Below are 72,089 nucleotides of genomic sequence, written 5' to 3' on the forward strand. Positions count from 1 at the left end.
TGCCTCGCCACAACCCTTATCAGACCATCAAGGAAATGTTTCCCCCCCCCCCACAAACCACTTTCTCTAGCCTGCACTTGATCTCTCTCTACCTCTCTGTCTTCCTCTTTACCTATCAGTCTCTTTCAGTCTGTCTTCCTCCTGATGTCACATTATTTGTCTCATTCTTTCTCTGTATCACTCTGTCTCTCTTTCTGTATCATCACTTTATCTCTGTGGACTAAAGATAACCTGAGTGCTGCTGACATCATGAACACTCATGACACTCACTTGTGGTTTCTTCTTGTGAGCTAATAGTCCTTAAGTCTGAAGGATACCGTAAAAGGATTTCTGCTCTACAGTCTCAGCAAATATTTCTTGTGTCTCTTCACTGGTGATACATCACTGTGCGTTCTGCCAGAGCGACACTGGCTCAGGACAATTGGCTGACAATCTCAATTCCTCAGTCCCCAGTAGAGCCTTTCGCTTTTCTGCACATCACTGCATGTGTGCTCAGATCATACCTCAGTGAATCTTTATCACACAACTACACAAAACATTTATGTGAAGAACAATTCCGATTGGTTAGAGTTAGATATTCTAGAGGCACATAAAGTAGCGTTTATCTTGCACTATGGTGTGTGTTCACGCATCAGTTGTGGAAGACACTTCTTCAAAATGTCGGCCTAAACATGAAGTACTTATGTGTAACCACTGTATGTGTTGCCAACCAGTGTTCTACACTGATGTGGTTTGGCGCTTATCTCATTTGACTTGTTGATACAAAATGGGTATGCTGAGCTGTATAGACATTCAAACACTGCTGCAATTGGAGTGCACATAACCTGGGGAATCTACATCTGACATTTCGCTTGGTCTCTCTCCCTTTGTGCGTCTTTGTGCGTTCACACACAACCACATGGGAAAGTATCAAAAGCAGATCAAATAGAGACAGGACCTATCAACACCAGAACTTTTCTCATTCACAAACCTAAATTGTGCGTGCAGGTCAAAGTGCCAACTGTTTCAATTATGTTTAAGAGAGTGTTGAGTTGTTTTAACAGTGTAACACACTATTGCTTTCTTTGGTTGATTAATGGACAGGTTTCTGCCGGCCTGGACGGTTCTCTGTTCAAACAGCTAAGACTACTTCTCCACAATGAGAAGGATTCCTGGGCAAGCCTTCAAATGTTTTTGGCTCCTACCCAAGTTCCTCAGCAATCGTTCTCTGTATTGAAGGAATTGTGCCATACAGTCCATCCACACAGAGGCTTGCATTTGAACTGAGGCCATTTTAAGGTCACACATTAATATGTCATGAACTATTGTATATCTTACTTAGTATTTCCTCACAGAACACAATTTAAAACTGATTAATGTGGATTCTTTGAAGCAACACCATGCAACAATTTGACACTTTTTGAGGTATGGTTTTATAGGCATCTAGTCTTAGTACCATCCTAATTAGTTTTGTTATCATATGTTCATGTGATGGACAGATAAACACCTGTGTCTTTTCCACTAGCCATCCAGGATATGAACTATGTAGTTCTGTGTTCCAGGCTGGAACTACCTGCAAAAATGGAAGAAAAGCTTTCACAGCCGTTGCCAGCTATACTGCCAAAAGACACCGGTTAGTGTGTTGGCAAACCTCTATCAGTGCCAACTGGGCTGTTGGTGGTGTTTGCAAGGTTTTTGCATGCCTTTTAGGTAGTGAGCTTGCTAGTTTTGGAACAGAACTTCTTATTGCTGCTTTAACTTATTTAACTCCCACATCCATTAGCTTAAAAACAAGATGATGAGCTCAGTGAGAATTGAGTTGTATACAAATGTCACATCAACTGTGAAAAACTAATTTGATAAGCAGTAAAATTACAAATAGTCATCTGAGATGTCTTCATCTGTTTTCTTCAACGATGACAGAGCAAAAACTAAATCAGCACTGATATACCCCTCGAAAGAGAGCAAATCCCCCTCTGTCTATCCTTTCTTTCCTCCAGCCTTTTTATGATGGAGAGTATTTGATTACCATTTGTGCCAGAAAAGTTTTATCCTTCCTCACAACTGTGAGAGTAGAGCACGCATTTCATTGAATCCAGGTGTCACCTTTTACCAGGTCTTTCCATGAAGGGCCGGTTATAGCGACTGCACTTTTAATAGAGACTTTTTTTAAAATGCCTCCCTTTCTCCAAGTGTTTGAGATACAACATAAGGGGGATGTCCACTGATTCCCCAGAAACACCATTTCTCAACAAACTCAGGTTTGATTTACAAGGAACAACTGCCCAGAACATGGAGCCTGAGCCTTGCCCAAGTCTTATATGTAGCTTGTGTAGCTCTGAGCTAATGGCGTGCGAGTAGCCTAAAGCAGTATATATTTTTTTAGATGAATGACACGTTAGCGGGGCAGAAAACCTTTCTTTTTCCGCTGTACCACATCTCACAATTGTCAGGTAGGCGGAGTTGGATGAAGCTATACCATCAGTCATAAATCTGTGGCTTAACCAGCTCCTCACAAAATCTGCACTGGGAAAACTTCGGGAGATATATTTATTTAAAAATGCACGACTCAGAGCAAATTCATATGAATGTTAGACTTTATACAGTTTTTTTAAAAAGTTAAAGACATCAACAGTTCTAACATCCACTGTAGTAATGCATTTTGATTTTTTTGTTATTATACTTTATGCTTATGTTTTCTTCAGAAGCGCCCCTAGCGGGACCGAGAGTGAGCCCGAGCTGAAATATCGTAATTAAGGGTATTTACCAACAAAAATAAAAAACATTTAACCAAAAACTGTTTGAAAAGTAAATAAGCACTAATACTGCCACAAGCACACGTAATATCCTTCACATATTTGAAGTGAAAAAGTTAGCTACCTTCTACATGCTTACCCATGCAATACTTTTGCATTCCCTCCCTCCTTGCTTCCTGCAGATCATTGTGATGCTTTTTTCTATTGAGCCCTGTTATTCTAAGGCCCAATCTCAATACTTCCCCTTACCCCTTATCTTACCCCTTACCCTTGAAATTGTGCGTTCATGTGAGAGCTAGTGGTGTCTCAATACCCAACTTGATCAAGATTAAGGGGTAAGTTTAAGGGGTGTATGGCCCTCGTTTTTGAGATGATCGGAGAGCTACCTTGCTCCTCCAAGGGCTATCCCAGAGCACACCGCGAAACCAGCTCGGGAATTTTCAAAAAAACATGGCTGCTTGAAGCAAGGAATATTTTACATGAATAAAGCTATCTACACAACTTTTTATATGTTTATAATGACTCGGTTTGATCTGAAATGTGCTACTCGAACGATGCATAGTATTTTAGGTCTTAACTGAAGCTTTCAAACGGTAGTTTTAGGATGCAATTAGCGCGTATACCACCACTCCAATGGCTTATATGGTAGCTTGCCAGCTATCATGCTACATACACTACATGTAAGTATTTTTGGCTTATAATTAATTTAAAAATGACGACAGTCTTGTTTCGTGCTCTACACAGTTGTATACATATATATTTGCAACCATGTTCTTCATTAGACTTTTTTTAAATCGCTAGTTTCATAGCTCATACAGTCACGCATGACGTACCCGAAACCGAGTGGCGTCTCATTTCATAGGGGAAAGATCTCAGCCCTTGGCCCTTACACTTGCAAGTGCTAGGGTTAAGACTAAGACAAGACTAAGCAAAAGGGGCAAGGAGAAGAATCGAGATTCGGCCTAAGTATTCTTTTGAGTTTACTTTCACTGATTACACAGCCATGCTTATCGTCAAGCGGTAAAACCATATCTGCATATTTAATTCCAAAGTATAATTCTAAGAGCTGATCCATGTCCAGACATTGCATGTTTGACGCAAATAGACCAAGAGTAGTGGGGTCAGAAAAGGATTGTGAAGTAATGCAAAATGTAGGCTATAAAAAGTGATAAAATAGCTAGCCTTCTATTGGCTATATTTTTGTATGAAACGTGACATGACATCATAAAATTACTTAGGCTAGCCATAACATAATAATAATACAATGTGTTTCCCACACTATTTGTCGATCTTAAACTAAATTCATCATCTATAAAGGTCACCTTTTGAGAAGCTTTGTCTTTATTGTGGTGAGATTTTATTTTCAGTTGTAAAAAGTGGTGGAGACATGCAGAGTATCATGGTGAGATTTTCTTTTTTGATGGTGAGAATTTTTTTTTGAGCTACCTTTGCATTCCTTCACAGTAGCTTTGGGGTTCCATGCAATAATTTTGCATTCCCTCAAAATAAGTTTTGAATTCCCTCAAAATAAGTTTTGCATTCCCACACAATAGCCTACATTTTGCATTACCTCACATTGCATTGCATCCTTTTGCGATCCCACTACCCTTGGTCTATTTGACAAGAATCAGCTCGTAGAATTGTACTTAGTATTAAATATGAGGATACAGTTTTACTGCTTACTGATGAGCATGGCTATGTAATCAGTGAAGGTAAACTTAAAATAATACTAGAATAAAGTATTGTGAGGGATACGCAAAAATTCCCACCATGACCCTTAGGGGGCTCTGTACAAATAGAAGGGGGAAAACTCAGTCTTTTGAATGCTGCCAGCATCAGACATCAGAATGTAGAGGATTTGCCTTTTGAAAAGCAGGAGGGGCAGCTTGACATGCTCGCTGTGTACAGAGGAATCCCAAATTAATTACAGTACAGGGAACCTGTCACTCCATCAGTGAGAGGCCCCAACAAAGCCAGCCAGAATACCTGAACCACAAAGCGGAGAGGTAAAACTTAACTCATTCATTCGCCACAAAATGGCACCTGAGCCCTTGTCAAAAGACAAGTGCTGTTATGTCTACACACCGGTGGCCTGTAGTTGCCAGGAAACATATCTGTCAGTACCCAAAAAACTAACTAAGCTCACAGACATTGTCTCAAAACTCCCAGGTTTGACAAAGCATTCCAGGCAAATGTGTTTGCATGTTTCCGCCAAATTTAGCCTGATCTATTCCTCCAGGGAGGCAAAAGGTCAAATCTCTCAGTGCTAGGATAATTATTCATTACTATTTAGAGGCCTGTTCTTGTTTCATGACTTAGAAAATACAACTATCTGCTTCTGAATTTGCTGAACACATTTTAAATGTTTTGACTATGTCTCATAATGCAATTTCATGGAAAACATAATCGCTCTTGTCAAAACCTTTCCATAGTCCCCTATTTGTTTTTAAAAGGCAGGTCACCTTTGACCCCTTGAACTAATGGGCTGACTTTTCACCTCTGGCTAGCATCCATTACATGCAAAAGGTCAGAAGCAAATCGTGACCTTTCCAGTGCCAAACTCTTTGAGATTAAATATCTTAATCGGCCAAAAGTCATTAAGTCCACAAAGGCACATGACAGCTCTTGACACTGCAATAATGTCACGATAACTATATGTGCGGATACTCACAAATAGAGATGTGCTCGCTCATCCACCCATCTGAAAAGACAACCATTTGCTGCAGGCTCATGTTCCTTTGGACACACACTCTCTCTGTTTCTCTCCCTTCTCTCTCTCTCACACACACACACACACAAACACGCACAAACTCTTGCCCACCACACTGACACGATGATGGTCACAAAATCACACCCAGAGACTCGTGTACACACACACACACACACAAACCCATGTCACACTGTAGCCGTGACAGAATAATGGTGTTGCTGCTGAGTGGATGAAGAATGATGGCGTTAAGATGAAGTGGCTTTAATGGCTCACAGATGCTCTGGCTTGCTGGTGGTAGGTAGGTATTCAGCTGACATCATCCGCCAAGAGGCGAAAGCATTCGGTGTGACAACTTCAAAACACACTGAGTGTTAACACTTGCCAGAGATGGCTTGATACAAGCTAGGATGCTGGAGCAACTTTTCAAACCCCCCAGATTAAATCCTCATCGTGGTGATCATTCTCATTGGATCATGAGAGGAAGCAGAATTGGATCTGAGGAATTTTTAACACCCCTGTGTCAACCCCAAACATAACTGAACGCAGATGTCAAATGATGCTGTGTGCTCGGTGTATAAAATTAACCTACTGCTTTCTACAGTGTTATTGGCACTTTATTACCTGACTACATATTTATTCTGCTCTCCAGTACCGTGTATTGTATTACAAAAAGAAAAAGCCACGGGAAGGAATATTCTTTAGAATAGAATCATTTTTCCCCCCAAATCCATCTATGGGTTAGTGTAAGTGGCCTTACTGGTGAGCGGTGGTGGCTCTGGTGTCTACAGTAGTGCTCTCCAGCAGATGTCAGGCAGGCTGTGATAACGAACGGCGGAGGCAGCAGAGGTGGAGGATAATGGTGAGTGGCAGAGCACCTGCAACAAAGGCAACTACAAAGGGAGCGTCCGTGACAGCACTTCCTCTACTCCAGCCCTTTGGACATGACCCCTCAGGAATCCTGCACCATCTTGGAAAAAGATTTCCACCCGCCGCTGCTGCTTCAGAAGGGTATGGGGGCTCCCTAGAGGCTGCTTAAAGCTGCCGCTTGCAAATTGAGTACCGCATCCAGAGGGGTGAAGTGTGTGTGTGTGGTGAGAGTGTGTGTGTGTGTATGGGGGGAAGGGGTCTTCAAGTGATGGAGGGCACTGCCGCACCTGCCCGTAAATCTGGCCGAGTTTTCCTTTCAAGAGTAGGACGTGAAGAGGGGGAGATAAATGATAAACACGGGCCAGGGGTCTGCAGGATGAAAAAGATGGGGAGCAGTGGATGGGCCACTGGGGAGGCTTGAGGAGGCTCTTTATTGCATGGAGGTGGCCCGGCTGGACACCTCGGAGAGGCAGAAGTCAAGCGTGTGGATGCTCCGCAAGGTGACTTTGTGTCTTTGGTTTCTTTATCTCGAGAGGAGCAGACATATATAGCCGGCCTTTACAAGATTATAAAAGGAACTGAATTTTGGGACTAATGCACTGTGATTCATTGGCCTGTTGCTGCATGGAAAGCAAAGCTGCCTGAACACATATACACCAAAAGATGCAATTATTGTCAAATTATATTACAGAAATTTAGTGTTTTGTTGAGACAAATATACCCGCCAAAGCAAGTCAAATTTCAGCCGACGCATTTAATTGTACATACTGTAATGTGAGGACTGAGACAAACACAACCTTCAAAGCTTGTCATAAATTTGCATGACATTTACATTAAGAAACATTTAATCGTATGCATTTTACTTGAGACAAACATAACCACCTAAGCCTGTAAAGTTATATTGAATAGATTTAATCAGATGCATTTAGTTGAACAATGAGACCACAATCCCTTCCAAAGGCTGTATTAGCTCACATGTAAATATGGAAGACTGCACAAGGTCATCCACCAGGAACTTGCTGCAAGTAAACAAGACTTAGTGATGTAAAATAAACAAAGCACCAGGGCAGATGTCACATGTAAAACTACATATAACATACCTTCTGTTTGCTTACACCAGGACTTCACACACTAAACAAAACACAGGAGCCACCCTGGTGTTAATTAAATATCCCCTGCTGCTACTGTGCAAACAACTGGAAGGGAAGGGAAATAACCATGGAGCTTACATCACTGTACTAAAATAACTGCCTGTTTTTCAATTCCAAGCATTTTGAACACAAAACGCATTCTTCAACATAAACAATGTGTTGTATAAAGGAAAATCATGCAAATTTATGCTCAAAAGTTTAAGGGTTGATTTGTTTTTCATATATAATGTATATTTTGTGTTATATTTTGTATGAGTTATGCAAGCGTGAATGTGTACCTATTACATTTGTAAACTACATGAAATAACACAAACTAATAAGTATACTATTTATTTTACGCTAAAATGTAGTTCCAAAATGTTGATGCTGTGACTGAAGTTTTGAATATTTTCATGGTGGTGAGTCTAACAAGACATAGGTTTCAAGGTCAGTGATAACCACAACCACTGGTAGTTTTCCTATCAAACGATTTCTGACGAGGCATTTCCTGAAGTGGTGGTTTCAACCACTTCGATCAATTAGGGCTTTTTTATTTGCTTGTATTTACATTCCGGAACCAGAAGCGCATCCTTTTTGAAAAGACCACAAAAGGAGATAATTGTAAGAGCCAGGCAGTCAGGATGGAAAATCATCTCAAAGTGCTTTGTTTATTTGTTCCAGGGGTTAGTCAAATTTTCTTTCATTGCAACTACTGCCAATGCAGCTTTGTCATATGGTTCTGGTGAGGTTACATCAAAGATCCATCTGGACATCCTTGTCATTTTAAATCATCTGACAATGCCATCTGTGTGCAGGTTTACATTCATATGTCAGATCTGCCCTCTGTGTACATAGATAAAATAGTTTAAAAAAAATCTTTTCATATATTGTAGTGTTCAAAAATATTTGTATACTTTTTATTTATTTTGTTAATGGCAGATTTTCTCCTTTTTGCTGTTGCCGTGGGGCAAAAAAGAAAGACGGAACAAAATTAATGTTCTCCGTCTCATTTAGCTGTTGAATGTTGCGTGGGTGTGGTGATTTTGGTGTATGTAAAGAGCAGATGCTATCTAAACCATGAACTGTGAGTGTGCACCTGCAAGAGAGAGGTCAGTCACTGTGCGGTTGGCTGGTGCATGCTTTGCTTGATAAGGGAAACAAATACAACTCCATTATCTGTCAGTCTGTCTTCATTATAAACAACTCACTTATCCACTGATACAATCTCACAGGTGGGACACAGTAAGCAAATTGGGGGTTGATAAGATTACATTTCCCCCCTTTTTTTATATAGCCAAAATCATATGTATCTTAGGAATCAGAAACAGTTATATTGCATTGTCTTATATTGCATTGCATTTTTACACTAGCCTACATAATGGAATTTTTTTTTTTTTTAAATATATAAAATGACCAACTTCGTGGTACAAAGCTATTGATGTCTATTGTTTAAAACAAGCCGGACAATGCATAGAAATATAGATGCTGTCCTGCTATTGCTCATTTGAATATTATCTCTAGCAGGAATCTAACATCTGAGTGATATTATGCACACAGGCAATTAGTACTAAGACTACTTAAAAGCCAGTATAATAAAGTAAGCGGCTGTGAAATAAATCATGAATGGATGTTTGTAACAATTTTGCGCAGCTGGGTCGTGTGACGGTTTTCAGTGATGCAAATGTCTCTGTGTGTTTATAATAGCTTTTCAACGAATGCAGAATTATCTGCACTGCATGCAAAATGTAGCTGTCGCCTTTCAATCAATCTTGGATGGAAAGGTTTGTTTAAGCAATTTTTAAACAAATACATTTCCCGATTTCTAGCCCACCTCCTCCATGGTTTCTTTCCCGAGCCTCTGTTGCCATCTTGTGGTTACTCAAAGGCCTATATATAGAATATCTTTGACTCAGCCACTAAGCACCACTAGCATTCACACTGTTGCCTAAATGTGTCAATTACAACCCTAAAGCTACAGAAGCATCGATATGACGAAGTCGAAGTCTACTGCGCAACCTGCCAAATTAAAACACGGCAGCAACGCGCACAATATGATGGTAAGAAATAGGCCTACAAACAGAGGCCACCTGTTTATCCACCACTGATAGATGCATGGGTGGAGTACCGAAAATGTATGTGATGTGGTCGAGTCTACCTCCTGAGTGACATAAACACAATCATGAGCGTTTTGTAATGTTTCCACGTCTTTTTACATACTTAACCAATACGAAAACACCAAAAGCAGAACTGCACAGTTGTATGAGTGATGGGAACAACCAGTGTGTTCTCCTCCCCTCTCCACCATCCACACGAAAGAGGGTGTCTGGCAGGTCCTCATCCAGTGCGACAGTCTGCCAACAACTGTTCCAGTAAATTCGGAGCTCGTCTACAGAACTCGTAGTGCACCCGCCCAGCAGAACAACATTTGAAATAGATGTACTTCTCAACCAATCGTATTGCAATATGGAGAGTATTTCCTGCCTTTTTAACAAATCAGAAATAGATACACATAAAAAATCCAAACTTGAATATGTCAGCAAAACAGAGGGGGAGGGGATCAACTGATAGCAGCAGTCATATTGGAAGCTCAAATTATGATCTGAGGTTTCTAAATCGATTATTTCCCCAAGAAAAGGTAAATTTTGTTTAGCTCACTTGTACATTTAGTCAGCGACACTTTTATATAGGCCTTTCACGTGGGGCATACATTATTCATAACTAACCGTTTTCAGTAAGTTACCTGTGAGATATCTTACTACCATAGACATTATGCTTGATAGCATCAAAGCTAACGTTACCTAGCTGGTGCCCCTGCAAGCCAACGTAACTTACAGTAACTGTTGCCAGGGTATAGCTAGCCAGCTAGCAGTGAAGCTAGGTAGTAATACAGTTGCTTAATAACCACTGTGCTAGTGAAAAACTATCATGTTAGCTTGCTTGTACGAAACTTTGACATGAACCGAATGTTTAGCCAATAGGAAACAAAAAAAATGATATATCCAGCATAATCATTTTTAATGTACAATGTCCGCGTTGACTTGTCTTCGTGCTTAATCCACGGGAGTTGCCTGCGATCACGAAACTTTTGGTCTACTTCGACACACTTCAATGGCGTGCCCAGTTCACACCAGGTTGGGCGTAAACAGCGTTAACAGAGCCTGCGACTGGAGTTGAGTGAAACGGCGCAGAGAGTCGAGGAAGCCATGTCCAATCAGCAGTAACGTTACTTAATGTAAAGTCGTACGTGGAACTTTAGAATTGTTGGTGGACAGTTGTTTTCTTACAATAAAATCAGTCTTATTTATTAAAAATAATGTTTGGGGCAATCATGGACCTTTTAGCAAAGGACCCCTGGAGCAATGAAAGTTTTCATGAGCAAGTTAAGATTAGCAGGCGGGCTGTTTAGCCAGATAATTTTCCCGGCCTGCCCAGTATCGTTGCATGCAGTGGTTCATAAGTGTGCGCAAGTAATGAAGTATCTATCATCCACAAACTATAATTGCAAATCGAATTAAATAATGCAAATATTGTCTTTGAATAGCTGTCAATGTAACTTAGATGTTTACACTGTATCTGAGTTATACAGGAAATAAGTAACGTTATCATTACCCGTGGGTTAGTGTGTTTATAGTATCGTTGTCACATTTAACGTCACTATTATTCTGTTTAGAAGAGGTTCTGTTCCAAAAGCAGTTTAATTAGTAAAAGTAGTTTTATGACCAGATAGTTTTCCTCTCAGTTCTATCTGGGGATTGACACATGGGCCAATCGAGGGGTGTGTCAATTGTCACTTTAACACACATTCTTCTCATGCAAATATAGCTCTGATATAGCATGACTACACTACATGCCCTGCCAGTCAACGACTTTTAAGTCAGCAACATACAGGGGTTACTTAAAATACGAAAGATACATATCAGCGCATCAGATAAGCACAGTCTGCAGTATTCCATCTGATTGACATAAATATAGCATTCAGAGGAAGTAAATGTATTTAAATGGTCCATATGACATATACATCTATGACCAGTAATGTTAATGAATATATATTTCATAAATATCGCCTCTTTTTACAATTTGGGAGAGTACAGACAAATCATAAAGATCAAATAATAAATTAGTGGTATAGTGAAACAGTAAATGTAAATTTTCATAGGGATCAGGATTGGAATATTTAGTTTTCTTTTTCTTTTTAATCAAAACATCAGTGGTACATAATGTGGTTTTAAGGCGCAGTCTTACATCCCACTCAAATCACACCCACCCATTCTTCCAGCAGTTGAACAGTCTCTCCAAGGACATGTCCACACCCACGGACCCATCTGGTGGAATGTCCCACCCTGGACCATCCCCTGGCCCATGCCTATCTCCTGGTCCAATCCTGGGGCCCAGCCCTGGTCCAGGCCACTCTCCTGGGTCAGTGCACAGCATGATGGGCCCCAGCCCAGGGCCTACCAGTGGGCCTCACAGCATGCAGGGCCAGGGGCCTGGAGATTACCCTCAGGAAGGCATGCATCAGTTGCATAAGGTATTGTACCATCTGATATCTGGCTGCATACATGGCAAATGAGAATTAATGAGAATAATAGATAAGCTTTATGTGTTGACAACAGGGTATACAAAGTACTCTACAGAGGTTAAAACGAGACAGAATACAGTATATAGGGGAAACGCACAGAAAATGATGTAGTTAATGTTGTTGACCTGTTTACCCCAAACCAAGGCAATAAGGAAAATGCGTTAACTTATGTTTGCGTCTGTGTTTTCCTCCTAGCCCATGGAGGGAATGCTGGAGAAGGTGGCGATGGGTGAGGAGGTGCACTTTGGCCAGATGAAGAATGTGGGTATGAGGACTCTGCACAGTGGCATGGGTCCCCCTCAGAGCCCCATGGATCAGCACAGCCAAGGTAGGGAAACAAGTGTTAAAATGAGGGAATTCCACAGCATTGTAAGAGCTTGAAACACTCCTACTGTATATGCCAGTAATATATATTTGTAGAGGGGCCTCACTGTAATTATTATAGTGGTGCATTTGTGCCCTGCGTGTGTATTATGGAAGTGTGCTTAAATTTTGAGTCTTTGTTGCGTGGCACTTGAGGTTTATTGGAAAGATGAGCAATTAAAAGAACATTATTTCAGTTTATAATGATAACCTTGGGTCGCTGAAGTAACCAAATGTAAAAGGACAGCATTTCAACCACTCCACAGACTAAAAAGACAGATCATTGGATCTCACCTGTACACTCTTTTCACCCCGTTTTTCTCCTCCCTCTCTCCACTTCTCTTCTCTCATCTCCTCTTCTCTCCTCTCCTCTTTTCCTCCTTTAGGGTACATGTCCCCTCACCCCTCACCCATGGGCGTCCCCGAGCACGCACCCAGCCCCATGTCAAGCAGGGGACCCACCCCTCCCCAGATGCCTCCAGCCCAGCCGGTCCAAATGATGCCTGTGGACCCGCAGGCAATGGCACAGCCGGGCCGAGGGCCGTCCTCCTTCAGCCCCATCCAGCTACAGCAGCTACGCGCCCAGATCCTGGCCTACAAGATCCTGGGCCGCGGGCAGCCACTGCCAGAGAACCTGCAGCTGGCTGTGCAGGGCAAGAGGAGCCTACCCATCATGCAGCAACCGTCCGTCAACACCGGCCCCTACAGCAGGCCACCAGGTGGGCACCTTACTCGAGGAAATTCAGTACAGATCATTCTAGTAGATCATGGCAATAGAGCAAGTAAATAAATTAGCATAGCTAATACATTATTATTAAAATCTATGTGTAGTCCATACCAAGGGCCAAGGATTCTCAAAACTGCTCTTGGAGCCCCCCAGCACTGCTTTTCTTCTGTGTATCCTTGCTCCAAGCCCATCCGATTAAGGCCATTGTAATGCTGATGCTCTTGATGCTCAAATGGGGTTTGATCAGTTCATTGAGACTGACGCTCACCAGCTTAGTCAGGTGTGCAGAGGTGGAAAACATCACAACACTGCAAAGGGGGGCCTGGAGGTTTGAATGCCGGGCGGGTTGCATCCCTTAGCTCCCTAGTTAATGTTGGCCCTGCTCTTCTCGCAGGTATGCCAATGCCTCCCATCAGCGGACCTGTCCCGGGGCCATGCCCTGCGCCTGCCATGCAAGGACACACTCAAAGCCCCGCACCAAAGCCCTGGCCGGAGGGTGAGTGTCCTGGATGATGTTCCAAAGCCAAGTGCTGGAGCCCAACCTTCATGTCCAATCTCTTTCCACTCGAGCTGGCTTGTTAGGAAGTCAGGTCGTCAGGAATATGTATTCATGTTACGTACATATAAAGTCTTGGCACGTTCCTCACTTTGAAGTCGGTACCAGATAACTGGGGGCCACACTTCTTTGAAGTAGTGTGTGAAGTTCAGATGGCTGTTAGGAGACGACTCGTGACCCCTAGATACGCAAAAACACTGGAGAGAAAAAGTGATTTTCTCCAGCGCTGTATAGATGAGATATGTTGTTGGCTTTGAAGAAGAAACAAGAAAACAAGAGCGCAGTATAAACAGAATCTCCAGGGGTGTTGTGAGATGTATGGTGTAGTCTTTCACATATTGTTTGATGAAGAGCTTTCTCCCCCGAGAATTGTGTGCATTCAGAATTTCTAGTGGAACTAGCCTTAGGGTGTCAAGCATTCATCATTTCTTTATGAACATCACGAGACACTATATACAGTTAAAGCCAGAGAATGTTATCCTGTGGAATACGCTCAGAAACTACAGTTTGTGAGGAGGAATTGTAACGTAACAAGAATTTATTGACGTGAGGGTGTGAAAAATGTTTATTCCAGATGTCCACTGGTAGAAAGTCACTTTTGTGTCTGTTCATATTAATGAAACACATGACGTGGTGATGATAGAGGAGGTGGTTGCCAAACATCAATATGCATTATCCAGAACGATTGATCCCCATTCCCCACTCCCATCCTATCCACTAGGTCAAGGTGCTGGTGAACCATCCACAACCCCCCAGAAGCACCCGGTGCCCACCCCCAGCGGCCGGCCGTCCCCCGCACCGCCAACCGCCCAGCCGGTACCCCAGCCCATGTCCGGCCTGTCAGGGGGTCCTCAGCAACAGCACCAGCACCAGCACCACCATCAGCACCATCACCAGCACCAGCACCAGCACCAGCACCAACACCAGCACCCGCAACAGCAGCAACAACAGCCAGTGCCCCACCAGCCCCCCGCCCAGCAGCAGCAACCTCTCCAGCAGCAGCCCCAGCAGCAGCAGCAGCAGCAGCAGCCTGGCCACCCCTCCCTCATCATCCAGCTGCAGCAGAAGCAGAGCCGCATCACGCCCATCCAGAAGCCCCATGGCCTCGACCCTGTTGAGATCCTGCAGGAGCGCGAGTACAGGTGAAAAAAAAAAAAAACTCCAACAGAATAGTAAGGGGTCAAGGAGATAAAGGGGTACGGAGGAGAGGCCAAGGCCATCTATGCCCGATTTGTGTCCCATGAGTCTTTGTCCTTTGTTTCTTTCTGGCCCCTTCCTTCACCTGCCGAGGGTTAGGCTTCTTCCATCTTCCTCTGTTGTTGAAGGAGTGTCTCCAGGGATTCTTAAATAATGGAGAGCAGTGTGCTCTCTTGTGCTCCCCGTGTCCATACAGGGCTTGTTAAGGATTGCCTCACCCGATGCCCCTGTTTCACAGACTTTGGCCAGCTGATGCTGAGCCCCTATGCCCTTCTCATTAGTCTTGAAACTCGATTGAGCCCAGATGGGCCAGGGCCGAGACGAGAGAGGGGCTCTGCTCTCCCTCTCTCCCGGAGGTAAGCTCTTTTGGAGCTCCTTTGAACTTCTCAGCAGAGAGCGCTGGTGTTGCCTCTTCTCTCGCTCATGCTCTCTCGGCCGAGGCCGGGGCCTCCTGTTGACAGGTGGGCTCTGACATGCTCGTGGCCAAGGGGGAGGGGGATGGAGCTGAGAGCTGTCTGGCCAATTACAGTCCCTCTCCATCACTCACGGTGGCAAAACCACAGAGAAAAGGCTGCCCTTGAAGATTTGTTGCCATGTTAAACACACTTGACAATATTGATGAAACGGCAATGAATCATTTCATCACCAATTTTGCAGCCACATGACACGGTCGACCTTGCCCAACTGCTTTATCCTTTTCGAAGTTAAAGTTATGAATCTTTATTATGGTGCTGTAAAGTGGTAATTAAAAATAAGGTTTAGTGTGATAAAATAACAACCCTAATATCATAGCATAATCAACTGAATATAATGTTGAGGAATCCTTCCATCTTCAGTCAGTAGGTAACCAGCCAGAACGTACTACAGCACAGCAGCTAACGTTTGGGGTCAATTTAGCAGGATTACTGGCCACTTAACCAGGCTTAGCTGGCTCTTTACCAGCAGGATTACTCGCCATTGTGCTTTTTGACTTCTTCTTAATCCCTTAATTTGATGGCGTGATCTCATATTGATCTGTTCTGCTGCCCCCCCCCCCCCCCCCCGTCTCACTGCAGACTGCAGGCCAGGATTGCACACCGCATCCAGGAGCTGGAGAACCTGCCCGGCTCCCTGCCTCCAGACCTGCGCACCAAAGCCACCGTGGAGCTCAAGGCCTTGAGGCTGCTCAACTTCCAGCGGCAGGTATACAGCTCAGCTTCACACACACACACACACACACACACACACACACACACACACACACACACAAATACACACACACAAATATATCGAATGGATGTCCTCTATGGGTTTAAGCTAAAAAATGTGTCGATACTTGGCTTTTAATTGCCACAGGCACAGACAGTTACAGGAGAAACTGAATTTTAGTCTACTACACCATTAGGGGGCAGTCTTGGCCTTCAGTTCATTACATTCAACATGATTTAAAAGGAGTCTATCAGAAAATCACCCCTGTCCTACACTACATTAAGCCTCAACCTCACCAAAAAAAGACACCCTTAAAAATTGGATGACAGCCAGCGAGTCCTAAAGACCATCCATCATTGTGAGCTCAGCCTTAACCTCTCGCCACGGTAAAGTACATCTCCTTGTCAGGACTCGTATGGTCAGTGGAAATGATGATGAATGGTTATTCAAGAGACACCTCTTCTCACTGTTCTTTCTGTCTCTCCCATCCCTCTGCCCCCCCCCCCCCCCCCCCCCCCACACACACACACACACACACACACACATACCCACGAATGGAAACACGCACACATACACACACATGGACATACGCTCACACACGCAGCTGAGGCAGGACGTGGTGGCCTGTATGAGGCGGGACACCACGCTGGAGACAGCACTCAACTCCAAGGCCTACAAGCGCAGCAAGCGGCAGACCCTGAGGGAGGCGCGCATGACCGAGAAGCTGGAGAAGCAGCAGAAGATTGAGCTGGAGAGGAAGCGCCGACAGAAGCACCAGGTGCAGGGGCCATGACACGCACACACCTTCATGCACATGTGCACATGCTTACAACGATGCTCACATACTCTCTTATATAGCTACATACACTCAAACAGTCTACCAAGCATCAACAAGCACCCATACCCACACATACACATACAAAAACACTCACACACACTCACACACACACACACACACACAAAGGCACTCATATGGATATGTATACACACATTCATTCACATGCAGTAAATACGTGGCATGTGTGAATACAGGCATGTGCGCGCCCACTCTTGCACATACTCACTCACATGATGTGCTCAATCAGAAAAGCATCTGCACAGTCTATATACATGAATGGATAGATTTACACATGCATTATCCATTGTGCTTGTCCTTCCAGGAATATTTGAACAGTATCCTTCAACATGCCAAAGACTTCAAAGAGTACCACAGGTCCATTTCTGGAAAGAACCAGAAGCTAACCAAGGCCGTTGCCACGTGGCACACCAACACGGAGCGCGAGCAGAAGAAGGAGACGGAACGGATCGAGAAGGAGAGGATGAAGAGGCTGATGGTGCGTGATCTTCGTCAGCCATTGTAAAACATATTTTATGTGGGACCTTCATTGGGCGACAGTGCAGTCCTGACTTAAACTCTCAACCTCTGCCATTGGAGGAGGGCGTGCTGGCAAGGACGCTTAAAACCCATGGGTGCTAGCGTCTGTTGCTAGCATGTCTCGTACTTCTTACACATGGAACGTGGTGAGGTGATGTTGGCAATGTTGACACGTTCGATACAAACACAGCCCATTCTTCTTCATTACCGTTCCATGTAGCGGCCAGATTAGGACCAGATTGGTTCCAGTCTGTCAGCTGCTGTCATGGAAGACAGGCCAAGTATATAACCTGAATGATTTAAACTGACTTAAAAAATACAACAACTGTAAAGCTTATGCTAAGACAGATTCAACACAAGCAAATGTAGTAAGATTTGGGTAACTTGCCCATTTATATTTTCAGTTGCGTTTGCAAACATGTTTTCAAATGCAGTTTGGAGTGCTGTGTTTTTTTGTCATGTTTTCTGTACACGTTCTGTCTCATTGGTGCGGTTGTGTGTTTAGCATTGTGTTCATGCGTGAGGCTGTATGTGAAGTGTGTGTGTGTGTGTGTGTGTGTGTGTGTGTGTGTGTGTCTGTAGCAGTGTGTATCTGTATTAACGTGTGCGGTCTGGTGCAGGAGGAGGATGAGGAGGGCTACCGAAAGCTGATTGACCAGAAGAAGGACAAGCGTCTGGCCTACCTGCTGCAGCAGACGGACGAGTACGTGGCCAACCTCACCACCCTGGTGTACGAGCACAAGGCTGCCCAGGCCGCAAGGGTGAAGAAGAAGAAGAGGAAGAAGAAGAAGGTGGGAGAGACGTTTAGGGGTTAAGATACATTTCAGTAAAATACAATATATCAGCCTCAAAGAATACCTGCAACCATACTCTTTAATGCTACCTCTCAAGCTTGTTTCATTTGTTTCGGTCAGATGAATTTGTCCCTTTTTCTCTGTCTGCAGTCACCGAAATTGGATGAGAACGCTGAAGGACTTGGCGCCTTTGGGCCTGATGGAGAGGTAAACCACAGGCTTTCAGAAGCACACAAAGAGCTTTTCAAAGTCGTTTGCTTTGTATTGTTGTGTGGCCATAGATATATATATACCAAGGGGGAACTGGACCTTATTGTTAGTTAAAAGTTTTGAAAGAAAGTTCTAGAAAATGGATGTGGAGGTCAAAGAAGCTGTGCTGAATCAGTCAGGAAACAGCACTGGTGAGTTTTAAAGGGGCACTCAGCTTTCTTTGTTGTAGAAATCGCCTTAGTCCAAGCCCAGATTTGTGACAAGTTGTCCACAGACTTGCACTCCCATCACCAAGAGTCAGTTCTATATGTCCCTGCAATTTATTTACTTTAAAACAAACGAGACATTTTCTGTCGAGAACTGCCCCACAGGTGTCAGGCAGAGGCCTTTTATCTTTTTCTTCCCGCTTGTTGCTGACCTGAGTTTGATCAGTCCCTCCAGGAATTTGCGATCTTGCGATTGAACAAAATTCACATAAGTTCAAGGATTTACCACAACACTTGCAAGGGGTTGAAATGTATTTATTTTTTCCTATCCATACTGCTTTGCGGCGTCCTAAATTAATGATTTTTAACCCAGACCTATTGTGTTTTTGAATGTGATATTAATGTACCTAAGTGCATTAGTAATCTATTGCCAATATTTCTTAAGTAAGTAACCAGGAATCTTTATACAGGTTACTGTCACCAGTGATCTGAGATTTCACCTCGTTTTTAATGGCAAAACCTTTTTTATAGTGCCTCATCCTTGCAATTTAGACTTCCCACAGGAAACGCAAATAAAATAATGTAACCGCAATTTTTTACGTTTCCCGCAGCAAATTCAGTCATTTTTGAACGCAAGTATCACCTTCGCAAGATCCTGGTGGGACTGAAAGCCCCTTCAGGAAAATACCCTTGAATACAGGTGTGACAGCTGATCTTGTGTTCTTCTTTCCCTCGACCTGCTAAAACCACCCACCCCCGCCCCTCCCATCGTCCTTCTTCCCTGTCTTTGCAATCTTCTCTGACGTCCATCTAAAATGTGTCTCTGCCTTTCCTGTCTATATCTCCCTCCCTCATCCTATGCCCTTGTCCCCATCTCTCTTTTCATCTTTCCCTTCCTCATTCCTTCTTCACCTCTTACTCTTCCTTGTCCTACCCATCTGTCCTCCTCCTCCTCCTCCTCCATTCCTTTTCCCCATCTCCGCAGCCCATGGACGAGAGCAGTCAGATGAGTGAGCTGCCAGTCAAGGTGATCCAGACGGAGACGGGCAAAGTGCTGCAGGGCACCGAGGCCCCCAAGTCCAGTCAGCTGGAGGCCTGGCTGGAGATGAACCCAGGGTGAGAGAGACCTGCCACTACCCTCCCCCTGCGCCCCCCACTGTCTATCTCTTTCCATGCCACTCCTCTGTCTTTCTCCCCTTTTTGTCACCTCGTGCCCTTTATCTTTCATCCCTTAAGTAATCCCCAGCGAGGGAGATGAAAAGTTCCTGGTGATTTAAAATGCCAGGGGGGGGATAACATTAAAGTCAGGAACGCTCTCTGAGCTGTCAGCAGTCAAGCGAGCTGTCAGGTGGGAAAACCAGGCATAGATAGTCCTGAATGGATGCCTTGACTGATGAGGGATTGGTTGTGACAGGCAAAGGAGAATTAATTCAGTAATAAAAAAGAACAATCCTAGGTTCTACAGCGTCCTTCTCCTTTTCGTCGCCCTTAACTCGTGTCAGACTGTTGACAGTGAGTTGATGTGTGTGTTTTTTTGTTTGTTTGTGTATCTACCCAACACAGTGCATGAGGCTTGACATTGCGTGTGCCAGCACACAGTCAGCAGGGGATTATATTAGAGACGGCCAGACATGATGGTGTATACATCATCAGCATCTGATAAGCTGCTGTCTCTGCCTTTGTTCTGCAGCTATGAAGTGGCCCCACGGTCCGACAGCGAGGAGAGCAGCTCAGAGTATGAGGAGGAGGTGAGCATAGCTTTCTCTTTTTTACAAGAAGGTTAGATCTGAAAGGCAAGGCCATGCTTGTCATATACCATTTTACCATATACCATTATGCACAGCCACATCCATACGTTTACAGACACAGGCCAAGGTTTCATGCATGTATGCATTCACAGGTACGACTAGAGCCAAGTCCATAAAGAGAAGATACTGCATACATGAGTAATACATTGGTTAAGTTATTTTATGTTGGCTATTTGTGCTGTGATAGCACATGGTCATTCATGAATATCATGACATTATTTTTAGAAGCATCTTTATGTGTTGGTGTTTTGATATGAGTTTTGAATGATGAATACATTTGTCTATAGCATCTTGGTGTACATTCTTTAAGTTAAAGGATAAGTTATTTTTATTACGTTCTCGAGTTTTAAAAATGACAGCACTCACAACACAACATTTACTATTGACGGAACATGGTTCTTTAAAATGGGAATGGTATTTCTCTAGCTGTCAAATAGAGAACCTTGATTGGAGTGGTCTATCCATTAGGCACACATGATAAAACAGATAATACCCCCCACGCGCAAACATGCCCTTCAAACACCATAATCACATTATCTAAAGGTAATGTGGCAGAAGTAGCTGTCCAAGTAGGTGGACCTGGCATGCATGTTACCCCTCGTGCCTTCATGACTGAGATTGCCACGTGGGGTAACTTGTGCATCGCTGTGAAGGGATTACCTCTCCAGCTGCCTCTAATTGCCCCTTTCTGTCCCCTCTATTGTGGTGTGTTTGTGTAGGACGAGGAGGAGTCCACGTCACACCTGGACTTGGAGGAAAAGAAGTCCAAGGATCCCAGCGGAGACGCGGTGTTTGACAGTGCCACCAAGCACATCATCGAGTATGTGTGACATGCATACACACACACACACATGGCAGTCTTTCATTCCCTCTCCTATCGTCAGCTCAACTGAGCCCTCTCAGAGGGGCCCATTCACTTGACCCCTTCATCCACTGATCCAGGAGCAGCCTACTGCAACCGCGCGCTGTTAATGTAATCTTGTGTTGGAGTGGGCGAGTGTGACCCAGCATTAGAAAGAGACTGGAATCACTTCTGACCTGACTCTTATGGTCTTCTATCACTTCGCCTCTCCCCTATCCCCTCCATCCTCTCTCTTTTGGTGTGTATTTGTCTGGCTCTCACTGTCTCTCTCTCTCTCTCCCTCTGTCTCTTTCCCTCTCTGTCTGTCTCTCCCTCTCTCTCTGTTTATTTCCCTATTCCCCCCCACAGTTCAGTAAAGCAGGACGTGGATGACGAGTACAGCGCTCAGGCTGGTGAAAACAGTTCTCAGTCCTACTACGGCGTGGCCCATTGCGTCATCGAGAGGGTGGAGAAGCAGTCCTCCCTGCTGATCAACGGCACCCTGAAGCATTACCAGGTAAAGGCGCTAACATGAATGCAGTGCAACCTCAGCAAAAAGGAAATATATGTAAGTGAGACATGGCATTAAACACATGCAGAGATTCTCAGACTGGAACTGGGAGAAAGTACCGTGATGAATGCAAACGCACACGTTCACACCGACTCTCTCAGATGTGCACACAAGGACGTGGACATGACCCTGCATACACAGTGCTCTGTATGGTGTGCAGAGATAAGTGAACACACACACATACACACAGCTGTTGTCGTCATCCACAGTGGAAAGGGCCGATCTGAAACGCATACCTTGTTGTGTAGCGACAGTGAGGAATGGATTCTGACTGCTGGTAGACGGGGTGGCTTGGAGCGGACGACTCAAAGGACAGAGACTGCGGCGGGAGCGAAAATGATGAAAACATGGAGAAATCCATCTTGAAAGAGTAAAATAAAGCGTCACATTGTAGGTTCTGAAATAACGTGTGCCCGTGTTGTGGTAATGTGTCTACTGCCCTATAATAAAAAAAGCACAACACTTTATTTATTGTGTTACGTGCAGAACTCGCAAAAGATCATTGCCCTTGCCACACTGCGTATGCAAAATGGAAATGAACGTATGTTGTCAGCGTGCCATTGAAGTCCTGTCGTCTGTGTCCCTCTGCTCAGATCCAGGGCCTGGAGTGGATGGTGTCGTTGTACAACAACAACCTGAACGGCATCCTGGCCGACGAGATGGGCCTGGGGAAGACCATCCAGACCATCGCCCTCATCACCTACCTGATGGAGTTAAAGAGGCTCAACGGGCCCTACCTGATCATCGTGCCCCTCTCGTGCGTTACGGACCATGCTATCGTACACCACTCGCGCGCACACACACAGTGACTTGCAAATGATGACCAATCATCTAGATTGTTCCTGAGTAGAATGGAGGTGATGGCGAACGGAGTTAGCTAATGGAGTTAGCAATTATGTGGTGACACAGCTGGGTGGGTTCTCTGCCACCGCTAAGTGACATGGAGAGATGTAAAGGTTAATTCATGTTCATTTTAGAGAACAGCAGGTTTCCCATCACATAGTCATCGGCTTGCAGCAGGGTTCAAGACTCAGCGTTGCAATCACATTACCTTTGTTTTGGCTTCCCTCTCTCTGGCAAAATATGTTTTTCTGATATGGAGAGTGAGAGTGCGATGAAGGGATGAGAATACTGTAGGTGTAGATGAGAACGACAGGGTTCGGGTCTCCGTGCGCAAGGTGAGGGAGAGGATTTTCAGCTAATCCTCCAGAGATTGATCTGTCTAGGGAGCAGAGAGAGCTGCACATGTCACATCCTGACACACACATATAGAAATATACACACACACACACACATACAAACAAACAGACACACACACACACACACAGCTGCTGCCTCTCAAACTGTGTGGATTAGCCTGTTCTTGGGTGTGATTCATGTGATTCTCCTGTGACAATGATTAGCTTGCCTTCCAACAGATGGCAATCTCAAAGCCTTTAACGTTATTATCAGTGATGTGAACAGAAATGTTTTCCTATTCATTTCCGGTAGAACTCTCTCCAACTGGGTGTATGAGCTCGACAAGTGGGCACCAACCATTATCAAAATCGGATACAAGGTTGGTCATTTGATCTTATTTTCCCACCACCATCATAATATTTTCATAAAATTGTCTGACCTTGCACTCTCCCCTGTCTTTTTATCCGCTGCCTGACGGAACCCTCTTGTCTTCCTGAAGGGTACGCCCTCTATGCGTCGAAACCTGGTGCCTCTGCTGCGCAGCGGAAAGTTCAACGTGCTCCTGACCACCTACGAGTACATCATCAAGGACAAGCAAATCCTGGCCAAGGTGAGAGAGGCAGTAAAAACCAGCCCAGGCTTCCATGAGAAAGAGAGGTGCCTCAACTGTCTAAACAGTTGCTAGACAGAGGTGAAATTCGAGAAATGCTGCAGGAAAAGTATTTAATGTTGAACATTAAGACCAGTTTATTGCAGCAAATGGTATATGCAGTATTTGCAAAGAAGTGGATGCATTTGGGATATTTGTTGCCAATTGTTATTGTGGAACTTTTACAAGCGTTGTCATTAGCTCTGTCTGGTGTAATCATTTGGATGAACACACAGAGTGTGTGTTTTATGTTGTGCCCTGCAACGGTTCTTATTAAAGTCTGCATTTATTTCCCCTCCCAGATCCGCTGGAAGTACATGATCGTGGACGAGGGTCACCGCATGAAGAACCACCACTGCAGGCTGACGCAGGTGCTGAACACACACTACGTGGCCCCACGGCGTCTCCTGCTCACCGGGACGCCGCTGCAGAACAAGCTGCCCGAGCTCTGGGCCCTGCTCAACTTCCTGCTGCCCACCATCTTCAAGAGCTGCAGCACCTTCGAGCAGTGGTTCAACGCGCCCTTCGCTATGACCGGAGAGAGAGTACGACACAGAGAGTTCCTGTAGAAGATATTTATTCATACAGCACAGTGCTTAGTAGAATAGAGTAGTAACAGGCTGGAAACAGGTGGCATAAATCAATTTAGTTTCAATTTTATTTGTTTATATAGAGCCATTAACAATAGACATGGGCTGCGGTCAGATGGTAAAAAAAAAAAACTTCCTTTTCTAACTACTTTTCATTGACCTTGTGGTGCTTTCCATCGAGGTCAAGGAAAAGTAGTTAGGAAAGGACAAAGGACCTAATTTTGATGTGAAGAATTCATAAGAACTTATGAAGGCCTTATGAGGAAAAGACCATTGTGGTGCTACAAGAATCCGACTGCACTGATACTTTAGCCTATGTAATTATGTGACAGCGGGTGGTATTGACATGGGTCTTTAAATGTTGCTGCCACAAGGAATTGTGGGACGACATTATATCCTTCCCTTTCATAAAGGATGGTCCAGCTTACCCTATGCTAAATGCTTTGGAAGATTTTGCCCTGGGCGCTGATTTGCTATACAGCTGAAAAACACATTTATACTTATAACATTTCAAGGGTTTGGATTAGTTTTGCTTTGATTTTGTTTACCACATCGATTCCTTTTTTGTTGTTGTTATTTTTCATGTTTTTGCATGTTTTCTATTGGTTGGCAGGTGGACCTGAATGAAGAGGAGACCATTCTGATCATTCGCCGTCTGCACAAGGTGCTCCGTCCCTTCCTGCTGCGTCGCCTGAAGAAGGAGGTGGAGTCTCAGCTTCCAGAGAAGGTGAACCTGAACTTCACTGTTTGATTGGGGCCTCATGGTAATTTGTCTCTTGCCTAGACCAGCAAATAGTTGTGAATCGGTTCATTATTAATATATGAATTATGAATAATTGATTTCTGCCTATTAACCATTAGCTGATGAATTTTTAAAAGATCCCCCGTAGTCGTTTGAACTCAAAAGGCAAATAGCGGTCATGTGGGGAGAGACATTAACATGCAGAGCAGAGACCTAATGGCTTTTCGTGATGCAAATACTGTGAAATTGCCTTGCCTGAGTAATAAAGGTAAAATAAAGGAGAAAAATTTCCAAGCCCCAACATCCAGCTGGCCTGGGTGTAGGAACCCTCTAATCCTGGTCCTCCGTATTAGTATAAGCTATTTGCTCAAGGGGATTACCCCCTCAAAGCATAGGCCATGACATTCCAGCCAGAAGCCAATGGAGGGCACGCATCAAAGTGGCCCTGCCACACAGCTGCCAACACAGGAGCACCTCTAGACTTCTGTTTCTGCCTTTGTTTCGCTCAGGTGGAGTACGTCGTCAAATGTGACATGTCTGCCATCCAGAAGGTTCTGTACCGGCACATGCAGGGCAGGGGCATCCTGCTGACAGACGGCTCTGAGAAGGACAAGAAGGTAAGAGGAAACGCCATGTCACAAAGAAGCTCTTTGAAAAGATGTGACTTAATGCTCGCTCGCTCTCTCTCTCTCTCTCTCTCTCTCTCTTTATCGCATAAAGAGGTCACATTTATTGTCATTGTATCTGGCTCTCTCTCATTGTCATTCTCACCTCGTTCACCCAAGGGTAAAGGAGGAGCGAAGACCTTGATGAACACCATCATGCAACTGAAGAAGATCTGCAATCATCCCTACATGTTCCCGCACATTGAGGTGAGTCAGTCTCCCCAGAGCCCCCTCACCGTCTATGTGTGCTTTGATGTCGATCGAGCCCTGAGATATATGTGCATACGTGCGTGAAAGGCGTGAGTGAAAGGCTTTAATGATGAATTCAGCTTATTGATCAAAAAGGGTCATTTTTGCCATGAACCTTTACCTTGAATGATTTGCCTTATTTTTTTTAACAGGAATCGTTTGCAGAGCACTTGGGGTTTCCAAATGGCATGATCAATGGGTGAGGAAGCAAGAAGGCATCTCATTCTGACCATTTGAAAACAGAGCCCAGAATCAACCCAGGCCCTGCATAGTCTTTGGGTTAAGCGTTCCCATGATCGGCCCATGAGCAGCAGTAACACTGCACACAAGGCCAGCCACTGTTTAAACAAGCACATGTTTTTGTTTTTCTTCTCCATGTTTCTTCTCTTCTTTTTCCCCTTAATTCTTCTTCTTTGACCTCCTCCATATCCTTCCTCTTCTTCCCCTTTTCCCTCCTTCTCCTGCATCTTCTTCTTCTCTCCTCCTCCTACCCTCCTCTCTCTCCTGTCACCCCCGCTCTCTCCAGCCTTGAGCTGTACCGTGCGTCCGGTAAGTTTGAGTTGCTGGACCGCATCCTGCCCAAGCTGCTGGCCACAAACCACCGCGTGCTGCTCTTCTGCCAGATGACCACCCTCATGACCATTATGGAGGACTACTTTGCCTACCGCAACTTCAAGTACCTGCGCCTGGACGGTGAGCGCCTAGATCCAACCCTCTCCACCCCGAACCCCAACTGTAACCCCCCCCCAACTAAATATACAACTATTGGTTATTCCCAACTATAGTAAGATAGATCACTAAGTTGGGTTGATGAACTATAAAGATGAAAGTCTGTGGACAAATTAGCTGCGCTAATGGTAGCTATGGTGGTAAATCAGGTGGTATTTCGCCTCTAATGCACTACCATGTGAAAGAAAATTGTTTTGAATAAAACTTGAGTGTTCACAGATCTGTATCGCTGAAATAGAGTAGAATCTGTAGCCATGTAAGGTTTCTTCTGTTATCCCGTGTGTGGGGACCAGGTACCACCAAGTCGGAGGACCGCGCTGCGCTGCTGAAGAGGTTCAACGAGCCCGACTCGCCGTATTTCATCTTCCTGCTAAGCACACGCGCCGGGGGCCTGGGACTGAACCTGCAGGCGGCCGACACCGTGGTGATCTTCGACAGCGACTGGAACCCCCACCAGGTTTGCAGCGCACTGACAAACACTGCTCACACTCTTAGACGCACACACACACACACACACACACACACACACACACACACACACACACCGACACACAGACACAAACACATACACACATACACACACACACACACACACACACACACACACACACACACACACAAACACACACACACACACACACAAACACACAAACACACACACACACACACACACACACACACACACCCACACACACCCACACACACACACACACACACACACACACACACACACACACACACACACATACACACACACACACACACACACACACACAGACACACACACCCACACACACACACACACACACACACACACACAAACACACACACCCACACACACCCACACACACACACACACACACACACACACACACACACACACACACACAAACACACACCCACACACACCCACACACACACACACACACACACACACACACACACACACACACACACATACACACACACACACACACACACACACACACACCTCCCTGCGGGTGACCTGCTTTAATTAACACTCAGCCGAATTAATTAGAGCCTTGAAGATAAATGGTGTTGAGTTCCTCTGGGCTCCCCTAAAGAACAGGAAAATAAATCTGTGTAATAATAAATGCTCTTGTTACCCCGGCAGATATCCCACTGCTCTCTCTATGCATTTCCATTTATGCAAACAAAATGAGTCCTTCTGAGTGCTTTGAGCGCTGCGTGTTCATCATATTCCCATTCACACAGTCATGCCAGGTCGCCTATAAACCCCAAGAGGCCGTGATTTGCGCTGATTTTAGAACAGGTAAGGGGAGTTGTTAGGCACAACTAGGGCTGTCAAAATTGCTCAAAAATGACGTTTGAATATTCCGTAAAAACCCCCACATACATATTCGAATATCTGGTTGCGCACTAGGCACGTCAATAACAGGACAAATGAATACAACGAGACATAACTACTTGTATAGGTAATTTATTTAGGTTTAAACATAGTTAACAACATATTACCTACACAAAAATATGTAAATGAACTAATGGCCAAGACCGCAGACCTTGCCCTCTTGCTCGCACACACGCACTCTTTCTTTCTCTCTCTCTCTGCGCCTACGGTTTAAATGAACGACAACAATAAACTAATGCTGAGTGCTGATCAAGAGTTTTGTGCAAGCAATTTAAGGCCTCAATTCTTGTCCCAAATATGGCAGGCTTAATTCAGTGATTGAAACAAATATTATTAACATTAATTGAAGTTTTACAGTATAGAACCGACATTGAACGCTCCGAGCGAGCTGTGCTGTGGAAAACATGGAACTTTTCCTTGGCATGAAACGGCAAATAATCAAACCATTGCATGAAGCTGTTGTAGCCTATCTTGTCTATTTTATTCAGGCAATATACAGCCAGTACAGTAGCGACTAGCCCACACTAGTAATGTTTCTGTTAATGTTAAATAAAATGAGGCACACAGTTATACAATTCTACGTTTCAATTGGTGACTGTTCCACGCCTAGTGATACGGTACCTCGCTTCCAGTGCTTCACAGAACTCCCTGAAACCTATCCCATCCATCACACTGATCGGCCTCATGTCCTTGCATATGAACTTACCATCAACTGACCAAAATCTAAAATATCTCCAGACATCACTCTAGATTTTTAGGGGTTACAATCACTTTCTCTGCAGCGGTCAAGCTGGGTTCTGCACTTTGAGCCATCTTCTACGCAAGTCAACTGTCAGCACTGACGTTGTGCCAGCACTGACGCTGTGCGACTCCTGTGACCTGTCCCTGACATGCTGTGTGTTTTTTTTTTTTTTTTTTTACATTCGAATATTAATTTTCACATTCGAAATTCTGTTTTTAACAACTATTCGTATTTATCGAACTTAGATTATTCGTTGACATCCCTAGGTACGACGCGAGGCGTAAAACACGGACTCGCAGGGCTTATTGCTTTTCTAAAACTGTTACAACGCTGAAGCGTTATTCTATCAGCTTTTATCCCGATATCAACTCAGTTGAGGTCACAAGCAGTCAGACTGAATAGCCTCTTCATTTTTAATTTGTACTTTTCAAACAACCTGTAATTCTAAGGTGAAAATCACTCTTTCAAAGCAGCAGGTCTGATTAACCTATTCAGTGACCGTGTCAATGTCCAGCCAAGGACAAGGAGTAATCTATTGCTTCTGGAAAGTTTGAGTCACTCTCAGTCTCTGTCTCCCCTCTCCATCTCTCTTTTTCTCCCTCTATTTTTTTTCTCACTTGTGATGTGTCTCTGCCTCGTATATATAACACTCTTCTTTTTTTCTGAAATTTTTCTGTCACTCTTCATCTCTCTCTCTCCCCATCAGGACTTGCAGGCGCAGGACCGCGCTCACCGCATTGGGCAGAAGAGTGAGGTGCGTGTGCTGCGCCTTTGCACTGTTAACAGCGTGGAGGAGAAGATCCTGGCTGCCGCCAAGTACAAGCTCAACGTGGACCAGAAGGTCATCCAGGCCGGCATGTTCGACCAGAAGTCGTCCGGCCACGAACGGCAGGTCTTCCTGAAGGCCATCCTGACGCACGAGGAGCAAAACGAGGTCCGTCCTGTCACCTTTTCACTCCACCCTCCCCAATCAGTACTCTACCAGTCTGTGACCTGTGACCTTTCACCTGTGACCTGTCTAATACCTTTCCCTCACATACCTAGGGGTTTGATTTTTCACTAATAGACTGACAGCTTCATCTCCTGGATGAAGATATGAAAGCAGTGTCACCACTACAGAAAATCAGCTTGAGATTTGATCAAATTTGAAGAGTCAATGTATTAAGTAGAGTCCCCCGAATGCAGACGTCAAAAGCCACTCCTCCCTCTTTGTGGATGGACCAATAGGGGGTGCTGTTTGTGCACAGATGGTGGGGCCAGGGGAGCACAGGAGTGTCAGGGAGCTTTGGGGGAGCGCACTTCTCATGCTTATGTAACAGGCTGTAGCAAACGTCACTGAGCCGTCACAGAGGCAGTGGCATTTATGTGTTATTGCCATCTTTAAATAACACACCCCAATGACACCCCCTCGAGCAGGAGGCTCCACAGAGTAACTGCAGTGGTAAGCAAATCAGTGCAGTACGAAAAAAATGGCTCTGCCTTTGTGGGTTCACAGACTTGGTGGTTTTTGCCTCGTTTTAGCATTCCAATACTCTAATGCAACAAACCCAGTTTACTTGTTCTGGCTCCTTATTTGTTGGGTCTCTGACAGCAGTTGTCCCTCAGGTTCGTAATGATGCTGTTCGTTGTAGTTTTTTTCTTTTTTCTTTCACTGTGTATTTATTTATTTTCCTAGCTTTGCATAATTAATAACCCAACAGCCGTGTACAGCGAATCAAACTAAAGCCCTCAGAAATAAGTTAGCGTGATGGCTAACTGTGTGTATTTCACACATGGCTTGAAGTCTGCGTTTGTAGACAGTGCATTACTGCAACTCTGCCATGAACGTTTAGCTCCCCCAGCACAGTTTGCCATATTTAATAATCTCTACTTTTCAGAGGTTTTCAGTCTGTCTCTCCCTTTTGTCCTCTCTCTCTCTCTTTGATGTCAGGAGGAAGACGAGGTCCCAGATGACGAGACCCTGAACCAGATGATTGCCAGGATCGAGGACGAGTTTGAGCTCTTCATGGTAAAGCACCACCCACATACGAGTCTCAACACTAATACCACCCCCTCTAGATACTGTATATGCAACTCCCCCCCTCGCCCTTTTAGCAACGCAGCGCCATGCAGAGATAAAAGCATGTACAAGTCTGAGCTTTGCCCACTGTTTAACCCCAGCAGCACACCGGGTGGTTCGCTGATACCGCACGCTCTTAGAAACGGGAATACTGTTTGCTCTCTGGAGTGTGAGGTGTGGTCATTTGAGTCTACAGATTGCTTTTCACTCCCTGTGCTTGTCCCTCTACATAACCGATGATTGCAGCACTCGTGATTGGCACAGTGCAGTCGGCCCCTGCCTCTAAGAGATTTGAAAGGGGATATTGAAATTAAGGAAGATTTGGATGTGCGCTTAAGAGATTATCCCTTCAGTCTTTTGAGATGTGGATCCGTGGCTTCCATAACATTGGTGACCACAGCAGGTCAGGCAAAGGTCCTGAAATAGTCATCCTCATATATTTACACGTAATACATTATGCATCATGCAAATGTTTGAGAGCTTATTATGTAAATAGATATTTTTTTTAATGAATTTATTTATTTATAGAGTATGTAAATTGAGGCAGCGTGTTGTCGGTCAAGCCAAGAAACCTTGAACCTGAGACCTGAGGCCAAATGCTGCTGGGCTTTTCTCTAGAGACTACACTCTGAAAGACACATGTCGTCGACAAAAATGACACCACTGGCTAAATACCTTTTAATTAATCAGGTTGACTAAAAGCTGAACTAGACAAAATACAAAATGTAGTCTGGTAATCGAAATGAAATTGAATGTAAAACATGAAAAAAAATCTTTAACAAAACGTGGCTTTATTTGTAGCAAAATGTGGGCCTACATTGATTAAATGATGCATATCAACAAACATTCACTCGTTGGCCTGGGAGGTTTGGGAAGTCTTGAACTGTGTGTGTGCCCTCACCTCCTCCTCCCCATTCCTGTCTTACCCCTCAGCGCATGGACCTCGACCGGCGGCGTGAGGATGCCCGCAACCCCAAGCGCAAGCCTCGGCTGATGGAGGAGGACGAGCTGCCCTCCTGGATCCTGAAGGACGACGCAGAGGTGGAGCGGCTCACCTGCCAGGAGGAGGAGGAGAAGATGTTTGGCCGCGGCTCGCGCAGCCGCCGCGACGTGGACTACAGCGACGCTCTCACCGAGAAGCAGTGGCTGAGGGTGAGGGCCTGCCAAGAGTCTCGTCATTCCCTTCGCCCAGCTCTCTCTTAGTCTCCTTTGTTTAATTTAGTCTGCTTTGGTGCTATTCTTCTTTTCGTTTTGGCCTTCTCCTCTTTGTTTCTCTTACCTTTGTCTCCTTTTTCGGTGTACGTAAGGCTCTTTGTTTGTTTTTCCTCTGTAATCTTAATCTTCTAGTCTCTCAGTGTCTGTCTGTAGTGTGATTTTTTTTTCTCATTATTTCTGCTTCTTTCTTTTTCTTCTCGTTCTCTCACTTTCTGACCTTCACACTCATATCTATTTTTAAACTCCCTCAGTTGTACCTTTCACTCACTAGTCCATTTTTTCCCAGTGGACCTTTCCCACATTCTTTTGTTATTTTTGTAATACTTTTTCTATATAACCCCTGTCACATTTACAGTATACCCCTCTCTCTCTCTCTCTCTCTCATCCTTCTTTCCATCACCACTCTACACCTTCTACTCCCTGCCAAGCTCTTTTTCTCCTGCTCTGTTATGTTAACTCGTCCGTCCTGAGGAGGACTAAGTTAAATGTCACCACATCTAGAAGAGCGATCGCTCTGAAAGGCTATCTGTGAGCGGCCTCTGTGTCCAATGTGCCTGACAGTGGGGCTCAATCTCCAGACACCTCTGATGCACTGTATACACTCTGCCTAAGGCATTGAATGAACCTTGAGAAATGTATCTGCTGGTGTGGATGTGTATGTATGTGCGTGTACTGAATGTGTGTAGGTTACACTGAGACACACACCTCACACAAACAAACACACACACACACACACTTTTACAAACAAATCAGTGGTATATATAGGCAGTATCATACGAGGTGCTATTCAGTATGCACACACGCATGCACATCACATGAAATGTGTTGCTGAACGAACCCCGGCGTCAGCCACCGCCTTCTCCTCCTCCTCCTCCTCCTCTTCGCTCCTTTATGTATTTATTTCTTTTCTGGTAGCGGGCAGCCAGAACACAACAAAGCTTTCTGCTGACGGAAAAACTCTGTTGACTTCACCCCCCTGCAGCGCTCTCTCTTTCAATACACTGCCGAATCAAATCAATGCAGCGAAATGAAAACTCCTTTAGCAGCAGTCTCACACACACGCGCACACACACTCACACACACGCACAGGCTCACGCACAGGCGGCTCACCTGTAATCTGCCTGCACACACGGAGGCACCTGTGAGAGAAGCGCCAGTCTGCTCTCTACTCAGTATGCATATCGCACGCAGCAGTTCTGAAACTTAGATCTGGCGACTGGGAATTCAATTGAATGCAGGTGCTAATTCATTTTCAGAACTGCACCTGCATGGTTTGGGTGTTTTGGGGTGGGTGGAGGGGGGCTGTTTTGTCGCTGTGTGGATCCTGGTACCTGGAGCACTGCTGGACTGGTTGTGCTTTCGTGGAGACCACAAAATAAATAGAGAGAGAAGTTATGAGGTTTGTTCAGTGCTGGTTGTGACTTGTGACCACATGTGTGAGATTGATTTACAGCTGTGGGGAGCCAGTGTGGGTGTAAAATCTGCCCAGGGTGGTTTGTCACACCATCTTGTTTTCACCCCTCAAAATATTGCAAGCTCTGTGTAAGAGAAGCAGTGGAAGAGAGAGAGAGAGAGAGAAGACAGGTGTGGTAAACAGTAGTCGTCTCGGGGGGGTCTGCTCAGGAGGGTGCGTTAATCATTACTGAGTTCTAGTTTTTAGGTGTTAATAGGATACTTCTCAGGACCATAGCGGTGAATGCTAACGCCCCCTCAGTAGCCATATGCCCCTCTCAGGGTCCTTTTACCATAAGGGCTAATTTGTGAGAATCGTCTCTGATGGTCGGATTTGCTTTTTTCATGGTGCTTTTTGGTTTCACCCACTAATTACATAGCCTCATTCTTCAGCCTTTTTATCAACAGTGACTCTGACAATTAGTCAGTGACTTAAATTGAACTATAATAGTAGTCAGGGCTGGGGGGGGGCAAGAAATTGCAAAACAAACTAAAAGGCCTCGTTAAGCAACTAACCCCAGGTTATAGATCAGATGTGCAGTGATCATTATCATTGAAAAGGTCGTTAAGAGAGCCAGGAAATGCTCACAACTGTACAGTTTGACGGAACGTGCCATCATGCCCCTGTCTGCGCTGTGCATCAGGGGGTACTTACATCTAACACAACCTTTTAGAGACACAGGCTGCAATTTACTAGGCCTTTCATTGTTTTTATGGCTTAAGAACAGGCAATTTGTTTTCTTACCAATTGGGCTGAAAGGACATTTGCTGTGTGTGAAGGAACCTTTGTGTGTGTCTTTTTGCGTGTGTGTCTGTATGTGTGTGTGTGTGTGTGTGTGTGTGTGTGTGTGTGTGTGTGTGTGTGTGTGTGTGTGTGTGTGTGTGCGTATGGTGGAGTAGAAGGGATAGAAGGATTCAAGATGGGAGAAGCTGCTGCTCTTTGAAGACTGCATCTTCCATTGAGGCCTCTCATAATAATAATATATAATAATAATAGCAGGGTAATTTTTTCAGCTATCGCATCCCGCTGTGCTCAAAGCAGCCTGACACACAGACAGACAGACAAAATGGGTCAATTAAGGAGTACAGAACAGTGCAGAGAAAAGCGTGGTTATAGTGCGGTAATAATTCCGTTCGCCTTCTCTTTCACAAATTAATTAGTAAAAAATTATTCACCTTGGCACTGTCCGTCTAAAGACACAGCGCACACAAGCTCTCCAGCATAGGCTCTGCAGATAAGTGCACGTCAGGCTCAGTTTGATAGGTGCCCTAAGGTTTGAAAAGTGTCCTTTAGAGCAAGCCAATCCCCTGCTCTTATTTTCTCACGCCCAGCCCCAGCTACTTGCATCTGGGCTGATTACGCAGGTATGACAGCGGCCGATGTGCTGTGAGGCCTCGTGCGCATGCTGGGGCTTTTTTCTGAGTCTTCGGAGAGCGCAACTCCCAGACTGTTTTTTCACTCTCGTCACCAGAAAAACAAAAGGAAGGGAGGGGAGCGACAGAGGAGACAGCAGGCATTAGCTATCAGTTGGGTGTAATTAGCAATCACGCCCAACTCATAAATATGCAGCCACATCTCCTCCGGATCCACGCGGAGATGTGTATGTAATATTCCGTTTTCGTGCTGCACTACACCTCCAGATGTGTCGGTGACTATGTGTGTGTGTTTGTGGATGTGCGTGTATGTGTGGTTGTGGGTTGGAGCATGTGTGGTGTGAGTGCATGCGTTTGTGGGTGTGTATGGGCGTGTGCGCATGCATGATATGACCACAAAGTAAGGCGTAATCCTCCGAGCGATCTCCCTGTGGAAATCCTGCTGGTGGTATGTGCGGCTGTTACTGCTGTCGGAGCTCTCCACGATCTGAACTCAATCACAGGCACTGAACTGGACAGAGGGCTAGAGAACTCTTTAGTGTTTATCTCACACTGAACATAGGCACTAGGCACTACCTTTGATTACTTTTTAATGAAGCTGTTTCTCAGAACACCTATTTGAAGGCTATGAACCTTTGTGCTATCAAGAATGTGAGGGCAACATATGAGTGGAGAGTTTGTAAATTGGCTCCCTGAACACAAGTACACCACTATAAAAGCCAGCACTTTGCTGCTCTTGAGGTAAAAAAAAAAAAAAGAAAACAAAACAAAACTCCACATCCCTCTTCGGGTGTTTTTGTTTATCATCAGGATGGTATCAAGATGAATAGACTTTTGAGTCGAGAGTAGTGAGTGTTTGTATGTGTGTGGGTGTCTATGTCTGTGTGTGCGTGTACTAGTGATGCGCGAGAGGGCGTTATTTTAACACCCCCCCCAACCCGACCCAAGAAATTTTCCAAACCGCCCCGCCCGACCCGTGGGGAATTCTGAAGCGGCCCGCCCGCCCCGCCCAATTTGACCCGCAAAAAAATAAAAATAATAATAACAACAAATACAATAAAAAGCCTGGGGCTGAGGGTTATGCTTAATTTAACACGTAACTAAATGAGAAGGATTTGCGCTAAATTCGCATTATTGTGAAACTTCAATGGCAGGTCTACATCAAACAACAACAACAATGACAGCTTTACGCAATTATTTATTGAAGAACTGTTAACAAATGCGTGGAAGACATAGCCTATGTCTATGAATGTCGTAACAGATTTGATGTAGCCTACCTGTTTTATGCCCATCATATTTGTACAGCGCCTCACATTGAAGACACATGACATAGGCTGCAATGGTGTCATCGGACAGCACGACTTGTCCAAATGTTTCCCACACCTTGCTCTTTTGGTCGGCTTTCCGTACAACCTTTGCATCGCCTTTTTTAATCTTCTCTCTTATTAAGTAAGCCATTATTGGAGTCCTCCTAGAAGTTTTGGCGGTGCAAACAAAAACTACGGATAAACTAACCGGAGCTGTATCTTAAGCTATACCATTCTAAAAGGTAACATAATTTTACAAAATATAAAGTATAGAATAAAATGTGAGGTGGATACCCATGTTATGTAGCCTAACTCAGACGACTAGCAGGAGTGGAAGCTTTGAGTGCAATAACTTTGTGACAGTGGGATGTATGCAATTGATAAGTTTTGTAGGCTAACGCAAAATTGCGATTTCACCTATGTATTCCAAAAGTTCCGGGTTGCGGGTCTTGACTATTTTGACCCGCCCCACCCGAACCCGCGATACTTAGAGAAATCTGCTACCCAACCCACCCAGCCAGCGGGTAATTGGGTAACCCGCGCATCACTAGCGAGTACTAATAGGATGGAAGCACTAGAGATGCAAGAAAGCCTGAGCACAATCGATTACCAGCCTACCAGCCTTTTGTATTTTGTACAGAAAAGCCAAGGCTTTACTGCTGTTGAGTGAAAAGAGTTTGATTGATCATTTCATCCCTGCCCCCTATGCAGGCGGTCGAGGATGGGAACTTGGAGGAGATGGAGGAGGAAATCCGCCTGAAGAAGCGCAAGCGGAGGCGGCACAGCGACAAGGACAGCCGGCGCGAGGGCACCGAGAAGGCCAAGAAGAAACGGGGCCGACCGCCGTCGGAGAAACTCTCGCCCAACCCCCCAAAACTCACCAAGCAGATGACCGCCATCGTGGACACAGTCATCAACTACAGGGACAGGTGAGTCCAGACAACACACAAAGGAAAAATAATTCTTAGAAAGGGAGCCTTATCAATAATAAATAACTTTTGAGATTTAGAAATGTGCCACTGCAGTAATATGGTGTATACGTACACTGTATCCACATTAATGCAAGGCCCTTGTGTTTGTGCCTTGGAGTATGAAATGTTATTCCCTGTGACAGTTTAATCTGTGCTGCTGCTGTAATACAAAGGCATAACGTAGTGTAGCCCGTCGCCATTATTATGCCCTGTGTGTCCAGACCATCAATTTCACTGAGATTTAATTGTCAGTCACCGTACTTTTCATAATTGTTGACAGAGTGGATTGATTTAAGGACATCTGTGTCATCGAGAGAGATGTGACCTGCTTGAAGACCAGTGGCGCAGTAAATCTGTTCTGAGTAAACAGATAAGCGAACCAGAGAAGAACATATGGTGGCCATAAAAAAAGAAATCATTCCCCTGCCATTTTTCTTCCCCTCCGTTGACATAGAACGTTGAAAAACAGGAATGTTGAGACTGAACATCCCCTTCTTCCAGTCCAGTCTTTTAAATGACATAACATCCACTGGCTCTTGGTCCTGTTCCTGCCTGCCCAGTGGCCCCTACCCAGAAGGCTGTACCTGCTCTCCTCTCCAGGAGCCACATAGCTTTAGAGCTCCTCTCTTTCGTGGTGCTCTGTGCCCGGGACGATGACGTAGATTTTCCACTCAGCGAACCCGGCCCCCAGATTTCACCAGGAAGTCCTCCCCGATCCTCTCTCTTCTTCATTCTCTCTTTCTCTCTCTCTCTCTCTCTCTATTTCGCACTCCTCTGTTTTTCCCTCTCTTTCCCTCCTTCACCTTCGCTCCAGTCATATGGAGGCGGCACGCAGTGGTTCTGGAGTCAGTTAGGTGCGCCTCAGGCCGAGGCCCACTCTTGGCACCCGCCACGGTTCTCTGTGAGTCATGGTGGAGGTCACTTGTCTCAGAGCTAGCCAGAAAGCTCATAGCTCCCTATTAATTTAGTTTATTTGTATTTATTTATTTTAGTTTATTTGTTTGTTCTGATTGCACATTGGCAGGGTCACCTAAGGCTTCCTTAGTGCCCATAACACATAACACATCCCTCCATTGCGCTCCATTGTGTTAGCTGCTGTGTGCACAGGAGGAGCTCTTTCTTCTCCGCCTCAGCTAGTTGCCCACATCAGGGGGGCTGTTATGTGACCTTAAGTGTAAGTTGTGGTGCTGTTGCCATGGGCAACAGTTTGATTAGGAGCATACAAGATGCTCTCCTAGCCTTGGTGCTGGTGAAACCGTGTAGATGTAGCAGCAGGGGGTGGGAAGGGGTCATTTTTGTTGCTACTGTCTCTCAACAGAAGCACTTCTAACAAGGCACCTTCTAGAGGTGTCTGTGTTGGTTTTTTAATTGAAATTATTCCTTCTCTGTGTACACTTGCATCGAAGAGAACTGTTAGTTATTATTTTACACTGTTTAAATTACGTTTATTTTTCGCTGTTATTTCTTTTTCTTTTTAAACACAAGATTTACTCTCCAGAATAAATGTCCACGCCCATTCATTATTATTAGTCTCAGCAACACGCCGAAGAAATGAAACAACAGGACAATTACCTGTCTGTTTCATTTTGCCTGGGTGTGTTGATAACGCACTTTCAAGAAACTCAATGACATTGTAAGTGTCCCCATATAACACTCAAATGTGTATTTGTTATTACCGAGCCGTTTCCCCTGTCGCATCCTGAAACAATTTACTGAGAGGCTGTTTATGAAATCAGACTAATCAGTATCATGCTGTCATGGATCATGATATGGCTGCAGCAGAGTTGGCAAAACCGGTTGGTCTGACGTAAAGAGGAGGTGCTGCTTGAATTCAGTCCAAAGCATATCCATGCTTTTATTCCTGCTTCATTGGCCTATCCCCTCTGTTATGCACGCTACACTGGCTCTAAGAAACTATATATATATATGCCCATAACACACCTCTGGAGGGTTATGTCCTCTCAGGACCAGCCACCAGCAGGACTCGCATCAGCTGAGACAGCCGTGGAATCTCTGAAATTGTATGACTAGCAAGCACAGCCAGCCAAATCTGTCCTGTTTCTTGGGGACTCTCCGACCCCCCCCCCCCCCACACACACACACACCACTACCCTGCTGTGATGTTCTGATGTCTGTAGAGAGAGGTGATTGGGTTATCGATCGGATCACTTCAGTCAAGTAGAAGCCCGGGTAGCTTTGTTGCACCACCAGTAGGACCACCTATCCAGTCTTGTGCTCTGCATAATTCAGTAGCTGTAAACCTTGCTGTATCAGTCTTGGTTTCAGGCCGTCAGGAATCATCCTGTTCTCAATAAAACCCAGTCTCAGTCCGCTTACCCCCTCCTGCCAGTCAAACCAAAATCCCCTGCGGTCCCCTCCCGGCTGCTCAACAGTTTGTGTCTGCAGTCAGATTCTCTCCAGAGGCGGAGCGGATTAAGAAACCACTGTTTGTCCCATACACTTTATTTAGTCTTTTTTTGTTCTTTTGGGGCCTCTGTCAGGAGACCATCTCCAGCTTCCATCACCTCACCAGCGTCTCACTCTCTCTCTCTCTCTCTCTCTCTCTCTCTCTCACTCTGTCTCTCTCTCTCTCTTCTTCCCTATCAGCTCTAGCAGGCAGCTCAGCGAGGTCTTTGTGCAGCTGCCCTCGCGTAAGGAGCTCCCAGAGTATTACGAGCTGATAAGGAAACCTGTGGACTTCAAAAAGATCAAGGTAGGCGCGCCGAGTGCGCTTCAACTCAGCATTCAGAATCCCCCGAGGGGGGCAGATACTTCAAACTGCCTCCTGTGTGTTTTTCTTGGTCTGTGAGAAATGGCAGGAGGTTTGGAGGTTTCCTTTCATTTTCTTTGGGAGGACTACTATTTATTATATGTGTTAGCTGTGGAAAGCGCTGTGCCTTGTTCATGCTAAAGGAACGATGCCGCGTGCTTTGCAGGAGCGCGTGCGCAGTCACAAGTACAGGAGCGTGAGCGACCTGGAGAAGGACGTCATGCTTCTCTGTCACAACGCCCAGACTTTCAACCTGGAGGGCTCACAGGTGTGTATGTGTTTCTGTGTGTGTCTGTGTGTGTATGGTGTTGGAGGTAAACAGCACCCCATAAGATGTATTGTATCACATCATCTCCTGGTTTAACTTTTATATGTGTATAATTAAGTATGTGTTCCAGCTGTTGAGTAGATATCCATTGGTTTTATGGGCAGAAATGATTTCGGTTTTATGCTAGCCATGTCCTTTTTTCAAACAGCTGTGGAACGTTAAACACACATCAGCTGTCAACTCGCTGAATTAAGCTAGAACATTAACAGGGATAGTTTATGTCTGAATGTGGCCCTTGGCCTTTTGGATTGACTTGACAGGCTCTTTATCTCCACAGAAAACATCCATAGACACTTTCCCCTTAAGACAGTTCCCCTGACACCACAATAACAATCTTGACGAAATAGTTTCCCTCCCTGCTGCAACTGTTTCACATCTCCCGTTAGTACACACGACCCGAAGAAGATGTCTCCCCCAACAACTTGTGACCAACTATCCTCCTGGGGAGTAGGTCTAATTACCCTTCTCTTAGACCGTCTATTGATATCATTAGGGATCTGTTTCAAGTGCAGGCCACACATTGGTCTATAGCCCTGGCAGCAAAAACAGTGAGGAACATGGCTGCTTTCTTTCCACCCAGCCTCTCTAATCAGCTCTTTGTTGCTGTTTGTATGCTTGCCTTGGCTCTCGTGCAAGAATGCCCTGGAGGGTGTCACCAGAGACAGCCACGCGAGCCCAAGCCAAATTATACATAGTGCCTAATGAAAGCAATCGGGTTTAGCTGCAGAGCGCCCTTCTTCACAAGAGAGCAAGGGAGAAAGAGAAAGATGAGAGGAGGGTCGTTTGTTTGTATTGACTTCTCTGAGAGAAGTCAATACAAACAAAAAGAGATTCGAAACAGTCCAAGCACATCCAGTTTTTGGAAAGAGACGCGGAGAACTCAAACCACGTGGTCACTTGTCACCTCTCTCCGAAGCAACAACCCCCCCCCCCCCCCCTCCACCCATGGCCTGCTATTGTCACACTGACAGATGGGAGCTGACTAATGGAGGGTCTCTTGGTGGCGGGTTTTGTGCAGATCTACGAGGACTCCATCGTGCTTCAGTCGGTGTTTAAGAGTGCCAGGCAGAAGATTGCCAAGGAGGAGGAGAGCGAAGACGACAGCGAAGACGATGACGAGGAGGAGGAGTCCGAGGCTGAGTGTGAGATTTAACTTAGTGTTTGTCCTGTCACTGCCCTTCAAATTTGAGCATGCATTACTTATGCAGATTTTGTTGGAGTTTTGATCCACCTTTGCTATATTGTCAGTCAGAAGATTACGATACGAGTGTTAATAACCACACTTTCACTGCGCAACCCAAAATATCCTGGTTTTATTTATTTATTTTACTGTTACATTTTTTACATTCACTGTTCGAGTGTCACTATGTGATCTCTGTAAAAAGCACTGATTTGCCTGTCTCTTTGTTTCTTCTGTCCTTAGCCAAGTCAGTGAAAGTGAAGATCAAGCTGAGCAAAAGAGAGGAGCGCAGTCACGACAAAGGCAAGAAGAGGCAGAGCCGTGCCAAGGCCAAGCCTGTGGTTAGCGATGAGGACAGCGAGGACGAGCTGGAGGAGAAGGTAGGTTCCGATGAAGAGGGGGCAACTAGCACCTTCTAGATTTCCCTTTTAGGTCCCTCGCTGTCATAACTCCGGTCATCGTACGCCAACCGATTAGCACAATTTTTTAGCATTACTAGTGCTTTCCAGGTACTGAACCCATAGCTATCATCCATATCACACCGTGCTATTCTAGTGGAGATCTAGGAACACTGTTATGGTCTAACAACATTATTAACGCACAGAAGACTCACCGACTCTGAACTCCGACGACATGTAGTGTCTGCTTTTTGAAGCCAGTAAGTGTAAGAAGATCTAACACTCATTTCCTGACATAACATTTCACGGAGAGTTGCCGCAAAAGTGTGTGTGGAGTGGAGCAATTGATTAAATTTCACACCAGCGGGATGTCCTGATCTGTCATCCGTCTGTGTTATGATATGTGTCAGATGTCCGTCTGTCTATTCCTCTGATCCGTGATGATGATAGCAGGACGAGTTGCAGGAAGACGTAGGAAGCTGGGAGAAAAGGCCCCTCTAGATCCCTGTAGTTCAGCCTTAATATGATATGATGCCACATTGCCATCAAAATGTTAATTTTATTCCATCATACGTTCAAAATGGATACCATGAGGCCATAAAGTTAACGACTATAGACAGGCGGCTGAGGGCTTTATTGATATATTAACAGACTGAGGGCTTTATTGATGCCAAAGAGGGAATTGTAGAAGTTGTTTCTCCTCTCTGTTGACTCTTCCTTTCCCTTTCTCTTTCTCTGCTCGCTCTGCGTAGAAGAAAACAGTAAGTAATTTGAACTCCAGTAGTTTTCCATTACCCAACATGACATAGCTCTGTGTTGGCTTCTGTGGGCTGCTGATTTTTCTGCCTCTCCTCAGGTTGTTTTCTCTCTTTGTTCTATTGAGTTGCGATGCATGATACAGCAGGAAGCAGATTTAGTAATTGTATTTTGTCATTTTTACCAATCTCCAAAAGAGAAGGATTGGCTTTGCTTTGTCAGGTTGACTTTTCGTTTAAACAAATACAAAAATAAATCTGCTTTGGCACGGTTGTGCACAGTGGGCCTTCTGGCTTGTCATGACGACTTTTTTTTTTCCTTTCTCTTCTTTCTTTGTGTTTTTGTGTGCGTATCTGTGTGTGTGTGTGTGTTTGTGTGCGGTTGTGTGTGGTCATGTTTGCTAACAGGAACAGTCCGAGGGGAGCAGGAGTGAGGATGAGTGAGGATGGAGACAGCTGATGCCCGACCCTTACCCCCATCTGCTTCAGTCACTGCATCATCTGTTCTTTTTTTCCTTCTTCTATTCTCTTCCCTCTCACCTGGAGTGTTCATTCGTTCCCCCACTGCCTAGCTCTAATTTTCCCCCTCTCCTGCTTAAGCCGTGGGCTGAAAAGTATTCATACCTCGCATCAACATCACCTAAGGGGTACCGCGTTCGACGGGAGAAGAGGAGAGGAGAGTGCCATCCACAGGGGCACGGACTGGTGTTAGTCTTGGGTTCTTGAAGTGCTGGCAGATTCATTTATAATTCATGCAGAACACCTGTACATAGTTCAGCTTTATGAAGTATTTACATTAATTACAACAACAAAACAATGCTTCAACAAAAATAAAGGTTTTATGTGTGGTTTGATATATAAGAATGAAGAAAAAATGCTTAATGCTTCATTTATATATAATTATATATATATATATATATATAAAGTATCTATATCGTTTTTTTTTTTTTTTTTTTAATGAATGTATCCTAGCAATATGTTACGGAGGCTTAAGCAAACAAAACTGTGTGGGGAAACCTGCTGTTACACACAGTCCCCTCTCAGGCCCCTGTCAGAGTTGTTTAATCGTAAAAGCGTACACCTGCATTCAGTTTTAATTTGGCCCGCCATGGTAATAGCATTTCAGCATTCAGGCGTAGGCCGCCTAAGGGTCAGATTCAGATCAGATGCTGAGAAATAAGACAAAACAGATTTCTCTCCCTGTGTCTGATAACACAGCCCTTATCAACACGGCCCATAACAGAATAACCCAATGCCTCACAGCTATGGTTATTTTATACTGCTGTTTTAAAGAAACTGGCTATTTTGAATGGCTGATTATTTTAAATAGGTATCCATTATTTGCCTTCAAATGATATAATTAGCAGTACTCTTCAAGTTACGATGGAAGCTCACTTGATTGTCTTCTGTTCTGTTCGACAGATCATACTTAGCTACTTAGTGAGCACTTGCTCTTCTGCTTCAGTGTTTTGCTTGATCTTATGCAGTATTGTTGCCAACCATATGCCCGCTCTTTTTTGACGCGTGTATTTTGGATGTGAGGCCTGTGCTTATCATCCCGCTGTACGTGAAAACGGATCTTTTCTTTGCTTTCTTTGCACAACGTTGTCTTTGTGGTTGTATCCCCAGAACCCAAAGCAAATAAATTTGTCTGAAAACGACGATGTGGATGTGTCCCGTGTGCTTATTTTCTCACCTTGCCATCACATGAGTGCACATACCAGTATCAAAGCACTCTGCATGAACTTAGAACTTCCAACTTTCAGTCCCCTCGGAGTTTATGACATCTTAGTCTTGACCGTCTGACAAAAGACAAAAGAAGTTGAGTTCACAGAATAAGCCAACACTCCTGTGTGAAACGTCTCCCAATGTTTTTGGACAGCCAAGGGGGTGGGGTGGGGGCGGGGTGTTTGAGAGGTGCCTGACCTGCCTCAGGTGCACTACCTGGACAGGGCACCGGAGGGCACTCCCGTGGCCCTCCCAAGAAGCCAGAGGACGCTTTTGCCCACGGAGATCAAACACGCTTCTCCCTTTTCGTCGCGTTCCAACCATTTGAACGGACCTATACTAAGCCGATTCTGTTCGGGGGAAGAGTCCATGCCCACTCTTGCACACGCACCTCCACACACACACTCATATTCTGCCATGTTTTTTGTGGCATACTTTGAAGTTGCTTGCCGTATGAATGGCGGTAAGCCTCAGAAGAAAGAGATAAAGTGGAGGGTAATCCGCCTCTCTGAGCCAGAGATGTCAGCTGGAAATAGTCAGGTGCCAGCACAATCCCTGCTATTTCTCTGTAGCTTTTGCAACAGGGCCTCACCATCATCACACTCCAGCTAGTGATAGCAGAATCCTCAGAATCCCTGCCATCACCAACACCACAACCCATGGCTTTTTCATTTGTTCTTTTGGAGATGGGGGGGGGGGGGGGGGGTTATGCCTTTAGAAGTTTTGAATTGGGAATGTAATTCATGTACGGTTGAATGAAAGGGCCAGGTGCTCGCTATTCTTAGAGACGAGTGATCTTTTGTAGTGGCCCATTAGCGGGAGTCAAGGGGCCACAGTGAATAGGTGTCTGCACCACTTGAAAGAGATCCGAGGGCATCGGCGCTTGTTGGTCTTCCCCACCAACCCCCTTGTCCCCTTTGCCCTTAGGCTGCGTGCCTGAAGTTTCACTACTGTCCTGCTGCATGACTGGGGTCTATCTGATGCTAGCCGCCCATCAGCTTCTGAGAAGAAGAAGCACGATTTGGAATAGGATGCGCATCTAAACAGGGCTGGGAATGAATTTGGTAGTCCCTACTCACACACACACCCCCGCCTCCCTTCCTCTGCCTCACTAAGCATCCACAGCCAGAGTGGCATGAGAGGCTTCATTGCTGTGTTTGTGTGTCCGATGGGATTTTTTTGTGGGTTGTTATTCTGTTGGTGTAAAAAACAGCATGGCACTCAGCCTTCTTGCTTATTCTCGCTGTTTGCATGGACCGCTGCTCTCCGGACAGACTCTGAGAAAGCCTAGTATTTATTTACACACAAATGTAATGGGAACAATAGTGAAAAAAATGGGCACCCCATGATGAAACTTTAGGTGTTATTTGCACAGTGTCTGCACAATCACTGACCTACTGGTTTATTTACTTCGACAGCCAGTCACACAAACGCAGGCAGGAAATCATCTTCTGCTGCTGTTGCTGCAGGCTTGGGCTGCAATGAATTCAGGTGGCGTTGATGGAGAGCTTTTATGTCCTTGACAATAAGGTTCTCCATTCCCGATGTTGAATGTTGTCACATAAGGGATGGTTCTGGGATACCATCTCAAGCCTTTGGATCGAGTGCTATGAATATGAGAGGAAGCCAGCATATCTAAGTGTGTCATTTCAGTCATATGAGCTGGTTTATATAAGACAAGTAGGCTAGTGTTGCATAAATTACATGCATAGATCTATCAGACTCAATGGTTTGGCATACATGTTGCTAGTGTTTGCCATATTGCATTTCGTCTAAATTGAATTTAGGATTAGATGCCAGGAGTCCATAATGCAGCATGTGTGTCTCGGGACACGTAGTAAAAACCATCTCGGAGTGCCTGGGATAGATTTGATTTAAGGGTGGAGCGAGAGAACAGCGTACAGTGCATGAAAGGATGGATGGTTCGACCAAAGACCAACATCACTGCACCCATGCCTTTGAAACTTCTAGACAGTTTTCGGTCAAATCTGAAGTCAGGCGAAAATGACTTTTTTGGTGAGTGATCAGAAGATCTTGGGGGGGGGGGGGGGGGGATGTTGATGTGTCGTGTTCAAAAGGTCCGAGATTTTGAGGCCATCTGGTGCTTTTGAATGTCCATAAAAACACTTCTACCTAATTAATGGTTGCCGTGCAGGCAACGCATAAAGCAAGGGAATGGAACCCATGTTATATAACTAGTCTGCAAAGACAGCTTTGGAGCCCACTTTATTCACAATCAGAGGATCACAGACTCATAGTGCAATTTCACATTGGATTTTAAAAGAAGAAAAACGCATTTATTAAGCAGTGGTGGGTAGTAACGCGTTACAAGGAACGCAAATGAGTCATTTTTCGGGTAACGAGAACTTTTTGCGTTCCTTTATAAAGTCTGCACTTTTACTCTTACTCGAGTAAATATTTGAACTAGAATTCTACTCTTTACTCAGTTACATTTCCATTGTGCTTTCATTAAAATGAGTAGCCTATTGTGATAAAAGTACACATATCTTTGTTTACTGGAATACAAGCATACACGGCAACCAGAGGGTAAAAACGGAGAGGTCAGTTAGCTATGCGTTATCGACGCGCCCTCCACAGGTTGCAACATTGTTGTCATTTCATAGCCGCGCAGGAGACAACTTCAGGTCGACCGTTACGACTATAACTTTAATCGCCGCCACTATGGATGAGAAGATGGACGAAGCTAGCGTTACTACTGGTCCTCCTGACAGTCCTGGGGCAGCCCCCACTCCAATGTAATAATATTTTTTGCAACTCACCGTCAGCATCATGTTTATTTACTTGGCTAGCTTGCAAAAGGCAGCTAAGTTATACTGTCAGAATTTCTAGCAAGTCAAAAATTTGTAAAATGGCAGGTGATTCATGGCATCTTTTTTCTCTAACCGGGATGATCTTGTAAATAACAATGCTTTTGCAGTCAGAAAGAGAGAGAGAGAGGGCATTTCTCTCCATGAGAAAGAATGAGATCTCCTACATGGTCAATATTTTTAATGACCTACTGTTATTTTCCATGAGATCTATGAGATGTGTAATGAAAAAAAAAAAACATACATGATACAATGAAGCAACTTGTGAAGAAATGTGTCAAGAGTGCATTTCTTTCTGACTTACTCACGTTATGTTTTTCATTGATCCAAACACTCCAACACAAAAAAGTAACTTGTAATTTGAGTAACTTTTAAACAGAGTACTTTTTTACTCTTACTCGAGTAAGTTTTCCAATTGGAATATTTACTTTTACTCAAGTCGATTTTGAAGGAGGTAATTGTACTTTTACTTGAGTACCAATTTTCAGTACTTTACCCACTACTGTTATTAAGTATTTATTGGCAGCCAGTGTTCAAATTAAGCATTTTTTCTTAGCGGTGATGAAGGCCTTAACCAAACGTATCTGAGGACACTTGCCAGAAATGATATGTTTTTAAATTACAATTTTGAGTGTGTTTTTCAATTACGTTTTTGAGTATGTTTTTACACATCTCGGGGGGCCATACATGATTCTTTTATTTTAATCTGCAGAGTTTTGCAGATTTACCCTTTTCCCATCAGAGAGCGATCACCATCATGTTAGAATGAAATCTCTCCCTCTGGTGACCAGGAAATGGCAACTGCCATGTGTCATTTGTACCTGTCACATGTCGTATAGGTCCAGGCCTGAGATGAACGACCTCCCCTGGGTATGCATGAATGATTCATAAGTATGCCAGCACAGCCACTCAACAATGTGTGTGTATATTCAATATTGTGACAGTAAATGAGAAAGGCGAGGGTTTTCATTAACTTACTACCACATAACTGTCATTGAAGTAGGCACTTTCTCAGGTGGTAATAGCAGAATTTTTGAGTGAATAATCAGTCGTCAGTCAGAGCAGGCTTGTAGCATTAGCAGGCCCAATAAGACTCGTGCCTGCTGCATTTTTTTCAATCAGGCTTTGGGGGTAGCCAGGCTAATTGTGCGCTGCAAGCGTGAACATCTGTGGGGGCGAGAGAAAGCAGGCGGCTATGAAAGATTACTGGGGTGGCCAGGCCATGTGGTTGTATACGTGTGGTTGAATGAATGTGGACGGATGTGTGTGTAGACAGAGGCTTGCATGTTGGGAGGGGGCATGTTCGGGGGGACTGGCCCTGCGTGCTGGTGTGTTGGGGGGGGGGGGGGGGGGGGGGGGGCGTTAGCGTGACTTTTAGGGGGGATCGGCTGGTGAAAGGCAGTGGATTAAAGTACACCGGGGTGCCCTGCAGGTGTCTACATTGTGAGGAGGCACAGCGAGGAGCACCTCCCCATCGTCCAGCACAGCACCACTGCAGACCAGTGACACAGCTGTCTCTGGAATGCACTCCTGCCTCTCTCTCTCTCTCTCTCTCTCTCTCTTCTGTATCTCTCTCTCTTTCTGTCTCTCTCTTTCTTGCTCCCTCTTTCTCTTCCAGTGTTTCTCTCCCTGTCCCTCTCTCAGCAGGGCCCTCTCCACACACAGCTACCTCCCCCAGCTTCCCACTGCGATCTGCACCAAGAGCCACAAACAACTTTTTCTGATTTATGTCAGTGTCCACAGCTAGAATGCATCATAGCTGAGAGGGATCCTATTTTTTTTAAACCTGGTGTTGTTTGTTTTTGAGCCCTGGCTGGTTAACAGACGCATGAGTGAGAGTGAAGTGGGCCACTTTGTCAGACAAAGACAAAGAAATGCGGCAGCAATGCACAGCACGCAGCAGAGGAGCAGTTTGTCAGCATTGTTAAACCAAGTGGAAGCAGAGAGAGCAAGAATATGTTTTTCTGCATGACTCGCATAAGGCATGGACCCTCATTCCACCCCACCGAACCCCCCAACATAAGCTGTGTGCATTCGACAGAAACGCATGCTGAGCGGCTATTTATCCACATTCCTGAACCCCCCAGGGACCACGTGTCCTAGGAAGGCGAGCAGTTCACATCGTGTTTTGACTGCACTTGAAATTTTTGAGAGAAAGTAAAGCTTTTTTTTTTTTGGGCTGGGGGGGGTGTTGATAATATTTGCGCAATGTTTTATTGATTTCGACAAGCCAGTGTGGCTGTGGAAATGTTCTGTCAGTGGATCGGATTGCTCGTCAGCATGAGGAAATCTCCCTAGTGAATTTGACTGGAATTAGCATTTTCAAAGCCCATTTCTCCTGTAAAGCCTCCAGTATCTCGGCTGCTATTGACAGCAACGTGTCGTGTTTTCTCCTCACAGACAATCGGATGACAGGAAGCAAGACATCAAGTGTGACACCCTCGACAGCTGCCAGTTGAAACGATTCAAAAGATTTTCATCAGGTGCTGGCGAGAGACCAAGACCAATTGCAATAGCTTTGGCTCAGAGAGCTTAATGAAGCATCATCATTGGTGAAAGGTTTATCACAAAAGCTGAAAAAAAAAATACAGACCCCAAACCCAAGATAGAAATAAAATTGTACAAAATTACCCCTTCTATTGCATATAATTGTGAGCCTTTGGAAGATCTATGCAAATATAATATTTAGACTAAAACTAAACAGCTGTTGCCATTGTTTTTATTTGGCTGTTGGACAATATCTCCAATCACTGGATTACCACGTGTTAGCTTTGTCATGTTATTTAGCATCATTTATTGTACCCACTTGAGATGACTAATGTCTACTCGCTTCCTTTTTGGTTCATTTAGCTGTGAGCCCCCCCTGCACAACATAATCTAATCATCTTTCTAATGATGCCTCAAGAGGAAAATGTTTGAGTTGAACCAAACCCAATATTCCCTAGAAAAGCTGCACATATTGCACTGCCTACAGGGTCGATAATGATTCATTTTTTATTTGTAGTGGGTGGATCAGGCTTAATATTTAACTGTCATTGAAAGCACAGTAACCATGCTTTAACCTCTCGACTTGAGCTGAGCAATAGCAATAAATGGCAATGTGCTGTTTTTGATCAAGATGTAGATTTGGCACCCGGCCCACTTGTTCTAAAATTCCCCTGAGACAAGATTTTTCCTCTCTTGTTTTGTTTCCTCAAAGAAAACAACATGGTTTATGTGATCAGAGCATGATAGGAAGCCTTTCTGGAGCTTTGAGTAGAACAATGTGTCCCAGTCGACTCCGGCAGACTTTCTCTGGAGTTTGTCTCAGAGCTGCTTCTGCTCTGCTCGCACTAGCCAAACCTGGAGTCGGGAAATGGCTCCGTTACCGGATCGGATAACTTGCATAGCTTTTAACTGCGACACGCTCCAAACTGTCATGTGATCTTTGCTAATTCCTCTGCATTTTCAAACTATTTGCAATAAGCGACACATCCAAGGATGATCTCAGTAATGTGGTGTAATCGAATATCAGCCAGGCTCCAGGAGAAGGGGTGTTGCGAAAGCTGAGTATGAGGCTCCAAACGCCAAGTAGACCCTGCCTCCTCGAGACCTCCTGCCCTCCAAGGCCTCTCAGGTCACTGGCCAAGGAGAGCACGATCGGACAAAGGCTGGCACTGGCAGGGGGGAGAGGTGGGTGGGTGAGAACCTTGCTCACCTTGTCTCTCTGGAGCGTTGGGAGTTTCCGCCAGCACGAGCTCGAGGGAAATTTATCCTGGCAGGGCCTGAAAGGCTCCTCTTGTGGATGGAGCTGTAAGGAAGCCGTTTTATGTCGTCTAATTTCTTAACCTTGGATTAGTGGGCGGGCGTTAATTTTCAAGGACAGTTTGTTTGGCCTTCTGTAGCTAGTATCAACGGCCCATGCTCCGTAGACAACCGCTGTGACATCCCTGTGACTCCGCTTGGTCGGTGAGAGTCAGGAAGAAGTGTCTGCCATTTCATTAGCTAAGGCTCAATTTAGTTGTGCGCTTGGCCCCATAAACAGATGTTTATCTTTTGTCCTTAAATGTGGTGAGGTGAGGAGAGGAGAGCACTCATGGCTACTGGCCTGCAGCCCTTCCCATACACACAAGACCTCGGAAGAGAAAAAAGCCACTTGTGGGAGAACACTCCTTGGACAAACAATGGCCAGTAAAGGAAAATAAGGTATGAGGTAGGAACAGGAAGATGACTCACTCCAGTAGACGTATGGACATTTTTGGCCTTTTCAAGTATTTATGGCTGTCCTTTTTTATATTATTGCAAGCATTATTGCTGCTTAGAGGAATGATTGAAGTTTGACTCTGCACGCCCCTGTATGGCCATTCATGTCTGCGTTTGACAAATGTCTTTGATTTTGGCACTTGACGGCTCTGTGCAAAACTGAAGCTTTGTTGTTTAACTCTGAATCACATTCCCATTATTCATGTGAATTGCCCCATGTGTGGAATGTGTGGCTTTTGTACTGAAGCCACTAAGAAGCTGCCAATTAGATATTTGTGGGCGATAATGTGTGATCTCTTCCTGTCTTTCTCAGTCTCTGATGACTAAGAGGCTTCTGCAGAAGTTTCTTACACAAATTGCACATTTATGAGAAATGCCACAGTTTGTTCTCAGATGTCTGATTTGATAATTCCTCTTCGGTTCTCTCACATCTGAAGTCCAATTCTCAGCCTGGGCTTTTGATTAATCTGACAATACAATTGCATATCATACAAAATCATATTTTCTTAAAGAACATCGTGGGTATGAAGGTATAGCTAGTCTTTGTTCACATTGGGTCTATCTCTCTCTCTCTCTCTCATTTTAAAATATTTTTCATCCAAAACCACCCTCAGGGAAGAGTTTTTTTTTTCATCATCCAAGATGAGTTACTAGTAAATAGAAGATGACTATGATGGTATTAATGCAAGCATATTAATAATAATAATAATAATAATAATAATAATAATGCATTTTATTTGTATAGCACACTTTCACATACAAAGATGTCTCAAGGTGAAGATATTGAATTGGAACATTTGAACATTGAAAAGCACAATCCTTGCCACTTGTAGATTAAGCACCAAACAGCTACCCAGACTTAGGCCATAGTGGTAATTGAACTGTAAGCTGCTGTTCAGTTATTATGCTAATGGGATGGGATGAGTTCTTCATTCCATTCCATCTCAGAATGGTTGGGTTTTGTGCATGAAAAAGATACGTAAGCAGACTAGACACCAATTTCAGTATGTTGTTGTCCATGGGAGATGCCTGAGACACATCAGAACTTCCCATTGTCTATCTTCGGCAATATTTTTTATTTCCAGAAAATTATGCCAAATCCCATGCAAAGTGTTCATAATGCCTTCTTTATCTTTAAAAATCTAGGTGTTGATGGCCTTCTTATCATGTACATGTGTCTCTTTTCTCTGGACTTGTTAGCCACATGAGAACCACAGGAAAGGATGTGTTAGAAAACACACCTGGGGCCGGTTCCCTCTGGCATTTTCCCTTCTGAGGGGCACTGGAGGCCAACTTTCATTGCACATGCCCCTGTTGGTGTTGATTGTCCCACTGATCTTGCCATAGTCTTTAGCCTACCTTTGTAGAGGGCGCCAATTCATTTTATTCCTGCTATTTTTGACAGTTTAGAGTTTACCCCAGTTAAGTTTAAAGTGTCCTTCACTACGGTTTTTTGTTATCGTAGGTATTATTATTCTCCTGCCATGGGAGTCAATGGCAGCCCCTAGAACCATATGGTAACTTTTTGTGAAATTTGGCACACTCATTAAGGACAGTCCCTTCTTCATTCACACCAAGTTTCATGGCTCTCATTACACCACTCTAGCGCCACCAACAGGTCAAAGTTGGACTTTTGTAACACACATAACTTTTGAACCGTATGACCGATTTTCAAAAATGAGGTACCATTGGATTCCCTGGATCAAGACGAATTCAACACACCCTATGGCGTCAATTTCTGGTTATATAAATTTTCCGCTATTTCCGGTTTTATCAAAAACCTTTGAAAGCCTACTCCTCCTACAATTTTTGGCAAATCTTCTTCAAAATCACCAGAGATGATCTTCAGACCTAGCCTCACAAAAGTTACGATTTAGAATTTTGATCCGCACAACCGTTTGTCCGGTACAGCCACTCAAATTCAGCAGAAAAGCTCCCAAACAGGAAGTGAAGTCATATCTTGGCAAATCTTTGACAAATCAACACCAAACTTGATATGTCACTGGAAGACACTACAACATGTTGCCATGTGCAAAGGCAACTTCATATCTTCAAAAATGATTGATATAAAGCAAATTGGATAAATTGTTAACGCTGAAACAATGCTTTACACATCAACAGGTCAAAAAGTGATACTCTGATTGAATCCCAAGTTCACGTGAAGACACTTGAGAATGTTTAGAACACAAATCTGAAAAAAATTGACTGTTAGATGAAAAGTAGATTTTTGGTGAATATTTGAAATACGCATGCTTGGCTAATTGCTAGGGTGTTTCTCTCTGCCTCTGCCCCTCTGGTCTTGCGCGCGTGTGTGCTCCAGATTCTCTCTCACACACACAAACACACACACACACACACACACACACACACACACACACACACACACACACACACACACACACACACACACACACAGACATGTATATGTCTATGCACACACAGGGACAGGCTCCTTTGACACGCGCAAGCACACACACACAACATTTAAGGAAATGTAGGGATGACCACACCCCTTCTCACCCTTAGCTTGAAGCCATGGCCCTTGAGGATCTTCAAAGTAATGCATTTGAAATGTAATATCCCATTGGCAAGTCTGCAGCATGGATTTTTCTATACAGTGACAAATTGTCACAAAAATAAATGTTTCCCTGGTTCGCAATGTCTGGAGGAGGAAACCGCCATCGCTGCTTGCAGCTATATTATTTTACCATTTTGTCTTTGCGCTTCCCTCGATCTTTGTTTCACCTCAAACGTGTGAGAAAACCATTGATTTTAAGTTATTGGGGTTAGGGTTAGGGTTAGGGTATATCTGGCGGAAAAGCACGAGTGGGATACCATCATTTGTAAATGGTCACAGTTGTTTTTACATCAGGTTGTGTTCACTCCTTCATCCCTTGACTCATCTGAAGATTAGTGACTGATAACTTACCATAATCACGTCTTGGTCATGTTTAGTGACAGTCATTGACAGTCATGTGACACTGTACCCTGAGAGTTTAATTGTATTTTTTTAGTATTTCTTCTGAATTAATTTCTTTAACAAAATCAACATTCACTGAACATCCCAAAAAAAAGGAGTGAGCTTCATGAACATGATGTTCCCAGGATTGGAAAGGACATACCACCACCATCCTCAATCCCCTCTCACTGGCATCTGGTGTCAGGCAAGGAGTAGGCCTTGCGTATTGCATAACCTAAGAGGAGCTATTCTGTTTCAGCACTTATTTTATGTGAATTTACACACCCTTGTACAAAGCGGCGCACGACACTGTGCAGCGACCAAAATTCACAGCGGTCTTGAACGTTGGCCTCGTCCACAAAAAGCGCACTCTTTTCAGGAAGGGGCGCGTTGCAGTGAAATCAGAGTGAAAAGTTCAAATATTGGACTTTCCTGTGGAGCTGCATGTGTGACAGCTCCCCCTCTGCCAACACCAACACTGGGACTGGTGGCAGAGGGCTGCTCTGTCTAGTCTGTGGCGAACTGCTGAGATGCCGTATGTTTGAGAGTGCAAGTGCCCTTCCCTGTCCCACATTTTGGGGGCTGGGGGGGAGTGTGAAGGAAAGGGAGACATCTCATTCCCTTCCTTCCATTCCGTTTGTGCCGAGGTTTTTAATGCCTCACCGTGAACCACCATATTCATGGCAAAATGAGCACAAGCTTTGTCAGAGCACCGCTGCCTGTAACATGCTAGTGATCGCTTGGGTTTCAAGGAGTAGTTTTATCCCCCTCTGTGTGAAGAGGCCAGAGCTCAAGCTCTTTGTCAGCAAGAGTGGTGATTGCGTCTGCATGGCTACATTTAATGCAGCATTCCTTGGAGAGGGAAAGCTGCTATACCACACCTTGTGTTACCACAAGAATGCAAAGGAATGAGCACAACTATGTGTTAAATGTATCCACGTATTATCTGCTGTGATGGCACCATTGAGGCTGTCAGGAGGCCTGCAATTTGAATGAATGGGTCCTGCCAATTAGATGATATTATGCCCTGAGAACTATATCATTTGCCTGACCCTGGCCATCCTGTGTGTGCGCGTGTGTTTGTGTGTGTATAAGTGTGTTTCAGTTTCACACACACTGGATGATACTTTGCTTTAATTTTGTTTCAGGGAACAGATAGAAAGTTTTCCAGAAATCGCTGTAGGATTACCATTGCGTCTGACTATTTTTGCAATGTTGACTTTCATTAAGGAATGTATCAAGGAATTTCTGTCTTCTTCTTCTTCTTCTTCATCCTGTCCTTCTTACCGTGCCCATGTTTAATCCCCGGTTTGCCAGGCAGAATTTACCAGCTGGCTAATACTGCGGCTGATTCCCTGCCAGAACAGATTCCCAACATCAAGGGTGCAGGCAGTGGGGCCGGGATCAAGATCAGCCAATTAAACCGAGCCATGATCAGATGGTCCGATTGAGAGGGTCTGTTTGGGGGCCGGGGACAGATGCCAGGGTTTACGGCACGAGGGTTATTTTTGGGAAGCGTGGGGTTTTGAAGTCAAATCCCTCTTTTTGTCCCTCTCTCCCTCTCTATGGTCTCCCCCCTCCTTTCAAAGCTTAGAGCCTCTCAGGACTAATGATTCACACTGTGTGGTGTGTCAGTCTCAAGGGGGGGATTTCAGCTATAGAACGAGGAATGCCCCCTTCTGGCCTGCTGCTGCCATCTCTACTTACAGTTTGGCATCCTTTTATCCCGCTGTCATCCATGTGTAACACTAAAGCTTGACTACTACTTTTCTCTTCTCTTAGATTATCGAGTAGAATTATTTTAAGAAGCTGAATGTATTAGACAGCCCTGGTGCAAAAAGCTGATTTTTAAATCACAGAGACACCTAAGGGTGATAGTAAGGGGGGGGGGGGAAATGTGAGATATCATATGACATGATACAACTTTGGGCAAGTCAAACCTATAGGGAAATGTTCAAATTCGGACAGTGAAAGGCCTTCAATTGTTTTCCGCTCAAAACATAGACAAGTGGGCTAGACGTTCCTAAAATGTCCTAAAAAAAGGGGTTGATTCAGAAGGGTTAATTGTCTGGAACCTTCCAAACTTACGTATGAATAAGTCTTGGTTGTCTTTGTATATAGGCAGTGTGAAAGTCTTTATTTGAAATAATAATAATACTTTCAGAAATAGTCTTCCATGACCCTTTTTCCATTTCACTGTGACGATGGAAGGTTGTGAAAGACATTGCAATAAGTGAATTCACTTCCCGTCCACCAAAGCTGACTCAATTCTCCATGGATTCCCTCTTCAGATAAGTCATAAATGCCCACTCACTTTTACCATGTTCTCTTTCCCTTTGCCACACACAGATTCTGAAGGGTTTCCATGTCTAAGACAGAGGATGGCTTGCAATTCTGTGGAAGAAGGGGAAAGTTAGGGATGTGTACAACACTAGATACTTTCATTCGGTGGTAACAGAAAATAAAATGCATGGAACATGGAAGTATCGGGGGAAAAAAACAGTGACCTGCATTTAACAAAAAGTCAGGGAGAAAAAAACATTGCCCTGGTATTTGGGGTTCTTCATAAGTAAGCCGTTCTTCCCTGTGACGCTTAACTATATGCTCATTTTCCTTCAGTAAGGAACCCAAACCACCCAAGTTTCTTATACCTATTATGCCAGCAAATCATTAATAACTAAGCTTTAAAAAAATAAAAGTTTGAACAATGTTTCTGAAAAGAGTTTTGAGTACACTGTGTGTCCATGACTCATCTCAAATGAAGCCCCTCGCAGTCAGAGTTCTTGGTTAATGAGGGGTTTCTTGTTTGGGTGAGGTGCCAAACAGCTTGTTAATGCTGTACTCTGCACTCTGTACTCATCAAGGCCTGCGTACCTGAACAATAAATGTAAGAAACCTTTGTGCTCATTGCTGCCGTCGAGGTGGCATGCACGTACGGTTCTTGTGGGAAAAGGACCTTTTCGGGTGTTGCCACAGCCGATCAATAAACAAGCTATTTTCATGCAAAGCATCATCATACATCCTCGCTTCCTCTTCCCCTCACTTTGTTGTTCTGCCTCGTTTTCCCTTTTAGCTACAGCTATTTATGGGCACTCAGGCTTGTGTAATAGTGGGAGAAAAAAACAAAGAATAAATCATGAAGACACGAGAGGGGGTCAGAAAGACTCCCTTTCACGATATGACAAGGATGTTTTAAATTATGTCAAAATCTGCCTCTAAACCCTCTCCTGGAATGCCTATTCTAGCCCCCAAAAGAGCTTTATTGCAATACCTTTTTTCCCCCTCAACTCCAATGACGTCTGTGGACAAATCTACTATTCACCCTTCGAAGGGCCAAAGAGCATACCAGTGGTATACACATTGTGACTTTGGCATGCCTTCAGCTTCTATTGTGTCCCTGAGTTTTGTTCTAGAACAATGGCAAACACAGGCAGAGGATGGTGTGACATTCAATACATTCAACTACGCGCTTTTCATCCATTTGCCAGTTGTTTGTGATGTCGGCAAGGTTATCTTTGTCCAGACTTCCTCTCCGTTGTGGTCACACCATGTCTTTCATGCTTGGGTCAACTGGCCGGTCGCCTCTTGTGTGCCTTTTAAATGCGAATGATTATTCATGAGTTCTTGCATTTTTTGTTGATATGTCGGCAGAGGGACAAATGTGTGCAAACATCGACAAGCGTTGCAGCACCCTTCTTCAGCTTAAATATCTATATTTGTGGAGTTGATTAGAGTGTTGACTGCATTAACAATTTGGCCGAAATTTGAACCAGGGGTAAAATGTGTGTGACGGTGACGCCTCCATGTCAGGAAATGCTTGATTCATTCATCAAACATTTTACAGCCTCGTTATTCGGGGTAATAGTTTCAGCTTGAAGGACTGCAAAAAGACGGTCCTTTGTTCCTGAATCAAAAGAAAGAAAAAGCAGGTTCACAAAAGACTTGCTGACATTCTGTTTTACTTCCTAATAAAAAACTTGAGGGCACAAGCACCTACACAGCAAACATTTCTCAAGACCTCAGAATTTGTCCTTCATTAAAGTCTTTGTTTAATTTGTTCAACTTCTCAGTAGAACAATAAGGTTTTGAGAAAGACCAAAGAGGAGAAGCAGACTAAGATTCTCAAGAGTCTCATCAGTCTCCCTTCACAATTACAGTGTCCTCTCTAACCTTCTAGGCAGCTGCAACTCTCGAGAAAAGGTGAAACTAGATAATTTTATCTTCGTTCTTAGATGTGCACCAAAGCTTTGCCTGACCTTTGCCTGTGAGCACTCCAAGTCTTACTACAATTGTGAGAGCTTTCTTGGTCAACTCTAGGCATAGAAAGTGGTTGGGAACAGGATGTGGTGTGAGTGAGTGTGGGGGGGGGGGGGGGGGGGGGGGTACGCCTGCCGTGGAAAGTGGAGGAGTATCCCTCCTGGGTGTTGCGGCCCTGCAGGGGCTGGCTCCAGTGGGGGTGCCTGGGCCATGAGGACAGCAGCTGTAGGGAAGGCAACTGCGTTTCCTCCAGCGCCATTCCCCCAACCTGTGCACCAGCTGCCAATTGCACACGTGGCCCAGGAAGGGACCCCTGTCCTTTTAGGATGTGTGAATATGCGCAGGGAAAGCTAAGCAACTCCCTCACAGGGCATGGATGCACTTAAATTCAGAAGGAGACATCACTTCGCAACTTGATAAATTACCTGTGAGGTCAAAATGTTCACTCTCTTGGATTTGAATTATTAAAGAAAACAAAACCTTTGCCGTCATTATTTTGAGTTTGCTGAGACGACTCCTGTCATGCCCAATAAAACTCACAGCCATTCACATTGCTCTCGCTCATAAGCTAGCTCATGCTTCATAGAGATGGGAGTTATGCAGACAGCGAGAGGAAGCTGTTATTTCTGTCAACAGTCAAACAGAGTGAACCCTCTTCCTGGGGAGACTAAAACAATCTATACTGTGCCTTCTCATCCTTCAGAAGCATTGACATTTCTCTGCATGGGAGCAAAACTGAACCGACAAAGTAGCTATGTAACAAAAGGAGACATAGCACAGCTTGATGAACCTTGTGTTAGTTTAGCTGGGTAATTTGAATTAATATAGAGGGGAATAAAGGGAATATGGAGTCAATATGTAATCAGCTATTTCAGCCATGCTTCTCACATCCTTTGCAATTCTTTAGAAGAGCCAAGAACAGAAACCATAGCTCTCAGATTCAGCTGTCTGATATTACATCTGGTTTTCAATTGTGCTGTGCTGTAAACCCGTTGGTTTTCTGTATGTGGTTCTTACCACACATTGTAATTTATGTAACTTTAAGATGCACAACAGAAGAGCAGGACAGTGATGAGAAGAGCTACCTCATACTGACAGAACCACATTCAGGGACAGTACATTTAAAAAGTTGAAATGTTCAGAAATCAATTCTTCAGAAATGCAGTGACTCCCCTGACATAAGTTTATAGTGCATTATTTTAAGATGTAGGCTATGTACTACTTATTCACAGTTCTTAATAGCATGTAATGTTTCCCCAAAGAGAAGCTGGGCGTCCCTTGCCTGCTGTTAGGGAGCATTTTAAATGCATTTTAGTGAAAAGTGTTACATTAATGTATTATTATAAGTTCAAAGAAGCTTATTCAGAACAAGTGATTTCTCTGTATTATGCAGGTTTAATCCACTGCGTAACCCAGATCTTTCTGGAAAATTAGGTGAATAATTAATATGACCACATCATAACTTTTAAACTCCATTCTTACTGAGCTCATTGCATGCCAATAATTAGGTCAAATAAGTTATGTTAACACACTAGTAATTACAATTGTATGTGTCATTTATTTTAGTCAGTTTGTTGAGGGTTTACCTTGTATAAAAGGTTATTAAATAAAAAAAACATGTGTAAGGATATTTCTCACATTATATCATTCAAACCCTAAAAATGATGCATTAAACAAATACAAAATAAAAAAGGTCAGTGTGGTTGACAGCTGTTGCAGGGCTGAATAAGGGTGGTTGTACACTTGAATAAACCAGCAAGTTGCTGTTCGTCTGAGGCTCAGCCTTTGAACCAGCAGCTCAAATCTGAGAGGAGAAAGTATTACCATGTGTTTTCCTTGCATATTCTCTTTTTCCTTTTTTCCCCTCCATGTGTTTCTTTGGGAAAGAGGAGGGTGTGACGTCACACCAGCAGGGCTGGTCTGTAGTTTATTAGGCAGAGAGACGTGCCAGGTTGCAAGAGCTCAACCACTGCTCTGTCCAGTTAGCAGGGGCTTCCACTAACTCTGTCTGCTAGAGATGTACTAACCAGCGTTTCAGCCATAATAAACACATTGACCCAAGTGCTGCAACTTTCGCTAAACTTAATTGTACTTTAATACTGTTTGTCTCCTGGAGAGGAAAGTTGCAGATTCACTGTCAGACTTTAATGGTTGGATTAGTGTTTTTCGTCAGTTTGTCGGCGCTGTGCGGAAAGTACAGTGAAATATCTGATTTGGAATCTTTTTTTCTACTATTATTTTAAATTCCTTCTTTGCTGTTGAACGCACTCGACTCGTGATGGTCCTCCTGTCACTGAGCTTACTTGTAGTAGGAGTTGTAGTGAGTCTGACTTCAGCCGACCTGGTAAGTCATCTCTTTCCTACAGTCGTCGTTCACTTAATTCATTCTATTGGCGATGTTTGAGGAAAACACTGGTAAAGACCGAAAAACTCTGAAAAGTATTTTACAAATGATTTTGAGCACTAGACGCAACTGTGACAGTTACTTTCACATTTACACAGACAGAAGTTCAGTCCCTGAGTTAAAGCGTTCTCTGAGGTCTTGGTGCTGGAGTCAGGCAGAGTAATATTACTGTAATTATCATGGCTAGGCTAGGTCATTATCTGTGACACTGTTTCTTATTTATTTAAATATGCACGTGAAAGCGAAAGTTGAACTTTAGCCAAGTCACTCATGATTCAACAGGATCTTTCATGACATTGTGGTCACTGAGCGAGAGAGACTAGGGAAAGTGTAGCCTATACAATGTTGTCTGTGTTTGATCGGTGTGTGTTCGGTTTGCCCTGGAGGTTTGTAGTAAAACTATATTCTGACTTTTCTTTCAGGCTGGCGAAGTAGATACGGAAGGTAAGACGTTTATCTCTTAACCTATCTCACACACTAGGACTGAATAAACCACATTAAAAATGAATGAAACATCTCCGTTGTTTTTGGTTACTAAACAGCAAGTATTACAAATATGTCTTTCATAGGTTTGTGTCCAAACATTGACCTCAGCATTGCATCACAACCCTAAATATTAAACTAAATGTCAACTCTTTGCTTAATTTATCCCAGATCGTTGGCAGTTATTTAAATTGTAATGAACAATGTATTTTTTTTGTGAGTTGAAATATAATGATAAATGATTTGGCCGAAACAAACTAGCTTTTTCACAGTTGTTATTATTAATTATACAGTAGTTTAATTCAGTGATTACAGGCAATTCTCTTTCAAGCAAGAGAAGGCATAGAATACAATCATACTGAACTTAGAAAAGCATGAATGTCAGAATAGAAAAAAACATTTAGATACATTTTTGCATGGCCTTGTCAACAATAGGCCATAAGTGAACATTTTCTCCCAAACACATGGCCTGTTTCTCAGATTTGTATCAGACTTATTCTGCTATACTAAGGGAGAAGTTTATTTGCTGACAAGAATTAGGAAGTTCCTCCAGTAGTCCCTCTGTTAGTGTTTGATAACTGACAGCCTGACCAAAAACTGTGCTTGGTTAAGATTTCGGACACTGTATGTTTGACACTTGCATCAAATGGGTCCAAAACCAGACTTCTGTGGGGCGTAAAGCATGCGATTTTGTATATATGTCAAACAATGACATCTGCTTTTATTTCATGTTGTAGCCAGAAGTACCATAGGCAAATTATAAGGTTCAACATTTCTGGCCCCACTATATATTTTTTTCTATATATTTTAGAGGCCTACCTGTACGCAAGCCATCATTTTTACTGTACGTTTAAAAGGCAATCCAAATGTTTGTGGAAAAATAGCGTTGGAATGAAAGAAACAGTTTTAGGCCTATAAGCTTAGTTCATCTGCTAAGTTGACCACGAATGAGCAAGTGAATAAAGACCACAGTAGAAACCAAACAAAGATACCTGGTTAAGATGAACTGCCATCTAGTAGTTGATTCTCTTATTACCCCGTAACCCCAACCTCTGTCCCCAACACATACACACACATATACACAGGCATAGATGTTTAGTTTTAATCTTGCATAACGTGATAAAACATTAATGGGGCCAGGTCTTGAGTAGTGGTCCCGTGGTAGTGAGTTTCTGAGAACCTGATGCTTCTTAAGTAGGTCTGATGCTTGCACTTTTCCACATGCCCGTCTTGCCTTGCCTTGCTTCCAGAGTTCCTCAAGAGCAGGCTGAGGGAGTACGGTCTTATCACCCCCATCAGCACCGACTCGGAGGGGCACTATCTGTCGCACCTGCTCTCGGCCAACCACAAGCAGCGGGTAAAGCGGGACGCCTCGCTGAGCCCGGAGCAGAGCGATAAACTCTTCTTCAACATCACCGCCTTCGGCAAGGAGTTCCACCTGCGGCTGCACCCCAACCGGTGGCTGGTGGCCCCGGGGGCCATGGTTGAGTGGCACGATGAGGTAGAGGCGTTCCTGGAGGATAACAGCAACTCGACAGAAAGCGGGAACCGCTCCAGCATTCGCACGGACAGGATACTGAACCGAGAGCTCCTCAAAACAGACTGCACCTTCGTTGGCGACATCACGGACGTGCCTGGAGCTTCCGTTGCCATTAACAACTGCGATGGGCTGGTAAGTGCCTCATAAATCAAATGCAAACGCAATGTTTTCAAATCAGAAAAGGACATACACAATTACAGTGATTGAAAAACTGTTATTATTTCAGTTATTTTAATTACTAATCAAGGTCAGTGCTGTGTGTTTATTCTACCAATACTACCTGGATAAAGTAATTCAACAATCAGTGCAAATTCAATATTCCTGTTTGTCACTGACTGATATGCATCATCAAATTAGGTTTGCACTGATTGCAAACTTGATGAGGTCTTCCTGTAGTATTGGTTGTATTCCCATAAGGTAATCATCCATTTAACCATGTGTTTCACATGGCTGCAATCTGTCAGAGTTTACTTTGGCTTTGAATCTATTTTGTTTGATGGCTTAGACAAAACAGCCCTGTCTATTTATTTACAACTTTATGGTAAAGAAATCACAGCTAAGAGCGCTTTTTCTCCTGCACTTCTTAAGGCCATGCAATGTCTGAAGAATTTGGAGGAATCTCTCCCTTTTCATTATAGTGTGGCATGTCTTCATATCCAATCAGTGTGTGGGGACAAGCCATTCACTCTAGTTTGTGCCTTTTCCTGTCCCTGCCTTTCTTACGATGAACTCTGCAACCCTTGGGCTAACATCCAAAATGATACCAGAGTTGAGTGAACCTTGGGTCACCCTGAGATCTGCACAAATTAGCTGCCCTCCCCATTTCTCCCCATGGCGTCAACACTGTCCCTCTGGAGTACAGAGTCAGGGAAGGATTAGTCTTGGATTTAAAGTACAGAATAGGCTGTGCAGCGATTTTGGACAGAAACACCTGATTTGAAGCGATAGGGGTAAATGTGTCCTCATTGTTGAGGCGGTCGGATGGGTTATGTTGCTTGAGATGCATGTGGTGGCTTGGGCTGACCGCTGCTTGCACCCTAGTTTCACTGTATTATTTGGGCCGCACGTCCAATTAGGTTATGGAGAAACAACATGCGCTCCCTATGCCCCCTCGAAACCACTGGAATGTGCTGAGTGTCTGTGGAGTCGTAAGCAATTGGTGACAATTCAAAGCCCTTTGTAGAGACAGGTATGGCTGAACCTCTGTGATGGTTGATGACCTACATACTAACATGCTTAATGTTAGCTTTACACCTGCATGGCATTCAATATGGGTTGATTTACTTATTTAAGCAGTTAAAATGCAAATTATCAAGAAAACATCAAACTATATTAAAATAAATATGTTTTTGGTAGACAATTATTTAACTGTATTCAAAATGGAATGGTCGATCACACATTTTCAGAAATTGAATTACATAAACCAAAGCAAGATTTAAAGTAGTATTACATTTGTATTATATTAGTCGAAGTAGTAAAACTGGAGTTAAACTGAAGGCAGGTTCAGGAGTGACAAGGGTATTTTGTCTTTGCAGTGAGTCATGGATAAGAGATATTACAGACTTGCCCATTACTGCTGCACACTTTTAGCACATGCAGACATGATATTATCCCCCCCCACACACCACCAATCTCCCTGGATTTTCTAGGAAAAGCCCTGAAATCTCCTCACCTGGATATAGTTATACCACAGTGCTCAAACGGTGGTCATTCTAAGGTCTCACCACATTTATGTAACACGAGAGGAGCGCGAAAGATCTGCTTTTAGCACTACTAGAGTCTCACATGTAGTCTAACCGCCATAATGGCGATGTGTGAAAGCAGCAGTGTGATTTTGTGAATGTGTGTGTGTGTGTGTAGGTAAGCATCAGTGAATGGCAAATTGCATGTGTCCATGGCAGACAGGGATATGTTAAGGTAATTCTCACAGGACGGATCTAAGTCCCCTTAAACTCCCTTGGCTGAAAACAACTTCCCGAAAGTGATGGATGAAACACAGCAGCCAGCAGAAATGGCCTTTGATCTAAATTGATACTCATGGTCCTCTCTAGGTGTGTGTTTTACTGCTCCCAATTACAGCCATTTTGAGTCTGGAAGTCTTTTACAGGCAGCTCTTGCCCCACTGCCTAAGCAGCAGATACTTCCTCCCAGCTTAGTCTGTCGCTGGGTGGCTTAGGGGGGAGGCTCTGTATAGGAGGCAAGTGAGTAGGAGGCATGTAGAAGGACTGGGAGGCATCATCTGGAACTAGGTCAACGGATAGGCTACCAGATAATGAACGATGCAAGTCTATTACTTGCACCCAGCTGTTTTTGTGGGTTTCAGTCTTATGTAATGCATTGTCCATATTAGGGACACATCTATTCAGTGATTTCCATGCTGAATATTCTATGCATCTATTGAATATTCTGTTAAAAAATTGTTAATAATTGACTCATGCAATACATTGCAGACTTGTGTTTTGTTTGTAAGAGTAGGCTAATGGAGAGGAGGACTGGAACCAAACAGAGGGTGGCTCAGTGCTCCCCCTAAAGCTAGGCACTCAGGTTTCTTGGAGCTAAACACCATGCTCTGTCACTCCTCCTTTGGCTCCTTTCATGTATGTTGCCCTGCTGGAGGATGAAGGGGGTTGTGGGACTGGAGAGTTGGGAGTGGAGGGGAGGGGGGGGTCACTCCGGGTGCTGAAGAAAGTTAAGCTGTGTCGCTGATGATCTGTGCAGATTGCATTATTGGACTGTTGGCGTGGCTTCAGAGGAGGATCTGGCGAGCGCCCAGTCGAGCGTCCCACTGAACCCTTGTCAGTAGATTAATACTGTTAATGATCACAGGGTCGCTCTTTCTTTTTCCCCCTTTTTCTCGCACTCCCTACATTGCCAGCGGCTCCTTTCACCTTTCTTTTTTTCTGCTTTCACCACCGATGTTCTTGGGATGCGTCTTTGAACTCCCCTCACTCGCTGCCCCCCTCTAATTCATGCCGGGCATTCCAGCTCCCGCTGAGCTGGACAAAGAATATAGTGTTGAAATCGATGCCGCCTCTGGATCCACAATCCAAGTGAACGTGGGTGACATTTATGGGCATCCTACAGAATGGAAATGGATTTGGGATATACTGCCTCCGTTGTAAAATCCCTAATTATAGTGCTTGATTCTTCCTCACACCTGTTTGGTGGTACAGTTTAGCAACTGCAGACCTGTTGGCTGGAGATTTCTTTGAGGCAAACATGTACATGAAGGTAGTGGGGAGGATCCTCTCCTGATTGTGTCATCACCCTGGCAGGTGTTGTGTGGTGTGGTGAGCAACGCAAAATTAAAAAGTAGGGTTGTAAAAGGGCCTTAAATGTCACAGGTGGGTCAGGATCTCCATTTGACCATCAGCATGACAGTCTATTGTTCCCCTTCAGGCCAGTTGTCAAAGCGTGTCTGTCAGTTTTGGACATCATAATCTTGTTCAGTGAAGGTTTACTGAAGGAGCTTGTTGCAACAAAATAATTCCATGTAGCAGTGATGTTTGTTATGTGTGGGTGCTGTGCTAGGAGGAGTGGAGTAGATTGATGGATAGATCGAGATAGCTCTGTTTCTTAGCCTGCTTGCCTTTTGTGGTTGTAAATATAACTTTTGGCCCTAATTCCATTTCCCTCCCATAGACTGAAGGGAAACAACAGGGAATGAAGGGAGAGATAGAGAGAGAGAGAGTAGCAAGCCGTAAACAGCTGTTTCTACGCGCCACCCCCTGCTGATTGTGATTGTGAATGCTCTGATTATTAAATGTAAATAAAGAATGCTTCGTTTGTGATAAGAGCTTAATTTAGTTTTGTTTCGTTTTATCAGCTAGGCGTTGTCCAACTTGCTCCAGGCACTGTGGATTTTTTTTATGGGTTCCGACTTTTTCTTTCCCCTGATCGGCCAGAACAACACCCTCTCTGTGTTCTGGGACCTCCTGATTTACAAATGAAGCACTGAACACACGCATACTTGGGAGTCTCCAGCACAACCTGTGTCCAGTGTTCTACTGGGGATTGATGAGCAGCTTCATAGGGTACAGTCCCTAGCCCAAGGGCACTGCAATACACCAAAGATATTCTTGCTGGTCCTGATTTCGAGCAATCTTTTGGGCACAAGCCTCTAACTGCAAGAGTATTGCTGCCCCAGTATCCCTCTTATTTTCAGTTGATATATTGTAGTAAAGTTGAGTTATGTAAAGTGTTAGCTTGAAGTTAGCCTGCAAACACAAAATGACACAAAGTTGACTAGTTGCTTGTGATATGTTTGGGAGTGTTGACCAAGTGTTCATGTGAAGCTCATAGTACATACTGGAGCTCATGGCTCTTTCCTGCCTGGAATGAAGTATCCTTGACTAGCCAAATTCCCTGGAATGAAGTATCATTGACTAGCTATATTCCCTGGAATGAAGTGTCATTGACTAGCCATATTCCCTGGATTAAAGGATCCCTGACTAGCTATAGTCCCTGGGATAAAGTATCCTTTATTAGCCACACTCCCTGAAACTGTTGAAATTGTTCTCCAAGTGCCTGATTTTGTGGCTGGAAAATGTGTGCATGGAGCCCGACAACACACTGCAGCTTTGGCACTGACATTCACACAGGCAAGGAAAGTTTGTGCTCCCAGGTTTCATCATTTCTTTGTTTTAGTCATGTCATCTGAATTCTTGTTGCGCAACAACATGCGCTACACTAAGGAATCTGTAGAGAGGACACAGAGCGTTGAAGATTATTATTAACCAATGCTGAATAACCCACACAGCAATCCAAAATGCCTTAATGCCTCAAGCAACCTAATCACTAACTCGTGCAGAACAATAAGTGTACGTGTATATAGCTGCGTTAAATATGAAACAATAATCGCTGCCCTGAAATCAATACATAGCAAGCTAACATTCATCTGTTTGCAGAGCTGAAGCTTGAATGTATGGGATGTTTCAAGCACATATGTACAGCTCCAGAAAAGCCAGCAGCCCTCTGAGGAAAATACATATTTTCACCAAGCATTGGCAAAAGTGAATGACTTCTTTCAGCATCTGTGACAGAAATCAGGTAAAGCTTGGATCAGGAGAAAAAGTCTTGGCACTCGAAGCAGAACAGAATAATTGACCTAAATAAAGACGGGTTGGAGGCAATCCAGAGCTTAATGTTAACTGTTACTTCACCACAGGCCAATGCGATCAAGTCGGTCAAAACCGCACGCTTTTCCCAGAGCAGTTAATGTGAAGGGTATTTCAGAGTAGTTCATCATGTTGTGCTGCATGATACAGGTGGCAATTTGGGTTTTAATGTCAACCTCAGGCCCTGGAGCTGTGTGAACTTCATGTTATCAATCATGATGTTACAGTTTTTTTTTTTTACATGATTAACTTTTCAAAGCAGGGCCAAATGTGTTTTTCTTCAGTCTGTTGAATGACTTTCCTCTAAAAAGGTCACTTGGACAGTGCTTCTGCACTGTCTTTTATACTGGGTGGCTAACAGTGAAGTTGGAGAGAATATAATGAAAGGTCCTTGCCTGTTGAAGAGTGTTTTCCAGCAGGCTCAGGCCCTAACCTTTCAGGAGCCTGTGCGACTGAAGAAGAAACTAAGGTATTCGCCCTTGCCCAGCAAAGTGCAATCGGGCACAAGAGTTGTATTCACTAATAGTTATTGATGTTACTTGTTGATTCAGCCAAGGACTTGCCCGTTGCAGAGACCTGACCCCAGAACTGTTTTGGTATATGGTTAGAGGTGGCGGTGGGGAGGTGTGCTAGGATATGCAGAGGCAAGCTATTTCTTCAGGTTTGCCTCTCTCTCAAGAAGCCACGGATGTTGCAGTGCATGTAATGTATGCCGGCTGCGTTTATTGATATATTTATATGTTTGTACGTTTTTAATCTGACCTTCATAAACTTCAGGGGAGCCCACAGTTTGTGTTGTCAGTGGCGTAGACATTGAAGCCCATTCACGGTGGCTTGGTTTTATTTTAGGGTCAGGCAGTTGCTGCTTACCACCTTAAGAAGCACTGGGCAAATGTTTGGAAATGCTCTACCATTCGCCGGAGTGCTCAAGAAAGAAATGAGTCAGATTAAACTCTGGTGTATTTCCTTCTGATCAAAATTCAATTCAATATATTTTTTTTAAAAATTGGCTTATCGTTTTTTTGGGGCCTTATTTTTTTAGTCCACTTGAGAGCATGAGTGACTGATGGTTGTACACAGGAGTGATGGATGACTGTAAATAAAATTCCAGGAAGCAGCTGATTCTTAAACGGAGCCAGGCCAGATTCCTTTCACACTCAGCTGCTGTTTGGAATGTCCACATTTGCAGAATGCAGTAAATGCTTAGGTGCTTTTTATGATATACACAGGTGAAATATATACTGTATATATAATGTATTTACCTTATTGTATTTACCTTAATAAAAATACAGGAATTCTTCTTTTTCCCCTTTGGGATTTTTTCTCCCTTTTTTCGATTTGAGAGAAATTAGCTGGTGTAATTTTTCCTTAAAGTTCCTTTTTTAAAGGGGAGGGATGAAAATGGTAGGTAATGATGACGAAGGTTTGCACACATTTCTAAAGCAAACACACCTTTAAACAACACGGAGGGTGAAAGGTAGCAGTGTCTCCACTGAATCCAGGCTTTTTGAAAGTGGCAGTACCTTTTTAAATAAAGCACGTTCATACCGGCTCCTTAAGAAGTTTAGGCTGGAGGGCCGTCTCAGAAAACTGGACCCCTTCAGCCGAATCCCATATGTTTGTCTTGGCCCTGGCTGATGCTGTGGATATTAAACTGATGGAACACAGAACTCTTGATCCCTTTTAGAGGGCTTCTGTTTAGGTAATGGCAGGCTGAGCTCAGTCAAAGCCACCTGCGATTGTCCACTCCATACGGCCTGCTGGCCACGGGCAACAAAACAGCCGGGGTGGTTACCACAATGGAAGTTGCAGCAAGTAGATTTCTCTCGTCATAAAGTCTAAAAGCCCTATTGCCGCCACAGTGGTGTAATTTGAAGGCATGACGAAAAAGATAGTTTTTCTCCACATCACACTTAACTTGCTTTGTTTCTTGGTTGTCTGTTTCAGGCCTGTTATTGCCTTTGCTTGTGTTTTGCTTTTCTAGTCCTGACTAATGTACATACATACATGCATAAAAAATACCTCAAACAAAGAAAGCACACATATTTGCTTTGTGGAAGGCACTAGCTATTGCACCAGATGTGTAGCCTTGTGTGATTAGCTTTGTGTGAAGCATGGCAACTTAGTAATGTTACTGGTGTTATTAAACTACAGTATTGTATTGGTTGAATTTCTGTGCACCGTTGGGATGTACTTTTCAAACTGTTTGGCATGGCATTACCCTACTGCTTTCCAGTTGAGAGTGGTGCACTGCTGATATGCCAGCCTGTAATGTTTATGTAGCTTTTGTAGTTCAGGTGAAAGTGTGACATTTTCTTATTGGCTTTAAGACTGATTTACTAACATTGCGACGCGGCTTAATCTGCGCCTTTGCGCAGAAGCGCAAAATACCGCACGTGTTTTTGCATCCTATTTATCAAACAAGAATGTCGTCTTGTCATTAGCGCCTAGCCCCGCCCATTAGTGTTAATAGCGACCCGCTAAAATAGGGTAGACAAAGCCTGCGTTTTCCTGCCACCATGGATGATGAGTTAAAATTAGAATTAAAGCTTTTGTTTGACGAGGTTAGAGCAAACCTGCCCGGGTAAATATAGAATCTCATAGATATGTTTCCGTTTAGCCCTCCCGTCCACATTAAAAGTTGTGATCACTTAAAGTTCATGCCTGTCCTTTATTGGTGAGCTGATTTTGGGAAATTAAACTTTTCAATGAACATTGAGTTCTGGTTATGGTTACCCCTCAGTGTGCCTGTGCAGCTTCATATTAACGAGTTCTGAAAAAGTTCATATTTACACATATTAACATGAGTTTATCACACACAGGCAACTGCAAACTGTTAAGATGGTTCCCTAAGCTAGAGATAGCTAGGATAGTTAATAGCCAGGTTAACTGCCCATAGCATCCTGTTTAATAGTCTGGTAGGAATACACAACACCTCTTACTTTAAAACGGTGTATTCCAACACTGAAAACTCTGCTTTTCAAAAACGCTGCCCCCGGCGGATACATTTGAAACTGGACTTCTGGTGTGGACAGGGCAGGGGAAACTGAAGTTCAGACGTTCTGTTGCCTTGGCACTTATTTTGGTTATAACTTCAAAATAAATATGGAAGGTGAAATGAATATGCTGCTCTGGCTCTACAATTTGGAAATTGGAAAAGTGTTAGTCATGTTAAAAAAATTCTTTCTGCGCGTTGTCTTTGTCTGTGTTTTCGCCTTGCTCTAATAACTGCTGCCATATCGAAGTTTTCAGACTCAATCAAAACGCGCATCCTGGTTAAGATGTGCTTTTATGAGGCGCATAATTATCCTGCAAATTTGAGACGCACTCTCGCCAAGCAGTTTTAGTAAATACCACGAATACTTAATTAGGCGCACTTAACGCCTCTCCTCCCACCTTTTTGCAGCACACACCCACTTTTCCTTATACCCTCCCAGCAGCGGTAATCTGCGCTTCTACTCAAATGCGCCTCCTTTGTAAATACCGTTTTATGTTTACACCCGCTATTTTTTCGCCTGAAATGGGCGCAATCCAGAGCCTCCAGGATTGCGCGATGTCGCAATCGCGCCAATTCACGCGAATTCAACGATTAGCCGCGAATTCAGCGCAACGTAGCAATTTTAACACATCACCGCAACTTTCCCGCAAATTTGACTAATTATTGTCGTCTCCCACAACTTTCTCCTGCCCTGCAGACACGGTGCAGACACTAGCAGAGTTCTTATCCGTTGTAAACAATGAGAATGGCTACACCAGGCATGGAAATTAAATGCAGTTTTATGTGTAGGCTGAGATATTCATAAAGTTTTATTCAGTCTTACTTGTGGTTCTTTTGTAATTCCAACAGGTGCACTTCGTTGTGGATAAGTAAATCCTATGTACTGTTCCCCCTACGTGTTTAGCATAACGTAGCATAACTATGTTTGTAGA

The 72,089-nt window shown here is 44.1% G+C and overlaps 2 protein-coding genes across 4 annotated transcripts in view; both read left to right on the forward strand.

Moving 5' to 3' along the window:
- Positions 1–10,000: 10,000 nt before the first annotated feature.
- Positions 10,001–44,267, forward strand: smarca2 (SWI/SNF related BAF chromatin remodeling complex subunit ATPase 2). Of its 3 annotated transcripts, none has more exons than XM_080852391.1 (34): positions 10,001–10,077; positions 11,719–11,970; positions 12,217–12,349; positions 12,771–13,103; positions 13,506–13,607; positions 14,389–14,809; positions 15,920–16,046; positions 16,657–16,830; positions 17,213–17,386; positions 18,048–18,218; positions 18,372–18,428; positions 19,623–19,753; positions 20,328–20,385; positions 21,165–21,265; positions 21,656–21,803; positions 22,451–22,614; positions 23,349–23,415; positions 23,536–23,646; positions 23,988–24,230; positions 24,889–25,002; positions 25,527–25,634; positions 25,803–25,889; positions 26,084–26,130; positions 26,458–26,624; positions 26,954–27,117; positions 29,499–29,726; positions 30,723–30,800; positions 31,785–32,003; positions 36,911–37,128; positions 39,778–39,883; positions 40,107–40,208; positions 41,287–41,410; positions 41,692–41,828; positions 43,010–44,267. In XM_080852391.1, the coding sequence occupies exons 2-34, from the start codon at positions 11,743–11,745 to the stop codon at positions 43,043–43,045; spliced, it is 4,878 nt and encodes a 1,625-aa protein (XP_080708517.1). In that variant the 5' UTR covers positions 10,001–10,077; positions 11,719–11,742; the 3' UTR covers positions 43,046–44,267. The 3 variants fall into 3 exon arrangements, with proteins under 3 accessions (XP_080708517.1, XP_080708519.1, XP_080708518.1); XM_080852392.1 differs by having other exon boundaries at positions 10,009–10,077; positions 11,722–11,970; XM_080852393.1 differs by lacking the exon at positions 13,506–13,607.
- A 16,626-nt stretch (positions 44,268–60,893) lies between these two features.
- Positions 60,894–72,089, forward strand: part of adamts3 (ADAM metallopeptidase with thrombospondin type 1 motif, 3) — a gene marked incomplete at both ends in the record, with an annotated part of 67,316 nt that continues 56,120 nt past the window's right edge. The window contains 3 exons of the mRNA XM_080852754.1: positions 60,894–60,959; positions 61,442–61,463; positions 62,753–63,174. Coding sequence (XP_080708880.1) covers positions 60,894–60,959; positions 61,442–61,463; positions 62,753–63,174 — 510 coding nt within the window. The remainder of the gene's footprint in view (positions 60,960–61,441; positions 61,464–62,752; positions 63,175–72,089) is intronic.

The sequence above is a fragment of the Sprattus sprattus genome, assembly GCF_963457725.1.
Source record: "Sprattus sprattus genome assembly, chromosome: 15".
NCBI lineage: Eukaryota > Metazoa > Chordata > Actinopteri > Clupeiformes > Clupeidae > Sprattus > Sprattus sprattus.

What these genes read in the sequence shown, in the direction of transcription:
- smarca2 (XM_080852391.1), top strand. Translation starts at nt 11,743, where the DNA reads ATGTCCACACCCACGGACCCATCTGGTGGAATGTCCCACCCTGGACCA. An exon ending in ACCAAAGCCCTGGCCGGAGG is followed by an intron (nt 13,608 to 14,388) that starts GTGAGTGTCCTG and finishes CCTATCCACTAG; the next exon opens with GTCAAGGTGCTGGTGAACCA. An exon ending in GTCATCAACTACAGGGACAG is followed by an intron (nt 37,129 to 39,777) that starts GTGAGTCCAGAC and finishes CTTCCCTATCAG; the next exon opens with CTCTAGCAGGCAGCTCAGCG.